Genomic DNA, 72,089 nt, shown 5'->3' with positions numbered 1-72,089 from the left:
CAAAACATTTTTCACTACGATGTTGATCTACCTATTGTTTCGTTTGATTTTGCACCGAACTGGCGTTATCCTTTAAAAGTTGGAGAACTTGTTGTTGATGCTCGATGTGATCCTTCACTGCTTGAACCTTTTTATTCTTGATATGTCCTTCTATCTCTAGAGTTTGAGGAGTGGTAATTTCTTCCAATCCTTTACAAGATATGGTCAGATTCATTTCTTGATGCTCGATGTGATCTTTCACATCTTGAACATTTTTCTTCTTTATATGTCCTTCTATCTTGATAGTTTGAGGAGTGGTAATTTCGAACAATGAATTACAAGATATGGTTGGATTCATTTCTTCTTTCTGGATGTGATCTTTCACTTCTTGCACCTTTTTCTTCTTGATATGTCCTTCTATCTTGAGAGTTTGAGGAGTGGTAATTCTTGCCAATGCTTTACAAGATATCGTCTGGTTCATTTCTTCTTTCTTTGGGGTGAGGTCCTGGCGTATATCTTCTTCTTTTGTTATTTCTTGATCCTTTTCTTCCTCCTCTTCATATTCTATGTAAAATAATTTCTTCTCAGCACACTTATGACCTTTAGTGCATTTGCTATCACAATTGTAACAAAGCCCTTTTTCTCTTTTTTCTTCCAATTGTTGTGGTGTAACCCTTGTAGGTTGTGGAAGGCTAGGAGAAACAACACTTCCATCTTTATAGTTGTGAGGGGTACACTTCCTGGTTTCCATAATTTTGCTTTCCACTATGTCACAAAGCCCTTTTACTCTTTCCAATTGTTGTGGTGTTTCTCTAAAGAAGGTGTTTCTCTTTGTATCCTCATAATGTGCTATCATTTCCTCCGTGAAAATTGACCACGTAACAAGTTGTTTACGAGAACAAAGCCCTTTGTACCATAAAAATTGATTTGGTTCTAAATATGAAGATGCAATACATACCTTTTGTAACAGTTGTACACCATGTAGATCAAAATATTTCTCCATCTGAAGTATCCAATTTACCGGATCCTTGCCATCAAACTTCCTCATTTTTCTTTTTCTTGATTTTAGGAGCTCGACCTTGAAACGACTGTAACTCTGTACTTTCATATCTTCAAGTTCTGAAATTGTGAGCTGTAGTAGCCCTCTGTGTCCTCTTTCCAATGCCACTATTTTGATCCAAATTGGATTCTCCAAGAAAGAGTTATGCACAATCTCCCAAGATGACCTGATTATAGACTAGTTCAGTAGAGCAAACTTGTATGACGTGCCACGAGTCACTGTTTCAACCTTTGGATCTGAAAAATGCATAAAAGAAACTTCAGTCCATCCTCTTTCTGTACCTTCTTACGAAATTTCAATCCGATCCCCAAAGAGAAAGTTATAACGATTTTCCCCAGGTCACCTGTTTTGAATGTAATTCAGGAGTCTGCAAAAGACCAACTTCCTCAGATCATATCTCCGCGCATATCGCGCGAAAAGCTCTAAAATTCGGACCCAAGGTTCAGCGCGATTTCTTCTCAAATGGGTTTTTTTTGCGACTTCTGAAACATAACAGAAAAAGAGTTATAGCGAAAATACCACGATGACCTGTTTGGAGCAGTGAAACCCTAGAATCCAAAGCTCTGATACCAAATGTTATGAAACCAGCTCATGAAAAGATAGAAAAGATAGATCAACGTCTTAGAATTCAGCCTCTTTGAGGGGGCAACCTCCTTTACATTACATAAATGAACAATTCTTGGATGATACAAATGAAAAGACCTCCTTTCTATATATAGGAGTCTAAGGGGTCATAACATAATCAGAGCCGACATAACAATAATAATGTAAGGGCACAATAATAACAATAGTGGGCTTCTATGGGGCAAAATAGTAACAATATGGGCACTACATGGGTACATCAATATAATAAGTTGGTTATACTAATAACAATAAGGGGTTTCACTAGTAGTATAGGGGCCTAACAGGTTCATCGTTGAATTTTCTTGGCCACTTTTACTCTATGTGTTTCAATTCTTTGGAGTCGGCCAAAATTTGCATGAATCCATATTTACTCCTATTATTTACATGGCAGTCCATGAATTGTGCAAGTAATTTGCAACAAAACATTCATTGAAGTCTAGGTATAATTGGCATGTGACGTAAAACCTTATTTGGAACTATAGGACCTTGTACATATGTATGATATCTCTTCTCTTTGCATACAGTGCATTGTACCTTGTGTTGATATTCATCTCTATATAAAATGTAATCATTTTTACATGAATGAATTTTCTTATATTCAATCCCGAACTCAACCAACAACTGACATGATTCTCTGCAAGTTGATGGCAACACATTCTCTTTAGGAAATATTTTAGTTTTTAGTGCCCTGTAAGATTTCCAAAGATTAGATCCATTGAATGTTTGAATTATGATGAACATGCTTTGTATATTAATATATATTATGACTATTCATATACAATATATGGTTTTAAAATCCCCTTAAAGAAATATAAATTAATTTGATGATTTTTTACTAATTACATACATCAATTGACAATGCATTGTAAGAAATAGATTTCAACTCACTTCAGTAGGGTGGTGAATCCTTTGTCTGGCCAACCAAATAATGACTTGATTTCTAATAATATTAAAGTGCATGTTAGTTTTGAGGATCTACTTTCTCCCGATTTGAACATAGGTGTCTTTGTTTCTTGCCTCATGGAGTCTTTCAGTAGGTTGTTATCATCAATATTACGTTGGTGGTAATTACCCCTGTTGTCATCATTATTGTCAACCATATGATCATTATTGTCATCAATGTTTCCATCCCAAAAGAAACCTGTAAGAATTCCATTCAATCCTTCTTCATGCACTACATTTTCACTATCATGATCATCACCATTAATGTTAGGTAGCATGTCATCAGTGTATGCTAATTTCATCAGTTGTTCAAATTTCTCAGGTGGTAGAGTTCTCTTTAGATATGCTCTTTTAACCCTGGTATGGTTTAAAGGATGGGTTGGATCATCCCGTCCAAATCTTAATAGCCCATTTAGATCATCTTGGGTATAAGTAGTAGACGTTCTTTCATCATCATCTTCTACCTATTGACAAACGCAACCATTATTTAATGTTTGGAAAAAAATTGGATAAATCATAAATGTATCAAATTCAAATAAATATAACCAAATATCACTTAACAAATCCGATCCCATGTACTATAGTACTGACCAACATCTTCTTCAATGATGTCTGGAGAATTCATTGTCATACCCTCTTCCACCCACTGTGATCTTCGTGATTTAACAATTTTAGGTCCACACCCACGTACATATGCTTTTTTTCTTTTGTTAGTTAAATGCTTATGCTATGCACTTGTTCCAATCTCCATCTGAAATATCAAAAACATGCATTAATTTATTTCAAGATTGGATAATACATTATAAATTCTAATAATACTGTAAAAAAGGATGGATGTATCACAAAATGCTTCCTAAGTTAAGTCAAAATTTGATTACCTAATGCCTTGTGACATCCATTGTGCCCTTATTTGATATGAATGTTGGGTGTGTGTTATATTCTTTCCACGACTAGCTCCACGTGATGTACGTTGCATCGGGCGCAACAAAAGGGCAATAGCCCCCCCTACACAGGGTCTAAGGCAGTGCCCCGGGATTTTTTTTTTATGCAAACCCAATAGTAGTTGGGTAGACCCAAGGATGGGGGGTAGACCCAAAGAAGGTGGGAAGACCTACCCATTGTTTTGTGCATGGGTTTTGCACATGGTTTTGGGCATGATAGTTTTCTTCCCATGGTTTTTTATAGTTCCAGTCAAGGGAACAATGATTATTTTCTAATCTAGGGTTAATGGATTGGGGTTTATGAATTCTTCAACATGTATTTATATATTTATTGTAACATTGAAAGGAACATAATGAAAAATAAATCTGGTAGTCATAGTTTTGGGATTTATGGGAAAATATCTGTGTATATTTGCTTTATGTTCTCACCATTGTTTATTTTTTTGTTTGAAGAATTCGTTTGCAGGTAATTTTTGTACAAGGTTATAACCTACAATGAAATGATATGTTTCCACGGCCTCGTCTTTCCCTTATAATACATAACATAGTCAATGATGTTATTACACCAGTTATACCATTTCAACCAATATGTTATCCAACACAAAACCTCACTTTACTCATATATTTGACATATTGATATCCTATTTTGGATTTAAAAAAAATAACAACATAGTTTATATAACTTTATCTCGTCTATGTCGTAGCATTTGTGAATTCATAAATACCATCCTTCTTTGATTAAGGTTTATTTGTCTTCTTACTTTTATTATATATGTGGATTCTGTATCTAATTCTATGGCCACCCACTTTCCTCTCGTTGATTTAGTAGGTCTACATCATCCATGTCCTTTGTCCATGGCCTCCTCTACATCCTATAATACACAAAAATGACATTAGTCACATAACATCTATACACTTTGTTGTTGCTCTGCCCAATCAGCTAAACATATAATAGATTTAAGCTCAGTTGGTTTTCACTACACCTTTCTAGCTATAATGCCCCTATTTTCAATATATACCCTTTTTATTAATTTCTACTCTCAAAATGGTGACATGGCACATCTCTTATAAATCAAAGATGAGGATTATTAAAACTAATGGACTACTTTTTCTTTTTTTTAATATTTTCATTTAACTTAATTCAAACCCTTCATAACATGGAAGCCTCCCACATCAACATTGCAAAGTGCAAAGATGACAATGAATACAAATTAGACGGAGGGGAAAATTGAAATATTATAGTTTATAGTTTATTTGCAATTGTTGACCCATTTTTTGCCCCAAACTAACTACACTTTTTAGCCAGTGATTGGCATTAAATCTAGCACTCATAGCGCACAAATTACCATCAACTATTCACCCAAATCGAAAACAAAATCCCACCAATCTATAATTCACCCATGCAATGGATGAACCTATTATGTATCCCTATTAATCAACCAAAACAATGTAATACAATCACCATATTTCCATTCTCATACTCACCAATTGAAAATTAAGGGATCTTTGAAGTTCCGCATGGAATTGTAGTAGACCATGATTGGAGCAATGCATTGAGGCTATGAAAGAAAATAACTAATAAATTATATCATTGTTGATGGTGGGCAAAGATATTGATAAACCTCTCCTCCCCTGTTGTGGATTTTAGTGAAAAAAAATTGATTTGTAGGTGTGATTCGACCTCTAGTAGTCACGAAATAAATTTGTGCATCTCATTCACCCTTACCATAGATTAAAATAAAACCCATGTCCATCCATTTTTCATTATTGTATATTAAAACAATTAGAGGAAAGGGAGCAAAATTTAGGGAGCAAAAAGAAGGCATTTTGCACAACCTAGAGGTAAACAATTTTTCGGAGGACATCAAAAAATGTTAAGCAACAACAAAGGGAAATGAGCAAAGGGATTTTATTCTTGCAAGAATGAGGTATTTCATACTCAATTTATAGATTTGTACATGTTTCCATTTTTTGTTTGAATTGTACTTTGTTATGAAACTAGATCATAAAAAGATAGAAAAGATAGATCAACGCCTTAGAATTCAGCCTCTTCGAGGGGGAAACCTCCTTTACATTACACAAATGAATAATTCTTGGATGATACAAATGGCAAGACCTCCTTTCTATATATAGGCATCTAAGGGGTCATAATATAATCAGAGCCGACATAACAATAATAATGTAAGGGCACAACAATAACAATAGTGGGTTTCTATGGGGCACAATAATAACAATATGGGGACTACATGGGCACAACAATATAATAAGGGGGTTGTACTAATAACAATAAGGGGTTACACTAGTAGTATAGGGACCTAACATGCCCCTCTCCTTCAAAAAGTTTTGTCCTCAACGCTCGAGTAGTTCTGTATGATTCTGTATGATCTGATATTCACCCTATGAGTGACATCAGTTAAAGATTTATTAAACACAGGTATTATAGACTCATGTGCTGGTGTGTTTTTTGTGTTATTTAAGCAATGGATCGATCAGATTGCCAATACACATACATTTAAATGGAAAGACAACAGAGAAATACAGTAAGCAAACACAAAGACACAAGAAATTTTAATAAGGAGTTCACCCTATTCTCCAGGGCTACATCTCCGGTCCAGCTTTCAGTGGTGGCCTTGTTTTATTGTGTCTTGAAGCAGATAATTACAATGCAGGGACTCAATGTGAGTTCTCCTGAAGCAAGTTTGCTTGGCAGGGTCGTTCTTGGATTCCCCAAGCCACTTGAGTACACAAACTTCCTCTTCCTACCAACTCTGTGACCTTCTGGTCTATAGGGGAGAGCCCAATACGGTGCTCAGCCCGCACAGATCCTCTCTGGGATGGCTCGGATCTCTCAAGCCTCTGGTGATCGATGTTGCCTCTGGTCAGCTTGGCCATCTATCCTCTTCTACTTTGCTTTATTTCCTTCTTTCTCTGTGTTCCATCCTCCTCTTGGGATTCTGGTCTCTTCCTCAGTCTCTCTGGGGTTCTCTGTCCCTCTTAATGACTGATTATCTGTATATCTTGTCTCTGTTCATGGATTTGAAGCCTTTCATTCCCTATGCCTGTTTAGTTCCTCTTCTACCTCTATCAATTCACCTTCTGCAGCTGCGCTTAGAGTTCCCTGGCTTGGCGTCATCATCAGCTCACAGGGAGTGGCCACATGTCCTCCTCTAAACGATGCCAGCCTACTTCGTTTGTTCGTTTCTTCAGTTACGTCATGGATGAATATTTCCTCCACCATGGTAGTCAAACGAATTCCAAATCCTTACAAATCGTGGCGTATTCCCTCGTCGATTCCGCTTCTTCCATCGGGCACAATCTCAACTGTTTGATCTAGGGTCTCCAGATCTGATGCCATACGCACGTTTCGCGCAGTTGACTTGCTCGACCAATAGCACGTGATCAATGGCCGTTTTCTCTCACCTTCACCTGCCAAGCATCGATTGATGAGTGGAATTTCTCCACTCTCGTCCAAAACCTCTTACTGTTTAAGAGCACCCCAATCAAAATCGCCAGTTTCCAGGGTGCGGGTCTCGCCTTTGTACTTTTAACGCGTCTTGTCTTTTCCACCCATGGTTCTCCGGCTCCCAACACAACCGAGTGCTCGAGCTTCCTCTATTTTTGCCCTGTTCGCCCAGCAATGCGCGATTAGCGCTAGGCACTAATCGCGCATCAAAAATCACCTCCATTTCCCAATCCAAGGCTCCGAGGGGCTACTTTGACCTCCTGCGCAGTCTCCATGGGCCTCGGTCAATGTGCTTTGATCGAGGTCCTCGTTGTTCCATGCTAGCTGCCATTGCCACTGGTTCAGGGTGTTTTTGATCACTATTTTGGATACTTTAGAGATTTGTTCCGACCTAATACAGTCATGGTTCTTTGACAGTCTTCTATGGATCCAATTCGGATCACGATCTTCCCACTGAAAAAGATTTTGGACCACCAAAAGTTGGTTTTCAAGCATCGACTAAGTGAGGGTATTGCTTTCTCACTTGTCCAGTCGCAATCCACTTTGTGTTGCTCGGCTTTGAATCTTTGAGCCCAATCCTGAGGTATTCAACATCTCCTCTGCGCATTGTCCTCACCTTCCTGTCCAACACTATGTCTTCCTGCAATTCATTAAGATATTCAAGTAGCAGGTCATCAATAGAAGGCAATTGATTCTGCTCTTCAGGGTCCTCAATCATTGAAGGTTCAAACAATCTCAAGCAATCTACATTTACGACTGAGTAGATGTGCATGTAAGCTGGTAGATCAAGGCGAAAATCATTTTCACCAATCTTCTCAAGTATCCTAAAGGGTCCATACCTGATAAGCTTTAGCTTTTTACCTTCACCTTGCATTCTATCCTTGCTGATATACAACCAGACTTGGTCTCGAACTTGAAAACTATGCTCCATCCTATGTTTGTCATGCCTAGCCTTGTACTTGGCCTGGATCTTTTCCAATTGTTCTTGTACTGCCTGGTGGATCTCCTAGATCTGTTCAATGAACCTAGTTGCCTTATCCACATCACTGTGTCCATCAACCATGGTATCTTTACCAAAGACAAAATCTAAAGGAGACCTTGGTGTGAAACCAAAACAGGTCTCAAAAGAGATCTCTCTGTAGAAGAGTGCTTGGCTCTATTGTAAGCATGCTACACATAACACAAGTGTTCATCCCAAAGCTTAGGATGTTTGCTGCAATAACCTCTCAGTAATTGGATCACTGTCCTATTTACTACTTCTGTCTAGCCATATGTCTATGGATGAAAAGCCATGCTTTTCTTTAGTTTGGTGTCCATCAGTTCCCACAGACTCGACCAAAACTTGCCCACAAATTGGGCGTCTCGATCAGATATAATGGAAGTGGGTAGTCCAAAATGAGCCCATACATGTTCAAAGAACAATTTTGCAGCCTCTTCAGCTGTAATCTGTTTATTACAAGGTATCAAAATACACATTTTGTTGAACCTATCCACAACAACATATAAATAATCATGACCCTTCCTAGATTTAGGCAGTCCTCCAACAAAATCCATGGAAACACTTTCCCAAGGGTGAGAAGGCACTAGCAATGGAGTGTACAAGCCTAGTTTTCTATTGATGGGCTTGCTTTTAGCACACATAGCACACCCTCTTACATATATAGAAACTGTCTCATTCATTTTCAGCCAATAGCAGAACATTTGCAGTTGTGCAACTGTTTTACTTACCCCAAAGTTACCTGATATTAGAGAAGTGTGTGCTTCCCTAATTATCTTTATCCTCTTAGTTTGTGGAATGTAGAGTTTCCCACAATGATATAAGAGTCGGTCCTTCACATGATAGTCCAATTCTTCAACTCTTTTGCCTTGACTCAAAGTTGCATATACATCCTTAAAGTCCATATCCTGAGCATATTGTTCTATGTAGCTCTCATGTAGCACAGAATTATGCTTAAGTATGGTAGATGCATTTATAATGGGTCTAGATAACATGTCTGCAACCTTGTTATGTATGCCCTTTTTATATCTGATGACTAAATGAAACCGTTGTAGAAAAACCATCCATCTATAATGTCTTGATTGTTGCAACTTAGTTTGGGAGTGCAAATATTGAATTGGTTGATGATCAGTATGTATTACTGTCTCTTTGCCCATTAAATAATGTTTCCACTTTTTCACACTCTGAACTAATGCATACAATTCTTTATCATATGTAGGATAGTTAACTACTGCAAGATTAAAAGTCTCATAATGATAACATATGGGTTTACCGTGATGTGTCAACACTGCTCCCATGGCATAGTCACTGGCATCAGTTTGGATCTCAAATGGTCTTTGTAAATCTGGCAGTGCTAGTATAGGTGTTGTACTAATTCTCTCTTTCAAGGTGTCGAAGGCTTTCTGATGTTTGCCTCCCCAATGAAGCACCTTATTCAATCCTGTTAAAGCATGTAAGGGAGCTGCAATCAAGGAGAAGTTAGAAATGAACTTCCTCCAATATTGTGCTCTCCTAAGAAGCTTCTCACTTCTGTAGCAGACTTGGGTTTAGGCCAATTCACAATGACTGCCACTTTAGAGGGATCTATTTTTAATTCACCTCCCCCTACTATATGACCCAAGTAGTTTAGAGATGTTTTGCCAAATTCACATTTTGAGAGTTTAACATATAGTTTTTCTCTTTTATAAACATCTAATGTCTGCTTAACATGCTTTAAATGTTCTTCCCATGTTTTACGAAAAGTCAGAATGTCATCCAAATACACAATAACAAAATCATCAAGAAAAGGTCTGAGTATATCATTCATTAATCTCATGAAAGTAGCAGGAGCATTAGTTAAGCCAAAAGGCATAACCAGCCATTCATACAATCCCTACTTTGTTTTGAAAGCATTCTTACATGCATCTTGCTTTGCAACTCTGACCTGATGGTATCACTGTGAAAATCCAGCTTGGTGAAATAAGCAACTTCCTTTAATTGATCTAGAAGATCATCTATGTGAGGAAGGGGATAACAATTTTTTATTGTTATCTTATTCAATGCTCGATAGTCAATGTACATTCTCCACGAGCCATCTTTCTTTCTCACCAAAACGATTGGTGACCCACATGGTGATGTGATAGGCCTGATGAACCCTTTCTCGAGCAACTCCTGCACCTGCTTCTTGATTTCAACATTCTCTAAAGCAGGCAACCTGTACATCCCAATGTTAGGAAATGGAACATCTTGCTGCAAAATAATATCATGTACTATTCCCTTTTTGGGTGGCATACCTTTAGGTTCTTGAAATAAGACATCATACTCTGAAACAACCTTTTCTATATCAGCTTGTTGTTCAGCATTACAACCCTCAAATACATTGGTTTTATCAGGTTTCTTTTCATTTACAACCATCAGTAAGAATTGTTTGCATGAATTTATCATTCTTTTCATCTGTCCTGAGTTTATGAGAGTATAATTATTCTTGAGCTTATGAGCTCTTACAAAGTATTCAATTCCATCTTTAACTAGTAGATACTTGTTCTCAGCTCTATAGAAAATAGCCTTTCTGTCATACAAGTAAGGGCTTCCTAAAACAATTCCACATATATCCAAAGGAATTATGTCTAACTCAACCTCATCTACAAATGTTGACCCAAAAGAAAACTTGTGTTTGCACTGTCTAGTCACTTGTAGTTGTGCTTTATCATTCAACCATCCTAATTGGTATGGTTTCTTGTGAGGTGTAGTTGCTAATCCCAATTTCTTTACAATTGCTTCAAAAATCAAATTTACTTGTGAACCACTATCAAACAAAGTATCAATCTTTTGATTTTTGGAAATAACTCGAATATGGAAAAGCTCGTGTCTTTTTCTCTCATTTTCTTCATCAATAACAGATTGACCAGAATTACTAGTAGATGCTTCAGAATTCTTGCCTTTTATACCTGTGGCTGCTATAGTTGTTTCATATCCTGAGTCTGACCCCAAATATTTCTGAATAGCTGCAGCAGTCTTCTTCTTCTTGCCCTTGGACTTCTTAGGTCTTAGCTGTGGATGCAGAATCCGGCAATGCTCATCATCATGCCCTTCCTTTTTACAATGAGTGCATGAAGCTTTGGCTTTCTGTGCAGTGTTAGTCTTCCTCTCTTTCCACTTCTGCTTTCTTTTCTCCTTGCTCTTGCTTACAGTGGGTTGGGATGGTCCCCCAACTTCTGGATTCCATTCTTTCCTCTAGCTTCTAGATGAGTGGCTTGTACAGATACCCCATCTATACTAGTGGGATTAAACATGAGGATGGTATGCCTCATGTAGCTTTATAGAACACCAATGTACTTCAAAAGAGTCTCTGGTGAGTCTAATGAGATACCCAACATCAATGCTTTCTTTCTAAATCTTGAGTATACCCTTGCACACTTTTCCCCTTCAACTGTCGAAGAGTTTGCCAACTCATCATGGCTTGTTGCATGCAGGCCAATGGATAGAACTGCTTTTTGATTGTAGAAACAAAGTCGCTCCAGACATAGATTGTCTTAACATGTATTTTCATATCAGCTTGGGTTCTGCCTTCCCACCAAACCAAGGCAATGCCTCCTAGGCGTAGGCTTGACAGCTGAATCTTAATCTTGTCTAAGTCTATGTTCTGTACCCTGCAATACACATCAATTTGTCTAATCCAATTTTCCAACTTTTCAGCATTTAGCTCTCCATCATATATAGGCAAATCAAATTTAACATCTATCTTAATCAAAGATGCTTTCTTATTATGCACAGGGCTATTAGGAGGTGTGAGAAATCTTTCCTCTTTCCCCTTTCCTTTGGAGTGGTCATGACAGTGAGACTCATCTTCTTATTTATCTTGTTTAGAGCCTAATGAATCTTCCACCTTATGCTTTCTAAAGTCTTTATACATTTCTTCTACCATAGACTTTATAGCTAGGAAAATTTCTATGAATTGAGGGTCTGGCCCTAAAAAACCTTCTTCTGACATTGTCTTCCAAGGATAGACTCTCCCAATTTCAGGATTAGTTTCCACCAGCTCTCCTTCTCCTAATTTGAGCTTTGATCTAGTGAGAATTCACAACTAAACCAACACAAGCTTGCTTAACCTTACAGCCTAGAGCTCTGATACCACTTGATCTAATATTCACCCTATGAGTGACATCAGTTAAAGATTTATTAAACAAAGGTATTACAAACTCATGTGCTGGTGTGTGTTCTATGTTATTTAAGCAACGGATAAATCAGATTGCCAATACACAGACATTTAAATGGAAATACAACAGAGAAATATAGTAAGCAAACACAAAGACACAAGAAATTTTAATGAGTTCACCCTATTCTCCAAGGCTACATCTCCGGTCCGGCTTTTAGTGGTGGCCTTGTTTTATTGTGTCTTGAAGCAGAGAATTACAATGCAGGGACTCAATGTGTTTTCTCCTGAAGTAGGTTTGCTTGGCAGGGTGGTTCGTGGAGTCCCCAAGCCACTTGAGTACACAAAATTCTTCTTCCTACCAGCTTTGTGACCTTCTGGTCTACAGGGAAGAGCCTAATGCGGTGTTCAGCCCGCACAGATCCTCTCTGGGATGGCTCGGATCTCTCAAGCCTCTGGTGATCGATGCTGCCTCTGGTTAGCTCGGCCCTTAGTCCTCTTCTGCTTTGCTTTACTTCCTTCTTTCTCTCTGTTCTGTCCTCCTCTTTGGATTCTGGTCTCTTCCTCAGTCTCTTTGGGGTTCTCTATCCTTCTTGATGACTGATTAACTGTATATCTTATCTCTGTTCATGGCTTTGAAGCCTTTCGTTCCCTATTCCTGTTCAGTTCCTCTTCCGCCTCTGTCGATTCACCATCTGCAGCTGCGCTTGGATTTCCCTAGCTCAGTGTCATCATCGGCTCGAAGGGAGTGGCCACATGTCCTCCTCTAAATGGTGCCAACCTGCTTCGTCAGTTCGTTTCTTCAGTTGCGTTGTGGATGAATCTTTCCTCCACCTTGGCAGTCAAACGAATTCCAAATCCTTACAAATCGTGGCGTATTCCCTTGTCAATTCTCCTTCTTCCATTGGGCACAATCTCAACCATCTGATCTGGGGTCTCTAGATCTGATGCCATATGCACGTTTCGCGCGGTTGACTTGCTCGTCCGATAGTGCACGATCAACGGTCATTTTCTCTCACCTCTGCTTGCCACGCGTCAATTGATGAATGGAATCACTCCACTCTCATCCAAAACCTCTTACCATTTAAGGGCACCCTAATCAAAACCGCTGGTTTACAGAGCGTGGGTCAGGCTTCCTCCGTTTTGGCCCTGTTTGCCCAGCGTCGCGCATCAAAAATCACCTCCATTTCCCAATCTGGGGCTCCCAGGGGCTACTTTGACCTCCTGCACAGTCTCCATGGGCCTCGGTCAGCATGCTTTGACCAAGGTCCTTGTCGTTCCACGTTGGCTGCCATTGCCACTGCTTCAGGGTGTTTTTGATCGCTATTTTGGATTCTTTAGAGATTTGTTCCGACTTGATACAGTCACGGTTCTTTGACAGTCTTCTGTGGATCCAATTTGAATCACTATATAAAATTCCCATCCTCCCCTATGGAATCTTCAGTGGGTAAGTTCTTCCACTTGATGAGATACTCTGAAGTTGATTGATTTCGTAGCTATCGATTTCTTGTTTCTATGATTGCTTCAGGTTCCAATATGATTTTTCCTTCCTCATCAAATTCTGGCAATATTATTTGAACTGGGATCTTCTACAACTTTTGAATGAGTGGCCACACTTCTTCATCATTCTTCCATTCATCCTTCATTTATCCAATCTGGTTGGATAATAGAAATAACACAAAACAATGCTTCCATGTCCTCATCCTTTCTTGAGAGTGCAACTGCAACAACATTTTTCTTCCCTTTTTTGTAGATGATTTCAAAGTCATAACCCAACATCTTTGTGACCCATTTTTGCTGCTCTTAAAAGGATAATATTTGTTCTAAAAAATATTTAAGGCTATCATGATCCGTTTTTACCTTGAAGTGTCTTCCCATTAGGTAGGGTCTCCATTTATTAAGTGCATGTAGTATTGCCAACATTTCCTTCTCATAAATAGCTTTGTGTAAATACTTTCCTTTGATTGGACGACTTTCAAAAGCAATGGTTCTTTCATCTTACATCAAAACAACACCAATTCCATTTCCTAAAGCATCACATTCCACAATAAAGGTTTCTATGAAGTTCGACATAGCTAAGACTGGTGCTTGGTACATTGCTTCCTTAAGATGTTCGAAGGCCTTTGCTGCTTCTAGATTCCATGAAAATGCATCTTTCTTCAATAATGTTGTTAGAGGTGTTGCTATTCTCCCATAATTATTATCAAACTTGCGATAATACCCTGTCAACCTGAGAAATCCTCGCAAATGCTTTATGGATGTGGGGATTTTCCATTCCTTAATGGCTTTAATTTTTCTAGGGTCTACCTTAACACCTTTATGAGATACAATATGACCCAAATATTCCACCTCTTGTACTCCGAAGAAATATTTGGAGATTTTTTCATATAATTATTTCTCCTCCAATAGTTTGAGCACCCTGTCAACATGTTGAACATGATCCTTCCAAGACTTGCTATAGATTAGTATATCATCAAAAGATACTAACACAAATTTTCTAAGGAAGTGTTTGAAAATGGAATTCATCAAACCTTGAAATGTATAAGGTGCATTAGTAAGTCCAAAAGGCATGAACAAAAATTCATAATGACCGTCATGAGTTCTAAATGTTGTTTTCGGAATGTCTTCAATCTTCATTCTAGTTTGATGATATCCTAAATGAAGATCCAACTTGCTGAAGTAAATTGATCCATGCAATTCATCCAATAATTCATCAATGGTAGGAATGAGAATTTTATCTTTAATAATGAGCTTGTTGAGCTCCCTATAATCTAGACACATGCGCCATGATCCATCCTTCTTGTGCACCAATACTATTGGAGCAAAGAAAGAACTTTGACTAGGTTGAATTATACCAACCTCTAGCATTTCTGCAACCATACATTCAATTTCACTCTTTTGGGCATAGGGATATCTGTACGACCTGATGTTTGGAGGAAAACTTCCTGGAATCAATAGCATGATCATGGTCACAAATAGGTGGGAGGCCTTTGGGAGTCTCAAATACCTTGGAATGATTGTCCAAGACTTTTTGGAGATCTAGAAAAATAGATGATTTCGATGTGGGAACCTCTAGCGAACATAATTGTGCAATTATGCCTCTTTGTTCCTTCTTTAGAAGCTTTTTCGTACTGTTAGAGCTTATTATCTTTCCCTGTTTCCCTGCAATACCCCTTAATTCAACTTCCTTTCCTTCCACACAAAATTTCATGAAATGTTGTTGAAAATTAAAAGCTATTGTACCCAAAGATTGTAGCCATTGGACTCCTAGTACAACATTAGCACCACCTATTGGAATGGAAAGCATTGGGTTATTCAATACATATTCTCCCATGGATAGCTTGATATTATGGCACTGTCCAGAGAAATTTATGGTTCCTCCACTTGCAACCATCACTTGACACTTTGGTGTTGGGTATAGGAAGCAATTCAATTCCTTGGCTATCTTACAATTAATAAAATTATGGGTACTACCCGAATCAATCAACACTATTACCTTTTTCTTCTTGATATATCCTTCTATCTTTATAGTTTGAGGCGTGGTAATTCCAGCCAATGCATTACAAGATATGGTTGGATTCATTTCTTCTTTATCGATGTGATCTTTCACTTCTTGAACCTTTTTCTTCTTGATATGTCCTTCTATCTTGAGAGTTTCAGGAGTGTTATTTCTTACCAACGGTTTACAAGATATGGTCGGATTCATTTCTTCTTTCTCTGGGGTTGGGTCCTGGTATATATCCTCTTCTTTTGATGTTTCTTGATCCTTTTCTTCCTCCTATTCATAATCTATGTAAAATAATTTCTTCTCAGCACACTTATGACCTTTAGTGCATTTACTATCACAATTGTAACAAAGCCCTTTTTCTCTTTTTTCTTCCAATTGTTGTGGTTTAAACCTTGTAGGTTGTGGAAGGCTAGGAGAAGAAACACTTCCATAATTGTAGTCGTGAGTGGTTAGTTTTGTGTTTCCATAATTTCGCTTTCAATTTTTCTTGCCCACCTGAATGCCTTCTCTAATGAATCAGGTTCCCAAAGACGAAGCTCATGTTGAATTTTATCCTTTAAAGTACCTATGAAGACATCAATCCTTTGCTTCTCTGGAATATCATTTACCCTTATATTCAATTTTTGAAAGTCCTCAATGTGCTCTTCCATTGAACACTTTTGTTTGATATTTATCAATTGGCTAAACAAGGTGTTTCTCTTTGTATCCTCATCATGTGCTATCATTTCCTCTGTGAAAATTGACCACGTAACAAGTGGTTTATGAGAACAAAGCCCTTTATACCATAAAAATTGATCCGGTTCTAAATATAAAGATGCAATACATACCTTTTGTAACAGTTGAACCTCATGTATATCAAAATATTACTCCATCTGTAGTATCCAATTTACCAGATCCTTGCCATCAAACTTCCTCATATCCCCTTTTCTTGATTTTAGGAGCTCGATCTTGAAACAACTGTAAGTCTGTAATTTTGGCTCTTCCAGTTCTGAAATCGCGACCTAAAGTAGCCCTCTGTGTCCTCTTTCCAATGCCACTAGTCTAATCGAAATTTGATTCTCCAAGAAAGAGTTATGTACAATCTCCCAAGATGACCTGATTATATACCTTTTCATAAGAGCGAAATTGTATGAAGTTCCACGTGTCATTGTTTTGACCTTTGGATCTAAAAAATATACACAGGAAACTAAAGTCCGTCCTCTTTTTGTAACTTCTTATGAAATTGCAATCTAATGCTTAGAGAGACAATTACGATGATTTTCCCAAGGTGACCTGTTTGGAATGTAATTCGGGGGTCTGCAAAAACCCTAACTTCCTTATACTGTATCTCCTAACATATAGTGAGACAGGATTTGAAATTCAGAGCCAAGGTTCAGACCGGTTCCTTCTCAAATGGGTTTTTGTTTTATCTTTGGAAACTTTATAGTGAAAGTGTTATAGCGAAACTGCCATGATGACTTGCTTTAGTTGAAATTATGGAGCTTGCAAAATCCCTTACTTCCTCATATCATATCTCTGAAAATATAGCAAGACAAGCTCTAAAATTTGGACCCAAGGTTTAGTGTGATTTCGTATCAAATGGGTTTTTCTTTTACTTCTGACCCATCACAGAAAAAAATTATAGAAAAAATTCCACAATGACCTATTTGGAGTAGCAAAACCCTAGAATCCAAAGCTCTGATACCAAATGTCATGAAACCAGCTCACAAAAAGATAGAAAAGATAGATGAACGCCTTAGAATTCAGCCTCTTCGAGGGGGCAACCTCCTTTACATTACACAAATGAACAATTCTTGGATGATACAAATGACAAGACCTCCTTTCTATATATAGGAGTCTAAGGGGTCATAATATAATCAGAGCCGACATAACAATAATAATGTAAGGGCACACCAATAACAATAGTTGGTTTCTATGGGGCACAATAATAACAATATGGGGACTACATTGGCACAACAATATAATAAGGGAGTTGTACTAATAACAATAAGGGTTACATTAGTAGTATAGGGACCTAACATACTTTTAGTTTTTAGTTTCAAAATTATAAAATAAGAAATTAGGGTTTAATTTTTTATTTATAAATTTAAAATAAAAAATTTATTATACATATATGGGGACATGACAGTGAGAAACTAAAAGAGGCAATGGCTTCTATATTGGGGGTAGAAGCAGTGAAAAAACTAGAAGGTATGGAATTGTCCATGCTTGCCAAATATGTGGAATAACGTACTAAAGGCACTGAAATAGACCAACCAAAGAAACCCTGTCAAAGGGAATCAATTGATTCCCCATCAACTCCTGGATCGAGAAAAATATCGAAGAAAAAATAAAGCATAATAAGCTCTAAGAATGTGGAACAAGGAACATAGATGTCCAATGTCGCACCCACTCCCAAGACATAAATTTCTTCCACCACTAGTACAAGTACTTATGCATCTTCCAGTGGTACATATGAAACTGAGGTAGAATATGATGTTGTCTCTAGGGAAATCAGAATCAAAGATGTCAGGAAAGTGTTCAATCATAGGTTAAAGGAATCATGCCTTCAATGCTTCAAAGATCATATACATCTTCCATTATGAAATATGCCCATGCACCTTCAAAAGGAATTCATCCATGACATGTAGACTGAATTTGGGACAGGTTTGTTAGTAAAGAAAGTAAAAAAACAAATGACTTAAAATTGCAAGGGATTATGTTGCAACCAAAAGAAAAATATAAAACAAATTCCTTCCAAGCTAAGGGCCAAAAGGAGGCCAATTGATGTAAGCTTGAAAGTATGGAAAGAGCTCATGAAAGCATATGAGGGAGTAGATGCACAAAGGAAGTCTGGCGAGGAGAGCACACAAGTATTTAAATTTGGTCACAAGTGTTAGAGTTGGTCTGGTCAGCCCTCCATCAGAGATCAAAGCTCTTTGTGCATTTCAATTTTAGGTGTCCCGTTTCATTCACTTAGTTGCATTTCACTAGGGACATGTCATGATCTGATGGAGAAAGTCATGATACTCATTTCCCCTCATGTCTGGCCTATGCTAGTTCATGTCTTGGTCCAAAAATTAATCAAAGTCATGATAGTCAAGGTCTGGTCCTGTTACAGGGCAGATTCATTTTTATGGTTTGGGTCTAGAAATTCATCAGTTTGGTCTCGGAAAACATGCCCAGAACAAAGTCATGCAGGCCAGAGGGAAATCTTATACACCTACAGTGCAGAAAGCTTCATCATCACTGCAAGAGACATCGACTTTTCTTCAAAACTCTGTTTTGAAGAACAATCAAACAAGGTCAACTATGACAAAATTTTCCAAAAAATCGATAGTTGATATTTTAAGATGCAGTTAGAGAATGCAAAGCCAGATGCCTCGTCATACAGTCCCCGAAAAGAAATACCGAAAATTTCATCAAGAGAGCCAAAGTTTTGAAGAAAAATGGAAGACAGAGTTTTTAAAGTCAATGAAGAAAAGTGCAAAACAAAAACATTATAAAGTGGGTTTTCATAGAAGGAAAAATCAAACCAGTTTCTTTAAAGCCTATAAATACATATGATAGCCCAAAGCAAAGCCATTGTGCCATTGAAGACTTGGAAAGACATTGCAGAAGGTGGAAGAGTGAGATTGGTGAGTGTTTGAGTGAGCAGGAGGCGATTGGGTAAGTGCGGCGCATACACCAGGTCGTGCGGCGCACTGGCAACCAGCCCGCAGTGTTAAATTCGCAAGCACGCGGCGCATATAAGGCGCACGGCGCACACAGTCCAGCGGCCCAAAACAGTGCCAAATCATTGCGAATCTTTGTGAAGGATAACAAAACAAGAGTTAGGCCCGTTGTCAACTCTTCTCCATCAGTTTTGTCGTTTATATGGTATGCATAAGACGTTTATATGGTACCCCAAAAGCACAAGGTCGACCCTGAAAAGAATCATCAAAAACAACGATAGTTGGGGTTGCAAATTTGCAATGATGCCACCAAGGTCTGCTCCCCTCCCCTTGTCTCCTCACTCCTCCTCGTTCCCACCTCCATTCCCATCATGATTCCTAAGGAAAACGCCCTAAAACCGCCCTAAACCCTCTCCCCTGTTTTTCAAACAAATTTGGGCGATTTTAATAGTGCGCGACGCACACACATACTGGCGCGACGCACTCATCTTGCACGGCGCACTGGGGCCGGTTCATAGTCTAAATTTTCCACTGGCGCAGCGCACTGGGTAGTGCGTGTGGCACACAGACTCATAAGCCTGAAAATGCACCAGTTTGCCTAAATTTTTATGAATGCCTATCATGCTTGAGAGGTAGACCAAACTACCTTTACTCTTGGCATTAATGTTGGGAAGAATACCATGATTTTGAGGCTATGAACCGAATGCAAAAAACTTTTTGAAAATAAACAAAGGAAGACACCAAGAAATCAAAAGCTAGGGTTCTGCTACAGTGACATGATTGCAAAATATGCTGCTATCCTACCTCTATCAGCTAATTCCCCTGGAGATTTTTCCCATAATGGTTACCCTAGCTACAATGCGAACATATCCCTTTGTATCCTTTACTCATATAGCTCAAAGGTCCCATAACCCTACCCCAGAAAAACCACACCCCAAACACCCCCAAATCCCTGACAAATTCCCCCTTTAAACCCCTATCCCTATTTCATCATTCCCCTCCTAATATTCCCTATTTTATTGTCCCCTTGGTGACAAATTTGCAGAGCATCTACCAGGACTATTGGATTCAGAGGACAACACAAAATTCAGGGTACAAACAGCAATAATGGCATCGGGAACTTCATCAGAATATGAGGGGGAAACTCACAGTGACACAGCTTCTAGAGAGCAGGCTCCCTGGAGACCTGGGAGTGGTAGACATGTCAAGGATGAACCAAACACCCTCACTGAGTTGCAGGCATGCCCTCTCGCTATGTCTTGTTTCTAGCACTTGGCATGTTTCAAATTTTGTCAGAGGGTGGCAAATGTCAGAATTCATCATGAGTTGGCCCGTCTTTTTGCACTTCACCTACATGGAGAACAGTCTATCTTGGCAAGGGTCACTTTCACATTAACACCCGAAACCATATCAGTGGCAACAGGCATACCAAATGTTGGAGAAAAGTGGCACAAGAAGATGAAGGTGGAGAGGGAACTTTATGAGCCTTACATTAAGGCCAGTTGTTTGAGTCAACTCACTAGAGTTTTCCCATTCAGATTTCTAAGAGATGATTATGCTCCACTCATGAGATTGATCATGAAATACTTCAGTTGTGAGGGGAGGTTTTCTCGCCTTTATGCATATCACATCAGGTTGCTCATGCACTTTACCAGGGTGCGTATGATGAACCTCCCATTTTTCATCTGCGGGAACATAGAGAGGATGAGAAAATTCATGCAACACAAGACCCCTCGGCAGCAGCTCAACAGTGTATATCACTTCGCTCTTATCCAGATTTTGGTGGACCATCAGTTGGGATTGCAGGGCATTGCTTGGGAGGACTTCATCTCCCGTGATTTCTTCAGCGCCCCACAGGGAGTATCAGAGGCAAAACATGAGATAGGTGGTCCTTCTCATCAACATGAGTGCCCTGAGACCACTGTGGTGCCATTTTCCATCACATATCAGAGAGGCTATCCGAAAGGCACCAGGCCTTTGTTTGCAGCAGCAAAGCGAGTGTTATCTCCACCCGAGGTGGAAGGGGCCTCGCTTCCTACATCGGCAGTACAGGTACAGGTACAGGACAAGGGCAAGAAGCCCAAGCATGAGGGGGGACCTTCAGGTGTGCCACCAGGTAAACAGGAGGCCAGATCCATTCTCATTCGTGATGATGATGATACAGATGCACGTCCACAAAACGCACAACTGAAAGAGATCTTCCAGGAGCAAGAGGCAGAGATTCACTCCTTGACCCTCAAGTTGGAGATGGCCAAATGGAACATCAGGTATTTAGAGCAGAGGAACAAATAGCTAGAAGACCAACATGTGATCATGGAGCTGCAGAACATCCGTGAGGATCGCCTAACGGCCCAGCAGAGGGGGATTGAATTCACTTCATTGGAGCAACAAGTTAGGGATGATCGTGAGTCTGTTCTTGAGAGAGCGAACATGCACCTGGACAACATGCTAAACAAATCCGATGACAACAACACACTGCTAAGACACATGGCTCGTCATTACAGGGCACAGAACTTGAGTTTGAGAGCCCGAATAAGGAGTTTGAAAGCAAAACTGAGGAAAGCCACAAAAAGGGCAAAAGAGCAAGATAGGCTTAGAAATTTGGCTGAGGCTTCCTTGGTTTAGCAAGGTACCCCATAGAGAACTTCCAGCCCAAATCTCAAAAAGTTGGGCAAATTTTGGTCACAAGGAAATTTTTGGGCAAAAAACTAGGGATTTTCTCCCTGTGCGTCGTGCACCCTGCGCGACGCTAAAATTCTAGACCTCAGATTGAGGAACGACTTATATATTTGGATTCAGCATCGAAAAATACATCTACTGGTGTCTGGGAAAGAAATTTTGATAAGTTTTGGGTCTCCTAAAGGTCAAAAAACACCCAAAAATGGCCCCTCTACCACTTTTTGAACACACAGAAAGAAGTCTTGGGATAATGAAGTTTTGGATGGGAAAATGAGCTTCAAATTCAGAAATTCTAATGGGGTTAGAGGGTAGACATGCCAAGCTTTCCAACAAGCCCACTTGGGCACATTTTGGACACCTGCAAGTGCCCCAAAACAGGCACCAAAGTAGCGCGACACACAGAGAAAAGCACGCGGCGCACAGAGGAAATTTTGCCCAGTTTGATCCCGTTTCGCGAAATTTCGAGTTGCGACTTCTCCAAGTGGGCCCGGTCATTCACTCTTCGGTTTTTTGGCACCAAATGTGGCTTTTAAACAGTTTTCTCTCCAGGTGGGCATCTATCCAAGTGGCAAAGAATGCAAAGGGTCACCACACACCAAATGTCATGCTTGAGAGCGTTGCACCTGTAGCTGATGGTTGGCTCTCCATTTCCATTTCGAAATGGTTTGAGTAACTTCCCAACCCCTGGGCGTTCCACCTCTCCTCCACACATTCTATATATTGTATACATTTTTATTTGCAAAGGGTTGGCTGGCTTGTAACTTTTGGGAGACTGTGGGAAAGAAACTTTGTTTCTGCATTGTATATTTTTACAGAGAATTAATGAAAGGCAGCGGCTCTGTTTCATGAGATTCCTGTGGTTGTGAGTGTAGTAAGTGTGTATCTTATGTTTCATATGTACCTTGTTTTGTTCCATATTTCGTTTCATATTCATTTCTGGTGAAGTTTTTCGAATGAGATTAGGTAGAATTCAATTTTATTGCTCTACCTGGAGGAAAATTTCATGTTAGTGTTCATTCTTCTGTTGAAAAGGATTCATCTCCTATGCCATTTTCACCTTCTTAATCAATCTCTCCATTCTGCTATATTTTAAAACTAAATTGCTATGCTTTTCGCCTACCTTGCCTCACGAAATAATCTGCTCCTTTATGTTAAGTTCTCTGTTCATTGAGGTCCAATGGTCCCATAACATCCTAGAAACACAGTCATTCATAAAAATCCCTCTTTATGCTCATTTTTGCTTACTAGCCTAAGATAAATTGTTCGTTAGAAAGTCATCTCAGTCCTTTTCGTTCATCTATTTACTGTGTGTGACTCGGAGAGAGCCCTCTCCTACTCTCGTAGGGCTAGCTACAAGACTGAGCATGGTTTGTGGTTACCCTGATTTTCGCCTTCTTTCAGCCTGAGGTGGATTTAGGTGCTAACATAATGGCGACTCTGCTGGGGATTAGTTGAAAATCAAATTCCCTTGTTTCATAAGAATTCTAGGCTCCCGGATGATGGGCTTAGGATTGGAAAGGCTGAGTAAGTTGGTTGTGTCCCGTAATTCTTTTCAATAGCACGCTGGCTTCAAGGCGATATACCAGAGCGAATCTGGATCCAGATCCTCCTCACATTTACGAAAATCCCAATTTGATCCCAAAACTCCTTCGCCAAGAAAGCGCCTTCACTCCCATATTCAAATCCCCTTCATGTCCCGACATTTTTGAGTATCTTGAGGAGCTTGAGTTTGATGAACGATTTGAGTTATCACTGTTTGAATCTAAATCCGAAAAGGTTGTTGATTACTCCATCCCCGATCCACAATTTCTTGTAGACCTTGAGACAGAAAGAGCTAATAGATTGATCGATAGCTATATTGCCACATAGCCCCAAACTCCAAGTGCAAGCCCCTTACAAACTGTGCATAATCCTCCAACGCCTCCAAAGCCAAATCCACCAAGAATAATGGCTGCCCGTTTTGCTCCTCTTGTTCTGCCTCAAGTCCTAGATGACATGCCAAATGATTATCAAAGTAAAATTCCGTTTTTTGATGGCACTCCCAACGGTGTTACAGCTCAACAACATGTTGACAAAATGACAAACTTCTATGAACTTCATGAGATCGATGTGGAGAACGTGGAAATGAGGCTCTTCGTACAAACATTAACAGATGATGCGAGAAAATGGTTCAGAGGTTTGACAGCTGCAAGCATCCCTACCATGGCTGAACTACAAAGACAATTTTTGAACAGGTGGGAAGTGAAAAAGAATCCCCTTCAAATTTTGGCCGAGTATGAGCAAATCAAAAGGAATGCAGGTGAGTCGGTCCAAGATTATTGTGTCAGATTTAATGCAGTCTACAACGACATCCCAGACCATCTAAAGCCACCTGTGGGACTAGCAATGATGAAGTTTCCAGATGGTTTCGATGCTGACATGGCGTACCAATTGAGAGAGAGAGAACCGGCTACAATGGAAGATATGCAGAAAATTGCAGTCAACGTTGAAGCTAACCTACTGTCCAAAAGAGCAAGGGCGAAAGCAGAGAAGAAAACCACGGTGAAAGAAGAATCTTCTTCAATGGAGCAGCTGCTCAAAAAGGTGGAGCAGATGCTTGAAAGAGTGAAAATTGACAAGCCTGAGCCACAAGTTAGGAATCCTAACTTTCGTGGCCAGCAGCAGCAGCCGCAATATAGGACAAGACAAAGAGATCAGCGAAACCAAGAGCAGGCAGCGCAGCAGCCCATACAGACGCCTTTGCAGCAGAATTTTGTGCATGGACAGGAATCAGATGAGGAAGGGAACATAATAGGTGAAGAGAACCATCTTTTTACTCTAGATGAGCTGCCCACATACATCACTGAAGAAGAAGAATGTGCAGTGAATTCCGCTGCACACCAAGACACTGATTTTATTCTAGCTAGCGACACTATTTTGGAGGAAGAATCAGATGAGTACCAAAGAGGCTATATGAATTCTCTATCCGCCCAACAGCAGCGATATTCACTGAGGAACAGAGAGGTACTGGTCAAAACAATTCAGAAAAAGAAGGATGGTGAAACATCAAAGAATGATTCAGTAGTTCCACAAAGGAAAGGGAAGGAGACAGCTGATTCGGAAAGTAGCAAATCAAAGTCAGCGGAACAATCACAGTAGCAAGCTACATCAAAAGAAAAGGAAAAGAAAGAGGCTCCAGTCAAAGAGGTAGAAAAGACTCCCACTTTTAGCTTAGAGAATGAGATTTCTAAGTTAAAAATATCCATCCCTTTGACTGAAATTATGAAAAACAGCAGCTATAGAGGACAGATTTCCAAAATGTTGAACTTGGACCCAACGTCCGATATGGTAAATGTGGAGGATGATCAGCCTGAAATGATTTTTGGGCCAGCAACGAATGGTGAGTCTCCCGAGAGCGAGGTGCCACCCTTCTACATCAGTTTACGATTACATGACTTTGTGCTACACAACGCCATGTTCGATTTGGGAGCATCTCACAATCTCATGCCCAAGTCTATCATGGATAAGCTTGGTCTAGACATCACCCGGCAATATCATGATCTCTATTCATTCGACTCCAGCAGAGTAAGGTGCATAGGGCTTATCAAAGACTTAGTGGTGAGTTTGGATCAGCTTCCTATGAAAAATGTGATGATGGACGTAGTAGTAGCAGACATTCCTCCAAGGTTTGGCATGCTTCTTTCCAGGTCTTGGGTGGCGAAATTGAAGGGGACACTACAGCTGGATTTCTCCTATGCAACAATCTTGGTGTTTGGACAGATGAGGAAGCTATATCAGGAACAAAAGATGAAGTATATGATCACAAGCAAGGAGAAACCGATCAATCATCCTGTAAACTATGTACATACAGATTTAGAGTCTTTTGTTTTGTTTTCAGATAGTTTAAATGAAATAGATAGTCAGATAGTAGAAGCAGATGACATTCCAGAGATAACAAAAAATTTTAGAGAGATTTTGAAAAAAGAAAGACAAGAAAAGCAACAAAAGAATGGGCAATCAGTTGAGGACAATGGACAACAAACAAAAAATGGGCAGCAAAAGGATTTTCAGCACTTGCAAGAAGAAGAAGAAGGCTTATGGACCATGGATTTTGATGGAGCAGTCGGGAATGATGGAGCTGGTATTGGCATTTGGGTACGCAGTCCTTTCTCCGCCCCAAACAAAGTACCTAGCAGCGTAAGAGTTTGCTCCTACAAGCTAGCCTTCGAATGTTCCAATAATGAGGCAGAATATGAAGCTCTGATTGCTAGCCTAAAAATTCTTAGAAAGCTGAATGAAAAGAGGATTTCAATATATGGCGACTCCGAGTTAGTAATAAAACAGGTCAGAGGTGAGTATCAAGCAAAACATCCTAGGATGCGGGCTTATCGAAATGCAGTTTTGGACATATTGAAGCTATTTTCTGAATACACCTTGACATGTGTGCCAAGAATCCAAAATAGTATTGCTGATGCTCTTGCCAAGGCAGCGAGCAGCCTGAAGATCCCCATGAACTCCAGCAACAAATTTGAAATTCATGTCAAGCACCGTCCAACCATTCCTGACAATCAGCGACATTGGCAAGTGTTCCAAGATGATGAAGAGATTAAGGATTTTCTGCTCAACAAAGGCAAGTTCAAAGAAACCTTAATCGATGTGGAAAACGATGAGAACAAAGGGAATGGTACAGAAGAGGTTCAAATCAATCAAATGGACGTATTACAGCTAAAGAACAACATCATTCCTAAAGGCTTGATACCCCTTGAAGAACTTTTCGATCAGGATGATGTTGCCCGCAAGCCAACTTTGCAGCCCACAGAGAAAGGAGTGGAAGAAGTCAACATTGGTACAGCTGCAAATCCAAAATTGGTGAAATTGTCCAAAGCATTATCTCCAAAAACCAAGGACAAATATATCAATTTGATGGCTTCATTTGCAGATGTATTTTCTTGGGATTATTCAGATTTGAAGACCTATGATACAAACATCATTCAACACACCATACCTATCAAGCCAAATCAAAAGCCATTTAGACAAAAGCTAAGAAGGATCAACCCGAAGTTGCTGCCATCCATTGAAAAAGAGGTAAATAGGTTGTTCAAATCAGGTATCATTGTGCCCATCAGATTTTCAGATTGGATTTCTAATTTGGTACCCGTAAGAAAGAAGACCAGTGAGATCCGCCTATGCATCGATTTCAGAAATTTAAACAAGGTCTCTTTGAAGGACAACTACCCGCTGCCCAAGATGGACCATGTACTTCAGCGAGTAGTGGGGGCATCTCGTATGTCGCTGCTAGATGGTTATTCCGGATACAATCAAGTTGTTGTCCATGAAGATGACAGAGACAAAACAGCGTTCACCACTCCATGGGGAACGTTTCACTATGCCAAAATGCCATTCGGTTTGAAGAATGCAGGTGCCACATTTCAGCGTGCAATGGACTTGGCATTTGCAAATGAGAAAGATGTGTTTTTGGTGGTGTACTTGGATGACTTGACGGTGTTTTCAAAATCAGATGAAGAGCACATGCATCATCTAAAAATTGTCTTTCAAAAGTGCAGAAAATATGGTCTATCGCTGAATCCAAAGAAGAGCTTGTTTGCCATGGAGGAAGGCAAATTACTTGGGCACATCATTTCAAAAGACGGCATCCGCATAGACCCAACACGTGTTCAAGCGATTCAGCAAATCGATCTGCCTAGGAGCAAAAAGGAGATACAGTCATTCAATGGTAAGATGAATTTTCTGCGTCGTTTTGTACCTAATCTTGCAGAACACTTGAAAGAAATGACCAACATGCTTAAGAAGGACAGCCAGGTGAAATGGACGGATGAAGCTGTAAAATCTTTCAACATGGTCAAATTGGCCCTTTCTTCAGCTCCAGTTTTAGTCAGCCTGGATTACACTCAAGATTTCATCTTGTTTTCATTTGCCTCTGAGCACACTATGGCAGCAGTGTTATTGTAGAAAAGGGATGATCATGAAAGACCCATTGCCTTTTTCAGCAGAGCTATAAGAGATGCAGCGTTAAAATACAACATCATTGAGAAGCAAGCTCTAGCATTGGTGAAGGCACTGAAGGATTTCCGGGTATACATTCTACACTCTCACATTCTGGCCTATGTTCCTAACGCTGCTGTAAAAGATGTTTTGGTGCAGACTGATCCGGAAGGGAGAAGAGGCAAATGGATCGCAGCCTTGCTAGAATACGATGTGGAGATAAAGCCTACAAAGCTGGTCAAAGGACAGGGGTTGGCAAAACTAATGGCTGAATCAAATTTGCATGCCTTGGACATAAATCTGATCACTGCCATGTCCGATGAGGATGAGGAAGGAACTTCAGTTCAGGTATCAGAAATGTTTGCTTTGTCCCCATGGTATTCTGATATAATATATGTGCTGAAAAATCTATCACCACCGCCCGGCGTGACTAGAAACAAAGCGAGAACACTTAAATTGAAAGCTACCAAGTTTTGTATTTTGAATTCTGCATTATATTGGAAAGATCCCTGTGGCATTTTGTTAAACTGTCTGGTGGAAGAGGAGGCAAAGAAAGCCATGGAAGATTTCCATGGAGGAGAGTGTGGTGGTCATATTTTTTGGAAATCAACGGCTAACAAAATTTTAAGAGCAGGGTACTACTGGCCTACTTTATTTGCTGATGTGCATAAGATGGTAAAGCGTTGTCATAAGTGTCAAATTTTCGAAGGAAAACAGAAATTAAAGCCTTTTCCACTCAAGCCTATCGAAGTGAGCGCTCCTTTTCGGCAGTGGGGGTTGGATTTCATTGGGGAAATTCATCCCGCATCTTCCGAACAACATAGATGGATCCTTACAGCCACGGACTACTTCACAAAATGGATTGAGGCAGCACCTACCAGACAAGCGACGGACACGGTAATCATCTCATTTCTCGAAAATAACATCTTGTCTCGCTTTGGTTGTCCAAACAAAATAATCACTGATAATGCAACAGCTTTCAAATCAAAAAGGATGGTGGAATTTTGTCATAGATATCATATAATTTTGGGTCATTCAACTGCCTATCATCCGCAAGGAAATGGATTGGCTGAATCTTCGAATAAATCTTTAGTCAAAATCATCAAAAAACTGCTGGAAATTAATAAGAAGAGCTGGAACAAGAGGTTGGTTCATGCACTTTGGGCAGATCGAATCAGTCAGAAAAAGTCTATTGGTATGTCACCATTTGAGCTTGTTTATGGAGTAGACACAGTATTCCCAGCCACCCTTGCTGCCCCGGTGGTCAGGCTTCTTCAGGAGGCAGGCAGTGAGGAAGATCCCATGCAGAGAAGGTTGAATCAAATGATCCACTTGCAACAAACAAGAGAAGAAGTTTTCCAAAACACATCCAAGTTGCAGGAGAAGATAAAGAAAATCTATGACAGAAAGGCTAAAGCAGACAAATTTCAGTTGGATGATGTGGTGCTGAAGTGGGATGCAAGGAATGAAGAGAAAGGCAAGCACAGAAAGTTCGAAAATCTATGGAAGGGTCCTCTCAAAATTGCAGCATATAGCGGTCAAAATGCCTTTCTTCTAAAGGAAATGAACGGGGAAGACTGTCCTGGAGGGCCGATCAATGGTCGGCTGCTCAAGCGGTATCATTGTTGATCTATCAATGCTGCTTCCACTGTCATTGTAAATACCATTTTCATTTCAGTTTGGTTTCAGTATGTACAGTCAGTTTTTGAGTTATTCCAATTGTCAAGTTTGAGTCAGTTTCTTGGTTACTTCAGTTTTGTAAATAAGTCAGAGTCTTGTGCTGTTTATCAAATGATGACTCCATAGCCCAATGGACCAAGAGGCATTGTCTAGCTCCTCCAGAGATCTACTGTTCTTGGCACCTCCAAGGAGCTGCCATCCCCCGTTGGAGCCAATGTTAGAGTCGGTCTGGTCAGCCCTCCGTCAGAGATCAAAGCTCTTTGTGCATTTCAATTTTAGGTGTCCTGTTTCATTCACTCAGTTGCATTTCACTAGGGACATGTCATGATCTGACGGAGAAAGTCATGATACTCATTTCCCCTCATGTCTGGCCTCTGCTGGTTCAGGTCTTGGTCCAAAAATTAATCAAAGTCATGATAGTCAAGGTCTGGTCCTGTTACAGGGCAGATTCATTTTTATGGTTTGGGTCTAGAAATTCATCAGTTTGGTCTCGGAAAACATGCCCAGAACAAAGTCATGCAGGCCAGAGGGAAATCTTATACACCTACAGTGCAGAAAGCTTCATCATCACCGCAAGAGACATCGACTTTTCTTCAAAACTCTGTTTTGAAGAACAGTCAAACAAGGTCAACTATGACAAAATTTTCCAAAAAATCGACAGTTGACATTTTCAGATGCAGTCAGAGATTGCAAAGCCAGATGCTCCGTCATACAGTCCCCGCAAAGAAATGCCGAAAATTTCATCAAGAGAGCCAAAGTTTTGAAGAAAAATGAAAGACAGAGTTTTTAAAGTCAATGAAGAAAAGTGCAAAACAAAAACATTATAAAGTGGGTTTTCATAGAAGGAAAAATCAAACCAGTTTCTTTAAAGCCTATAAATACATATGATAGCCCAAAGCAAAGCCATTGTGCCATTGAAGACTTGGAAAGACATTGCAGAAGGTGGAAGAGTGAGATTGGTGAGTGTTTGAGTGAGCGGGAGGCGATTTGGTAAGCGTGGCGCATACACCAGGTCGCATGGCGCACACACAGCGCGCGGCGCACTGGCAACCAGCCCGCAGTGTTAAATTCGCAAGCGAGTAGTGCATATAAGGCGCGCGGCGCATGGGGAAGAACGCGCGGCGCACACAGTCCAGCGGCCCAAAACAGTGCCAAAACATTGTGAATCTTTGTGAAGGCTAACAAAACAAGAGGTAGGCCCGTTGTCAACTCTTCTCCATCAGTTTTGTCGTTTATATGGTATGCATAAGACGTTTAAATGGTACCCCAAAAGCACAAGGTCGACCATGAAAAGAATCATCAAAAACAACGATAGTTGGGGTTGCAAATTTGCAATGATGCCACCAAAGTCTGCTCCCCTCCCCTTGTCTCCTCACTCCTCCTCATTCCCGCCTCCATTCCCATCATGATTCCTAAGGAAAATGCCCTAAAACCGCCCTAAACCCTCTCCCCTGTTTTTCAAACAAATTTGGGCGATTTTAACAGTGCGCGGTGCACACACATACTGGTGTGGCGCACTCATCTTGCGCGGTGCACTGGGGCCGGTTCACAGTCTAAATTTGCCACTGGCGCGGCGCACTGGGCAGTGCGCGCGGTGCACAGACTCATAAGCCTGAAAATGCACTAGTTTGCCTAAATTTTTATGAATGCCTATCATGCTTGAGAGGTAGACCAAACTACCTTTACTCTTGGCATTAATGTTGGGAAGAATACCATGATTTTGAGGCTATGAACCGAATGCAAAAAACCTTTTGAAAATAAACAAAGGAAGACACCAAGAAATCAAAAGCTAGGGTTCTGCTACAGTGACATGATTGCAAAATATGCTGCTATCCTACCTCTATCAGCTAATCCCCATGGAGCTTTTTCCCATAATGGTTACCCTAGCTACAATGTGAACATATCCCTTTGTCTCCTTTACTCATATAGCTCAAAGGTCCCATAACCCTACCCCATCAAAACCACACCCCAAACACCCCCAAATCCCTGACAAATTTCCCCTTTAAACCCCTATCCCTATTTCATCATTCCCCTCCTAATATTCCCTATTTTATTGTCCCCTTGGTGACAGATTTGCAGAGCATCTACTAGGACTATTGGATTCAGAGGACAACACAAAATTCAGGGTACAAACAACAGTAATGGCATCGGGAACTTCATCAGACTATGAGGGGGAAACTCACAGTGACACAGCTTCTGGAGAGCAGGCTCCCCGGAGACCTAGGAGTGGCAGACATGTCAGGGATGAACCAAACACCCTCACTGAGTTGCAGGCATGCCCTCTCGCTATGTCTTGTTTCTAGCACTTGGCATGTTTCAAATTTTGTCAGAGGGTGGCAAATGTCAGAATTCATCATGAGTTGGCCCGTCTTTTTGCACTTCACCTACATGGAGGACAGTCTATCTTGGCAGGGGTCACTTTCACATTGACACCCGAAACCATATCAGTGGCAACAGGCATACCAAATGTTGGAGAAAAGTGGCACAAGAAGATGAAGGTGGAGAGGGAACTTTATGAGCCTTACATCAAGGCCAGTTGTTTGAGTCAGCTCACTAGAGTTTTCCCATTCAGATTTCTGAGAGATGATTATGCTCCACTCATGAGATTGATCATGAAATACTTCAGTTGTGAGGGGAGGTTTTCTCACCTTTATGCATATCACATCAGGTTGCTCATGCACTTTACCAGGGTGCGTATGATGAACCTCCCATTTTTCATCTGCGGGAACATAGAGAGGATGAGAAAATTCATGTAGCACAAGACCCCTCGGCAGCAGCTCAACAGTGTATATCACTTTGCTCTTATCTAGATTTTGGTGGACCATCAGTTGGGATTGCAGGGCATTGCTTGGGAGGACTTCATCTCCCATGATTTCTTCAGCGCCCCACAAGGAGTATCAGAGGCAAAACATGAGATAGGTGGTCCTTCTCATCAGCATGAGCGCCCTGAGACCACTGTGGTGCCATTTTCCATCACATATCAGAGAGGCTATCCGAAAGGCACCAGGCCTTTGTTTGCAGTAGTAAAGCGAGTGTTATCTCCACCCGGGGTGGAAGGGGCCTCACTTCCTACATAGGGAGTACAAGTATAGGTACAGGACAAGTGCAAGAAGCCCAAGCATGAGGGGGGACCTTCAGGTTTTCCACCAGGTAAACAGGAGGCCAGATCCATTCTCATTTGTGATGATGATGATACAGATGCACATCCACAAAACGCACAGCTGAAAGAGATCTTCCAGGAGCAAGAGGCAGAGATTCACTCCTTGACCCTCAAGTTGGAGATGGCCAAATGGAACATCAGGTATTTAGAGTAGAGGAACAAACAGCTGGAAGACCAGCATGTGATCATGGAGCTGCAGAACATCCGTGAGGATCGCCTAACGGCCCAGCAGAGGGGGATTGAATTCACTTCATTGGAGCAACAAGTTAGGGATGATCGTGAGTCTATTCTTGAGAGAGTGAACATGCACCTGGACAACATGCTGAACAAAGCCGATGATGACAACACACTGCTGAGACACATGGCTCGTCATTACAGGGCACGAAACTTGAGTTTGAGAGCCCGAATAAGGAGTTTGAAAGCAAAACTGAGGAAAGCCACAAAAAGGGCAAAAGAGCAAGATAGGCTCAGAATTTTGGCTGAGGCTTCCTTGGTTCAGCAAGGTACCCCATAGAGAACTTCCAGCCCAAATCTCAAAAAATTTGGGCAAATTTTGGTCACAAGGAAATTTTTGGGCGAAAAAACAAGGATTTTCTCCCTGTGCGCCGCGCACCCTGCGCGGCGCTAAAATTCTAGACCTCAGATTGAGGAACGACTTATATATTTGGATTTAACATCGAAAAATACATCTACTGGTGTCCGGGCAAGAAATTTTGATAAGTTTTGGGTCTCCTAAAGGTCAAAAAACACCCAAAAATGGCCCCTCTGCCACTTTTTGAACACACAGAAAGTAGTCTTGGGAGAATGAAGTTTTGGATGGGAAAATGAGCTTCAAATTCAGAAATTCTAGTGGTGTTAGAGAGTAGACAGGCCAAGCTTTCCAACAAGCCCACTTGGGAACATTTTGGGCACCTACAAGTGCCCCAAAACAGGCCCCAAAGTAGCGCGATGCACAGAGAAAAGCGTGCGGCGCACAAAGTAAATTTTGCCCAGTTTGCTCCTGTTTCGCGAAATTTCGGGTCGCGACTTCTCCAAGTGGGGCCGGTCATTCACTCTTCAGTTTTTTGGCACCAAAGGTGGCTTTTAAAGAGTTTTCTCTCGAGGTGGGCATCTATCCAAGTGGCAAAGAATGAAAAGGGTCACCGCACACCAAATGTCGTGCTTGAGAGCGCTGCACCTGTAGCTGATGGTTGGCTCTCCATTTCCATTTCGAAATGATTTGAGTAACTTCCCAACCCCTGGGCATTCCACCTCTCCTCCACACATTCTATATATTATATACATTTTTATTTGCAAAGGGTTGGCTGGCTTGTAACTTCTGTGAGACTGTGGGAAAGAAGCTTTGTTTCTGCCTTGTATATTTTTACAGAGAATTAATGAAAGGCGGCGGCTCTGTTTCATGATATTCCTATGGTTGTGAGTGTAGTAAGTGTGTATCTTATGTTTCATATGTACCTTTTTATGTTCCATATTTCATTTCATATTGTTTTTCGAATGAGATTAGGTAGAATTCAATTTTATTGCTCTACCTAGAGGAAAATTTCATGTTAGTGTTCATTCTTCTGTTGAAAAGGATTCATCTCCTATGCCCTTTTCACCTTCTTAATCAATCTCTCCATTCCGCCATATTTTAAAACTAAATTGCTATGCTTTCTGCCTACCTTACCTCACGAAATAATCTGCTCCTTTATGTTAAGTTCTCTGTTCATTGAGGTCCAGTGGTCCCATAACATCCCATAAACACAGTCATTCATAAAAATCCCTCTTTATGTTCATTTTCGCTTACTAGCCTAAGATAAATTGTTCGTTAGAAAGTCATCTCAGTCCTTTTCGTTCATCTATTTACTGTGTGTGACTGGGAGAGAGCCCTCTCCTGCTCTCGTAGGGCTAGCTACGAGACTGAGCGTGGTTTGTGGTTACCCTGATTTTCGCCTTCTTTCAGCCTAAGGCGAATTTAGGTGCTAACAACAAGATTATTTCAAATTCATTAAATGATTTTTATATTTTACTGCTGCATAATTAAATTGAATTAGTGTATGTTTCAAGACAAGGCCTCAAAGGCCAGGCTTGCCAAATATCATGCCACACATCACAGTGGCAAAATAGGTTTAGAAGCATTAGCATGCAAATTTGTAAGTGTATTTAATATCTGAAATTAAATACTTTTTTAATTTTTGTAAAAGAGTAAATGATTTGATATTAATTATTTTAACTTGTACATCCGCCACGTTTTGACAGGAGCAACAATATGGCCATTATTCATCACAAATGGAATTCGATATGATACAAGACAAAAAGTGGTCTGATTTTTTTATCTGGATGGAGAATAAGGTATCATTAGTTGACTTTCATTAACTTAGTTAGATATTGTTATGCTAATATGTAAATTTGCATTTCTTGCGTTGAGTTGTTTATTTATGTGTAGCTTGAATTATTTTGTGCTCCCATCGGTCATAACACCCTTATAAATCACCGACCTTTCACTATGACCAAGTCCTTATAAATCATTATCCAATCATGGATTTATCAAGTCCTTTGCAAAAAACCCTAGTCCAAAGGAGAAATGCAACACCATGTAGTACGGTGTAGCTCCTAGAGACAACATTTGGGCCAAAAAAGGTCACTGCCTAAGAAATCCATATAATTCCTTGAAATATTTGCACACTCTTCTCAAACTTAAACTAAGATTTATACATTTGGATGATATCTTTGCTCAGAGAAGAACCTATATATGTAATGTAATCTAATTCTTGGGAAAATTAACAAATAAGTTCAACTGGCCTACTTATCTGTGATTACATCCTTAAAATTGATGTGGTAGCATACGAAAAATAACATTAAGGAATTTGAGATTTAAAACACAAGGATAAATAGAATCATATGCATTAGATCTTTAGTAGAGAATGTGAAATGAAAGAAAATGAGATGTTGAAACCATGGAGCGCTTCATTAAGGTTTCTTAGATAAAAATTATAGTTACAAACATATGTCAGAAGGTACATTTGTATATTTAGTCAGCTTCCTTATTATCTAGTTGTTCTAATTATCTCTTAACTAAAATATATACATCATAACAAAATTAAAGACCACATTCTTAAACATTCACATGGAAAGAGAAATTTGGCCCCTGGGGCCCAACACTTAGGTATTTAGGCTTAGCTGCAGATTGTTGAAGGAGAGTTTCACATCTATCCCACAAAGTTTTATTTGGAGTTGGGAATTGAGACATTTTGTGAAAAGCCACTTGTAGCTCTGATAGCTTGGTGTATTCTAGAGTGGATTAAAACAAAGTTTTTATTAACCAAAATAATTGGAAATCCCTCTACAAGAAGTTAACTATTGTATTTTATTTCAATACCACAATCTTCTCCTACAAAGAGGTGTCCAGTCTACACTTTGTTTCTATTAACTCCTTCTCATAAGCTTCCCAAGAAAATAAAATTCCATCTATACCCCAACAGGTTGGTAATCTAACTCTCTGCCTCTAATCAAACTTGGAGTCAAAAGTGGTTACAGAACTATTCAATACCTCTAGTTTATTCTCAGCCTAAACATGCAACTGATTCTTTTCAATAGCCTTACTTAACTCTAGAATTACCACATCCCAGTCAAGATTGTGCATTTCCTTCAAGTATGTTGGATATTTTTCATTTAAGAATTCAATAATTTTTATGTCTCTTTGTGCTTCCTTTTGAGTTTCTTTCTTGCATGCAGTAGAAACTTCAATAACACTAACAGTTATTGTGCTTTCTTCTACAACAACCTAGAAAAAAATCCATGTATCCCATACTTGTTGGATGATATCATCCCAAATGAGCTATCTAGCATCAATTAGGGACATATTCCCTTTCAACCTACTTTTTAACTCCTTTACCTCCTCTTGAGTTGTCTTGTACCTTTCAAAAAAAAATTATGCCTCTAATTTGGCTTATTTTAATTGATTTTCCTTAGTAGCCATATCTTCTTGAGGCAAGGTGATTTGTTCTTGAATTTTTTTCCTTTCTACCTCAGAATTAATAATCTCGTTCATCACATTTGTCATTTTTTCTAAAGGATCATCTGATTCGGTAGGAACTACAATTATGCAAACATGATCTCTAATAGTGCATTCTAGGTCTTGAACCTTCTACTTCAAGGTTTCTACCTCTTTGTTCCTATTAATTGTCTAAAGGGTTATTTGTTCCTTTACTTTCTCCATGGAAGCTACTTCAGCAGTGTGCAAAGGATATGTTGTAGTAATCTTTAGCTTATGTTTTAACAACTACACTTCAACCTCTGTTCCTTATATTAGGGATTTAATTGCCTCTCTATCCTCTAGGTTACCACCTAGTTTGATGATAAACTCTTTTAAACCCTAATTCTATACATGCAGGGCCCTAGAATGTGCCTTTTCTTGCTTGATTCTATTAGAGGCATTTTCTAGAAGATTCTTCACTTTGCTGATTAACAATGAGGCCTTGATAAGATCATGATATATCATCACACCAGTCTGCCTACATAAATTAATCTTGTCATGCAAAGGTTCATTTCCAGTGTTGAGGGATAAGTCCACATTTTTAAACTCATCTCTTATGGGGAGTAACTGAGCAGTAGGATGCAATAAGGAAAACTTGAGTTGGTTCTTCTCTAGGTCCATTGCTGAAAGCAATTTTTTCTAAGAATAAGATGATATATATTTGGTTAGTTGATTCATCATCACTACCTTTTCTCTTTGATTGTTTTCTTCAATTTTTTGATAATATTTTAATGTTGCATCTAGAATAAAAGAATGCCCTTCAACTGTAGGAACTTTTAGGCTTGTGGAGATGGATGGTACAATCTGCTCTAGGTTTTCCAGGATCATGTGAAAACATGGTTGATCAGAGGTAATTCCTATTAATTTCACCTATGTTTCCTCCTCAGCCTCAGGATATATCATAGCCTTATTTTATGTTTGTACCTCCACATCTATATCCATTGCTTCAAGAGTATTCCTTTAAAAAAAAATTGGCTACGAGGGGTGTGATGTAGGAAAGTGTTCCCTCTGCGGACAGAGGCAACCCCTCTAGCCCTAGAGTGGATCTAGTCACAGCAAGGACAAAACAACAATTAATTCCCTTAAATAGACATCGTTGGAGGCCTACCTCAAACCGGTGGTCGATGAAGTTCCATTGCACTACTCTAGCTTTCGTTTCCTTCTCCTTAATGAGCAATCAACCTGAAACACCACAAAGAAACAACAGAGCACGTAACCGAGAAACAACAATGATCTATTTACTCATAAAGTCAAGAAGTCATGAGCTATCAAGTAAATTACATACAAGACATAGGAAATCATCATTGATTGTATTAATAATAAACAAGAGCAAAGCTTACAACCAAGTCTTCACGTCGCAAGCCTTCTCAGAGGGTCCAACCGGTGTGTTTCTTCAAGCATTCACTCTCAAAGATGGGTCTCCCAAGTAGAAATATATCTCTCTCTCTTATTCACAAGCTTTAACACAAGGTTAAAGGCACTCCACACCTTCTTGCAAACTATATAGCAATCCCACACTTGTCACACTCACACCAAAACTATCTACCAAACTCAAAAGTAGCAGCAGCACTGTACAACCAAAAGAACTAGCAGATGATAGCAATGGTGAGTGATTTTATAGGAGAAGGAGTCTCCATGAAATGAGGGAGAGGGAGCTTATCCTCAGGGCAAGCAGCACAAAAGACGGAACTACCATGCCAGAGGGGGAAGGGTGACCCAAACTGACCCAACAACCAGGTCTAGAGACATCTAGAAGGCCGACTGTTGGAACGAATTTGCCCAATCTGGATCGTCGCTAGTCGTTAACTAAGCTTTAGTTCCGACATCGCTAGGAAGCAATGTATGCAGACCGACCGTCGCGGGAAACAGGTGTACTCCCACGACGGGGTCGTGACAGGACTGTTTATGACAGGGGTTCGTCATGTGTATTAAATGTATTCTCGTGACAAGGCATAAAACTTAAGAAAAGAGGGTCGATTGGCAACATAAGAGAGAATTTGTTTAATATGAGCATGTTTTACTGGACACATGACATAGTAGTAGGACTGGGGTGAAGGTAGTGACAAAATACTGTGTAACAGATGCCCCCTAAAGTATGAAGCCTGAGAGAGTGGGAGGGGTGAAATGCTTTATGAAACTGTCTAAACTGGAACACCACCTGGAAGAACCTGCAGGCACAAGTACAACTGATATCTCTAATAGTGAGATATATGTATTCTAGGCATGGGCGCAGCCATCCAGTTAGTAACACCATGATAATGATAAAGGTATGGTTGCAGCCATCCATGAAGACTCAAGTATGGTTGCAGCCATCCATCAAAGAGTCATGTATGTAATCACAGACCAATCTACGTAGCCCCAACATGTGTAATCTTAGTTCGGGGTCTTAAAACCCAACCGATCATAGTACAAATTCTAGCATGCGAATAGATGTGCTGAATTCGACCATGATAGAAAGTCGCTTGATTACCAATCAATGATGAAAACCATTAACAAGCATGAGAGAAACCACCAATAATTCCAATGGCTCTCAACGTACTATCTAGTATAATCCACTAAGTGTGAAAAATGAGCTGAAGTCGAACACTCGTGGAATCACCCAATCGACGACCAATGATGAAATTCGACCATCAGGCACGAAGAACTTGAAATTGAGGCATGCAAGCTCCAAGGTACCAAAGGGGATCTCTGGATCAGTCTCCTGGATAATGAGCTAGCGTCGACAGGAGACGATCCGTCACAAGAGGGCCATAATGTTTCCCTCATCAACCACACGAGATAAGGAACAAGTGGTAGATGGTGAAGCAGAGTATCAGAGGAGGAGATAAGGGTGTGAACTGCAGAAGGATTATACTCTTGAACATGTCGGTGACACGACTCCGAGAGGCGGCAGCATTCAGGTACCAAGGCATCGGAGGCTCGACAGAGACAACATGGATCAGATGGAATGAGGCTAAATGGCAACCCAAAACCCCGGAAGGCCAAATGACGATGTATGGATATCTCAACCCGACAAGAAGAAAAAGTGTCGATGTTCAAGATTGAATAAATGCCGCAGGTAACCAATGATGACTTCCAAATTTTCCCCCACCATTGCTGCCGAGTACCCCAATTATTTTTGAAAACAAGCTTGAAGGGGATAGCATATGCTTGTAATATAAGTTCGACCTTAGGTCGAACCCAACCTAGCAATAGTTTAATAAGCCCTAGGGAGGAGAAGCTCAAGTCTCATCATGGTGACAAGTCCAATGTCGTTAGAGTTTAACGAGTCCGACATAGGAAAAACTCAGAGTCTTTTTCATGTTTAGGGAGTTTGAAAAAGACACGGAAAAGAAAACTCCAAGGGGGTCCTTTTTCGTAGATTTGTGTCCTCCGAGCCAGAAAAGGTATAAAATAATACTCGAGAGAACCGCTTGACCATTACGATCAAGGAGTACTTTTCGTCATTAGTGACCTCAATCTGAAAGAGTAGAAAAGCGATCGAAGACACGCCATTTCGTAACCAATAATGAACTTGAAATGACAAAATTCTGGCAATCTTTTTGTGTTTATACGGTCGGAAAAGAGCTCAAAGTGGACCGCCTCTTATTTCATTTAATGAGTCAAAAGGAATAACTTGGCAATCTTTTCGTCTTTTAAGTCGGAAAAGAGCTTAAAGAGGACTTTGCGGAAAATATGGACCAAGTGTATACAGACTGTAATACGAGCCAGCCATCATCATTTCTGTACAAAACATGCACCATAAGATCCATTTGACATAAATAGATTATATATGTGGAAATATGGTCAAAAACCCAAAAAACCCTAATTAAAAATGCGATATAAATGAAAAAACCCACACCCTAAAGTGTAATTCCTAATTTTTTCAAAAAACACTATAAAAATGGGTGTGGTAATTTCTATTTTTTACCATTTACATTGTGCATTTTTACCTTTGGCATTTTGGAGCACCAACCTAAGCGGACTTCCCAAGTTGATTTCAGCATCAACTATCCACGGTTCTGCCTAAAGCTTTCTCCAAGTAAGTACATTCTTCCTTACGCTGCATTTGAGTGGTTTTTTTATGCAATTTGGTGTTAGATAGGTGGTTTTAGGTGGATTTTCAAATCCAAGTCCACCTCTCGGTCGTCGCAGAAAAGTTGCTTGGGTTAGCGACGACCAAGTGTGGTGACATGCACCACCTCTATGATCTTCACGAGAGATAGATGTACTCTCGGGATGATTGTGGGAAAAATGAACTATTGACCTCGAGCCATCACCGCTGTTTGGAAAACAATTGTGACAATGCCGTAAAGTTGAAATTTTTTATAATTTATGGATTTAAACTTGTGAAAATAATTCTAATTCATTTTTCTTTCGATGCAGGGCAACATGGCATTTGTATGGCAAGAAAGAAGTCATGATATCAATGGCGAACAACCGTTCACTGATCCTGGGTGCCGAAGAGATTTACTTGCTTGTGGATTACTAAAATTTTTCCTCACTCTGCATCTTCGAGCCCAACCTGACTTGTTAGAGTTGCTAATTCATGCTTGGAACCCAGCGGACAGAAAGTTCATTACCCAAGGCAAAGACATTGAGTTCAATGCTACGGATATATATTTCTTGACTGATTTGTCCCATCACAGCAAGAGGCCAATTTTAGAGGGCCAACAAACTAGTGGCAAATCACTAGACATGTTGATAGCACGGGTGTGCCCAGGGGCACGTAAATCAAGCTTTAGCGGGAAATTGGCGATTCTAGCGGTAGAAGGCCTGGTTCTCTGCTCGGTTCTATTTATGGTGACGAGCTTAGCAGGCTCCCAAGCCCAACATGAGGCAACAAAGACCCACCTTCGGTTGGCTCTTGATTGCCTTGACCCGACCATGTACAACTGGGTTGAAGCAGTGACCAGTAAGATGAAGAGGCACCTCACCAAATGCCGTCACGGGGAGGCGAAGCAGTTTGGTTACGAGTCTATTTTGATCCTGCTCATGTTGAAGTGAGTTTCGTCACTTCAGTTATAGGACATGGACTTAGACAGACCTAGACCGCGAGAGACCCGAATCACTCGCTGGGCACATGTCATGCCACAAGGGGGTGGCGGTCGACTAGTGTCATGGGGGACACTATTCCGAGAGTAGCTAGATCGCCAAACGATCTTGTCAAGGATTGGCCATACGCAGGTATGGATTTTCACGGGGACCCCGACATGGTGCTGCCTACTGGGAAACAGTGGGATGATGGAGGTAAAGCACTTGTCACATTATTTTTGTATTTTGTCTTTTATGATGTTTTTTGGATTTTTTCATGGATATGTCTTAATGATGTATCTTATGTTACTTGCAGATGTGGTACCAGAGAGGGCTGTGGGACTAGCTCCGGAGGCATGGAGGGAACCACAAGGCATCAGAGAGCTGGCCTTGGTTCCCCCAACTGGCAGTTCAGTGGAGACAGTGGCCCATAATCTTAAGGGCCTGACAGAGGGGATCCCAGATTATAGGGGGATCGAAGAGGTCCCAATAGAGTATCAGATACATACAGTAAGGGTGATACCTAAGTTGCATAGACTCTTGAGACGAGTCACGCGAGCAGTGGTGTGCTACAGAGAGCATAACCCACCACAGTAGATGCCTAGGTTTTACTTTCTGCTGATTTTTTGAGAGACATGTGTTTCGGATGTACACAGACTCTATTTTTTGACATACACACTTATTTTTGAGCGCCTCGGTGCGCCACACGATATATATATATATATATATATATATATATATATATATATATATATATATATATATATATATATTTCTATGGTTCATTATTGTGTCTCAAATGCTTCTTTACAGTGTTTTGATTACATGTTGCGTAAATGTTTGTCTAATACATGATTTGCTAATGCATCAGTTAATGTGTTTAATCTTCTTGGAATGTGTTGATATGTAATAAAATCAAAATTCCTTTCCAATAATTTAACACGTAAATACAACCTTAAAATGCGATGATCTCTGACAGAATAGTGCCCGTTAAGCTAGTGGACAACAAGTTGAGAATCCAGATTCACAACCAGTGCATGAATATCAAGGTTGATAGCCTCGGTCAATAATTCAATGACAGCGCTATATTCAATGACATTGTTTGTGGTGCAACCCAGACAAACACCTTGAAGGTCTACTAACTCATTGTGAGGATCGTAGATCACCCACGCCGTAGAAGAAAGATTCCGGGTACTACGATAGGCACCATCAGCAAAACCAATGTAAGGTGTACCAGACATTTGCACAAGAAGTAAAAAGACACAATAAGTGGCAATTATGCCTTCACATGAGATTCATGCATAATATTTTTTCAGATAAAGCCCATTTCGGGGCTTATCTAGAGGATTCCCTTCATAATCGATCAGCTCATAGGCCCCTTTTTGCAAAACTCATTTCACAATGTGAGTTCCATGCCACATAGGCTCGAATTTTCCTGCCCCCAGCTTATCATTTGCTTGATCATAGAGCAGGACTAAGTCCCCTTCAACGAAAGAACGAGGATTGACAGCTTGATCGAAGTTTGTTTTCACTCTCTTCTTCTGTTCTTCAATGGCTAGAGAGGCTAGTCGATGAGTCTCGTCTAACAGCTCTAGGTAAAGAAGACGTTCTTCTACCGGAGTAGTGTTTGGGAGAAATTCAACAGCTAATTTAAGAGAAGGGATCTCACACTCAATCGGAAGGGTAGCCTCCAGGCCATAAACCAATTGGAACAGGGTGAACTAGGTGGCATCCTTCACTGAAGTTTGGTAGGCCCATAAGGCGGAGAACAACATCAAATGCCAGTTGGACTTGTGCATGCCGATGGTGCGTTGAAACATCGTGACCAAAACTTTGTTGACAGCTTCCACTTGGCCATTGGCCTGAGGATAGTACGGTGTTGAGCTATCATGCCGCAAGCCTAGCTGAGTTGTTAACTCAGTCATCATATGATTACGGAAATGTTTACCGTGATCAGTGACGATAGCTGAGGGACTCTAAATCGTGAAATGACATGATTGAATAAAAATTACGCCGCTGTTTGACTGTCATCAGATAGTGTAGGCATCTCCTCGGCCCATTTAGTGAAATAATCGATGGCAACGATGATATACCCATGCCCCCCGGTTGTGCGAGGGTTATAGGTCATATAATCAATGCCCCATTTAGCAAAAGGGCCGATGATAATGACGGGGTGCAAAGGAGTAGGAGGCACGCACATCTTCTGTTGATAGATTTGGTACTGATGACAAGATCGGACGACAAGGATGCAATCCTTAAAAATAGATGGCCAAAAATAACCAGCATAGAGGATCTTCTAAGCAGTAGCATACCCGGACATATGACCACCACAGGCGCTAGAGTGGCAGTCATTTAGAACACGTTCGGCTTCCTCGAACGTCAAACATCGATGGAGAATAGAGTCGGCGCCTAGATGGTACAGAGTATCCCCAATAATGTGATAAGGTTGAGAATGATGGCGAATCCATTGCCGAGAATCCTTGGACAAATCTGGACGAAAAGAGGATGTCTGAAGATAGACAATAATATCCCCATACCAAGGATCGAGGGTACTAATCAAGAACAAAGATTCATCCAGAATATGGTCCTCTAACTGAGAGGGCACGGTAACAGATGGTAGGGAGCAAAGCAACTCAGTGAAGACGAGAGACTTCTTAGAGTTGGCTGTAGTGAACTCCAAGTCAAACTCTTGAAGGATGACAATCCACTTTGAGTATTTGCCCCCTAGTAACTAACGTGACAAGATGTACGTCATTGGGTTGCAATCAGAAATCACCGTCATGGTGTACAATAATATATAGTGGCGAAAACGTTGGACGGCGTAAACGGCGGCCAGTGCCAACTTCTCGACATAGGCATATCGAGTTTCCATATCAAGTAAATTGTTACTGAGATAGTAAAAAACATGCTCAGTACCATCATCATCGTCTTGGACTAGAACCATGCCGATGGTGGTATCGGCAACAGCTGAATAAAGAGTGTAGTCACAGTGATAATCAGGCGGACGTAACAACGGAGCAGAAACAAGGAGGGCCTTGAGTTGCTCGAATGACTTTTGTGCAACGGTATCCGAAGGAAAAAGGATATCCCGCTTTAATAACCGTGTATAGCCTTTGGCCGCTTTAGCATAATTCAGAATGAAATGACGTAGGAAATTCGCTTTGTCCTGCAGACTCTGCAATTGCTGCAAAGAAGCAAGGGGAGGGAGATTCAGGATGGCTTCAACTTTAAAGGGATCCAGACGGATACCCTCCCAGGAGACGATGAACCCAAGAAGTCTGCCAGATTCCATGTAGAAGACACACTTATGCGGATTAAGACAGATACGATAGTGTCAACAGCGAAGAAAAATTTCGTGAAGGTGGTTTGGATGGTCTTGGCGTTTCGCTGAATGAGTTGGAAGGTCATCTAGGTAGGGCTACACAATGTGTCAAATATCATGAAACGCGTAAGACATTGCGCGCTGGAAGGTAGCACTGGCATTTTTTAAACTGAACGGGAGCTTTTTATAAGTGAAAGTGCCCCATGGACAGATGAAAGCGGTCTTGTGTTGATCCGCAGGCGAGATATTAATCTGGTTATAACCAGAAAAGCCATTCATGAATGAATATATCTCACTCCTGACACACTCATCAATGAGCTAGTCAATGAAAGGTGTAGGGTAGTTGTCTTTGGGACAGGCACGATTAATGTCACGATAATCAACACATACCCTAATGGTGCCCTGTTTTTTAGTCATAGGAACAATATTAGAAACCCAATCTATGAGCGGGATAGGGTAAATGAAGCCAACCTTAAGAAGCTTTTCAACTTCCACTTTAATAGCTGAAACCTTTTGGGGGTGCACGGGGCATAGACGTTGTCGGACAGGTTTGGCACCCGGATATGTAGGTATTTCGTGCACCACGATGCTAGGATCGATGCCAAGCATCTCTTTGTAAGACTAAGCAAACACATCATGAAATTCGCGAAAAAGATCAGTATAAAGCTGAATCTCCTCCGGAGTACAAGTTGCTCCAACATGATTGTGCTCGACAATCCCTGGTTTAATAGATATGTCGATTGGCTGAGTTTGCGTAATGTTCCCCATATTCCCTTCAGAAGACACTTGATGAATTTGGATGGGTGTCTGAAGGGGTTGGGAGGGGAGATGACGAGAAAACTGCTCGATACAAGTAAGCATTTCCTGGTGGGTAGGGGGAAACGAGGAACGATGGTGATGATCAGACCAAAGGGGTTCCTCAAAATACATAGTCTCAATAATCACTTCATCAGAAGGAAAAATTTCCTTTAAAGGGTCTGAAGAAGTGCCATCTCCAAGCCAAGGGGATTGAACGTACGATTTGAGAGCTCTGCTCGAAGGAGCAGTTCAAGGGATGAAGCCGATATGGAAAAAATTGCGACATAGTTGAGCTTGGCAGGATTCAATGACATCTCATCGCCCCAGGATTCTATCTGATCAACAGGAGGAAGAACCCAAGGATCAAAGTGAACAGAAATCATATTAACGGGAGCGATGTTGGGAGGTGGGAGTGAAAAAACACCCATAAGGGAAGGATCTTTAAAGAGTCCAGAACCCACACTCTCACATGGAACAGAGGTATGCTCCACGAAAGGCACGTTGCCATCTGAGGAGGAAGAGGCGAAGAAGGACAACTAGTCTACCGTGACAATTTTCCCTTGATGAGGAAAACGAAAACACAAAATAGAGATGAAGGCACGGCTCGCATGGAATATGTCCAGCTTCATCCTAAAAGGAGGTTATAATTTAAATTGGCATCGACAACTTCGACCTCCACTTCGACCATCTTCCCTTCCAGAGTAATAGGCAAGCGCTGGAGTATACCATAAGGACAAGACTCTCTCCCATCAAAGGCTTCCAAGGTCATGGGAGACTGGCTCAAAGTCAGAGAATCGATAGACTTCCAACAAGAAACAGACATAATGCAAGTAGAAGTGCCTTCATCAATGACTGCGCGATGAATAGTTTTAGAATTGATGATGACCTGAATAAGGAAGGCAATTTGGTGAGGCAGTATCGGTACATGACTATCTAGGTCAAATGTGATCAAATCCGAGTCGGCAAGGTCAATTCCACCGATGGCTGATAGCAAGGACTTCCTTTGGGAGTCACAGCTCTGGAGGACCTCTAATGTGGACATAGCTGACAGAGCCCGGGCTAAGTCCTCAATGATGTTATAGTGTTGAGCAGCACGAGCATTAGGGTTGTAAGAAGACTTTTGGAGTACCCCTTTAGGAGGAGGTCAGATGACTGCCTCGGTACTAGGTCGCTCGATATGGAGGGGACCAGAGCCGGATGGAGGAGCACTAGAGGGGACCTCAGTTTCCTTCCCAGCAGGCGAAGGATACTCTTTTGACCGAGTACTAATGTGGACAAGAATCATCCCAACCATAAATACCTGAGAACCAAAGGGAGAGGACGATTGAGATGGATCAACCACCATTTGAGTTTGCTGCGAGGGAAAGGGCTCTTTGAGTATGGCAGGAGTCCCAAAGGCACCTTTTAACAAACGACTAACTTCAGACCACCTGGGGCAGTCTTTAGTATAGTGATCCTCATCATAAATAGGGCAAGGATACTTAGGCTTGTGTTTGGTGCCTTCCTTGGGTGGAGGTTTAAGGGAATCTTGCTTCGGTTGATCGGCCTTATTCTTTCCTTTTCCCTTCTTCTTTCCTTTCGAAGTTTTGTCCGTCGTGGTGGACTGAACGGTGTTAACCTCAGAAGTGTTACCAGAATTGGATATAACCTGAGAAGCATTTTCATTTGAAGCATTCGGCTTTTGCTTCCCAGGGTTCGCTGAATATTTCTTAGAGGACGTATTAACAGAACCGATGACACCATCAATAGATGGTGTTGACGGGGCTTTGGAAGTTCCAGGTCTCAGAGCATCAAGAAAATAATCATATAATGTGCCAGACTAGGAGTAAACCAAGTCAAGGTATTGAGCACGCGCAATAGCTTGCTCTTCAGTTACACATGCCCTCATAGCAATGTCCCAGGCTATCGGACTGACAAATGAGGTCGTGAACCAGTCAGTCATAAGCTTATCGGGAATCCAGAACTTAATCAAATGGCGACGTCTCCTCCATTCATGGATATGATCAGAGATATGCATGGCCGTGTTTTTCTTCAAGGATGTCAGGAGATGTGTGCCTGTTTCATATCGAATCGGCAACTGAAAATGAGTTAAAAATGCCATAGCCTATGAGTTAAGGTCCCGAAAAGATCCGCGAGCTAGCTCAATATACCATTTTGCGACAGAGCCAGTGAGAGTCCGTTGAAAAAGGCGGAGCAGGATTGAATCATCAAGCCATGAATTTGACGAACACCAGAGATAATAAGTCATGACATGAGCTTGGGGATCTTCTCCAGCTTTACCATCAAACTTGGGACAATCTCCTGGAATTTTAGTTGGAACCAGTGGCCAATACGAATTATGAAGAATGGGATCATTTTTCGGTTTGGACACATCCGGTAATTCCAACGTTGCTAAAAAGGGTAATTGAGGGTTAAAGGACATTTGAGGCTGCGGGTAAGAAGTAGCACCATAATTCCATCCAGTTCCTTGTTACCCCCATTGATTTTGTCTAGACGGAGTTGGCCCATAGGGATTTTGTCCATAGGGATTATAACTATAACTGGACAGCTGACCCTAGATTTGACCCCCAGCATTCCACTGATTACCAACTTGGCCTACAGGAGCAACATATGGTTGCTGGAAATTCTGATAAGGATTAACCTATGGCTGTTGATAATTTTTATATGGGGAAAATTGGGTTTTCCCTTGGGATTGTTGAAAACCATAAGGCAGCTGGGCTCCAAACTGAACCTGGGGACCAGACTTCGTTTGATAAGAAGATTAGGTTTGGGATCTAACCTGAATTTGGAGACCGGATTGGGTCAGGAGCCCAGCCTGGGGCTGAAAACCGGGTGGAGCTTGAGAAGCAACGAGCGTTTGAGTGCCCGGTTGAGCAGGCCTAGACGGATGTCCTTGGGAAAATGGAGGTTGAGCCATCTGGCTAGAAGGTTGGCCCAGTTGAGGTTGAGGTTGGCCCATCTGCCCAGAAGTTTGGACTTGCTGGGAATTGGGTTGACCTTGCGCAACCGAAGGTTGTCCAGACTAACCAGATGGTTGAGTAGGCTGAACAATTGGTTGGCCTTGTTGAATTTGAGGCTGACCAACTTGTCCAGGAAGGTGTCCTTGCTAGGTACCAGGTTGAACTTGTTGAATGTAAGGTTGTCCTAGGTTACCAGAAGGTTGCTCGAAGTATGTGAAAGAAGACCCACTGAAGGCCGAAGGTTGTCCCTGAATGGGTTGTCCTTGTGGGCCGACAGTTTGCCCTGAATAAGGTTGCCCATAGTACGACTATCCGTAAGACGGTTGACCTTGATAGGGTGGACCTTGAAAATTTGAAGATTGCACTTGGCCACCATGATAAGCCGTGGTACCCCAAGTGACAGATAACGGAACCGAGACCTCAACCACAGGTTGAGATGCTATGGGTCTAGGGTGGTAAATATGGGCCCCTTGAGAATCATAATAATTAAACGGATTTTGTGGATCTGGATTCTGAAGAGCTTGGAGATATTGATCGTATGCCCCCCCTGCCGGAATGGAACCAGAAGAAGGTGGGGCACTAAGGCTAGGGTCAACAACCCCAGATATGGATGCCGAGGGGCCACTATTTGAAGGACCTGTCGAAGGTCCGGCAACAGTGGTCACAACTGAAGATGCAGTGAACAACGGGGGCTGAGGAAGCCACACAAATGGTTGGAATAGTTGGGACAGATGTGACAATTACATTGTGAATCTGGGGAGTGAAAGATCCCAAAGTCAGGGTGACAGTACGAGACCACATGGAACTTGTAAGGGGAGACCTAGAACCCATGATATCAGCTAGATCATTATAGCATAGAGGCAACGTGATACCAAGAGAGGTGACACGAGAGGGTGAGTTTTCGTAGGTGTAGAAATTTCACCACTTGCCATAAATGACTCTTCACTTGTGACGGGGTTCGTCTCATCCATGTCAGAAGAAGACATTGGAACCGAAACACTAGGAGGAGTAAGGGGAAAGTCTTCTTCGGAAGGCTCCCAAATGGGATTCCAATGAATATCGTAAGACTTGTCTTCCGAAGCGTGAGAGTTAAGCGGTTGGATACTCAGAATAACAGGAAGAGTATCACTAGCAACCGGTACCTCAGGAGCGACAAAAGATGGAGATCCTTGGTCACTTGGAATGGGAGACGGGATCGGTGATTCCACCAGGATGATTTAACTCAAAAAACCGAGGGAAAACTAATCGAGTAAGGAAAAACAACCCTATGCAAACTAAAATGCAACAAGATCTAACAGGGTAAGTGCAAGCGTGGTCGAATAAATTTTAAGACACGGGAACAGAACTTGACCTTTTCATCTTTAAAGAGTTGAGAAAAGGACGAAAAGATGACTCTATTCGCCTTCGAATATTTAATGAGCCTGAAAGGACAAGTGCTCAGATGGACCTTTTCTTTTAATGAGTTCGAAAAGGAAAGAAAGTGACTGCTCTGGAGAAAACTAAGCAAAAGGTTTACCAAACAACCCGTAAAACTGCATATACACCTTGGCGATCATATCAAAACAAAGGACTTTCCGTACGGTAGTCAATCTTCTCGAATGTTGTGTTCAGTGCGTAACAGTTTGCAAGGCGGCAGACACAACTTCCTAGGGATATAGGATGATAACCTAGTGGGGTCTCCCAACATATACTTGACGGTACTGGGAGCACAATTCCGTACTAGACTGCTATTGAGTCACAGAAGGAGGAATCACCCAACCTTAGGTGAAAACAATAGTGACTAGGTTTAATGACGCTGGAGCATGTCTCTAGCCTAGACCTCTAAATAGTGTGCGTTATGTTCTAATGCATTGTTAAGTTCATTCAGTTCATTTTAGAGTTGATATTGAATTATGTTTTAGTTTTCAGGCCTTACCGTATGTATACAAAAACCTAGGATGCAGCTAGAATGAGTAAAGCATATTTTACATCAATGAACACCTACCTACAGGAGGGTAGAGAGATCATTCCCAAACCAAGATAAGCTAAGAGACACGATGCATAAACACATCAACCCTACAGTGCATGGATACTACTGATGATAGATTCTATCATTTGCTTTCCAATATGCAAACTTGAAATGCAAATACACTTTCACTTTCGTATATTAAATGAATGCAGTCTTTTAATTTTGATTATTTTGAATTTAAAAGAAAACAAACAAGCAAGTGTGAAAACTGGTCGATCCAAACAATTGTGATCTATGTTCGGTAGTGAAAAGAAATCAAATCAATACCAAATATTGGTTCAATAATTGTCACTAAAAATCAACCAGAAAGAAACAAGCAATGGAGAAGCCTCAAACAAATCAACAAGAAGGTTGCAGATGAACCTTGGGAAAACAAGCAACCAAGCCAAGTAATTCAAGAATTTGAAAGAAAAAACTAGGTCACAAAGCCAAAAATGCAAGATCCATTCAATAAAACCAAAGAGAGAGTACCTTAACCATAGGCAATCAAAAACAAGCTAATGGGCAAGAGAAAGAAAACAGGGGATCAACAGGACTAGTGAATTCAGGAGGTAGAATTGAAAAAACAACTCTACAGGAATCATCGCAGGCATAAAACCAGCAACTAGGGACGATCGGGCACTATCTATAGCAATAGAGCAAGGTTGTTTCAAGAGTACATGTCTCTTCCGCGACGGGCCGATTTTAGTAATCATCGCGACTGTATGACAGGATTCAGCGACACACAAAACTTTACAACAGAGACAAAGCGACGTCGGCACGACCATTAAACTATTTTCAATGACGATCATAAAAACAAGGACAAATGAACAAGAAACTCCCAAACAAAAACCAGTCAATCCTACAGACAATAGAGGGATTTCCCAGATTGACCCACATAATCCAAAAAACTGATAGTTAATCCCAAAAATTCAAGAGACACTAAATCAAAACCAAAACAAGAGAAGAAACATGAAAAGGACTCCCCAGTGGAGTCACCAACTTATGATGTAGGAAAGTGTTCCCTCTGTGGACAAAGGCAACCCCTCTAGCCCTAGAGTGGGTCTAGTCACAGCAACGACAAAACAACAATTAATTCCCTTAAATAGTCATCGTTGGAGGCCTACCTCAAACCGGTGGTCGATGAAGTTCCGTTGCGCTGCTCCAGCTTCTGTTTCCTTCTCCTTAATGAACAATCAACCTGAAACAACACAAAGAAACAACAAAGCACATAACCGAGAAACAAAAATGATCTATTTACTCATAAAGTCAAGAAGTCATGAGCTATCAAGTAAATTACATACAAGACATAGGAAATCATCATTGATTGTATTAATAATAAACAAGAGCAAAGCTTACAACCATGTCTTGACATCGCAAGCCTTCTCAGAAGGTCCAACCAATGTGTTTCTTCAAGCATTCACTCTCAAATATGGGTCTCCAAAATAGCAATATATCTCTCTCTCTTATTCACAAGCTTTAACACAAGGCTAAGGGCACTCCACACCTTCTTGCAAACTATATAGCAATCCCACACTTGTCACACTCACACCAAAACTATCTACCAAACTCAAAAGTAGCAGCAACACTGTACAACCAAAAGAACTAGCAGATGATAGCAATGGTGAGTGATTTTATAGGAGAAGGAGTCTCCATGAAATGAGGGAGAGGGAGCTTATCCTCAGGGCAAGCAGCACAAAAGACGGAACTACCATGCCAAAGGGGGAAAGGTGACCCAAACTGACCCAACAACTAGGTCTAGAGACATCCATAAGGCCAACTGTTGGAACGAATTCGCCCAATCTGGATCATCGCTAATCGTTAACTAAGCTTTAGCGCCGACATCGCTAGGAAGCAATGTATGTAGACCGACCGTTGCTAAAGATAGCTAATAGTCTCACGCCGGGGCTTGAAATCCAAGCGTCGCGGGAAACAAGTGTACTCCCATGACGGGGTCGCAAAAGGACTGTTTATGACAATGGTCCATTGTGTGTATTAAATGTATTCTCGCGACGAGGTAGAAAAATTAGGAAAAGAGGGTCGATTGGCAACATAAGGGAGCATTTGTTTAATATGAGCATGTTTTACTAGACACATGACAAAGTAGTAGGACTGGGGTGAAGGCAGTGACAAAACACTGTGTAACAGGGGGCTCAATCTCTAATTCTGTATTGATCGGCCAAGCCTCTTGATTTCCCTTCCACTCTATTTCAAGCCTTCTTTCATGGATATATAGGGTTGATTTGACACTCTTTCTCCTATCAAAAACAATATGATGAGGATCGTATTCCCATCTCTTTCCAAACTCAAAATAGAACTCCTTAATCTTATATTCAACATAAGTTAGATCTTGTCTAGAATTTACAATGAATGGACCCACAATATTTACTAACTTGAACATGTATCCTTTATGCCTAGGGAGGAAATGAAATTGGTCCACATATAAGATATTTCTGATAAATTCCAAAGAGAAAACCTTAATGGGCATAAATATTGGCAATCTATAGGGTTTCTCATTAAATCCATATAACATGATCTCAGTAAAATACTCAAAAAATACCAATCTCCCACTTTTGCATCCTTACTCAGTTTCAATAATTACTTTTGTTGTTGGACTATCCTTAGGGGTGGTGTACCATTCAGGATAGTGTAGATGGTGGCCATAAAAGCGGACAGAAAATCTGAAAATCCTTGATTTTCATCCTTTCTTTTGACAATAAAATTCCATTCAATCATGGATCTCCTCTGGTTTATAGAGTCAAACGTGATTCGACCTAGGTACTCAAATTTATTCATGTGAAAATACAAGAATAAGTAGACCAGAATGGAGGGATATTTGAAGAGATGGGCAATGTGGAACTGCCCAAACTAGAGATTAATGGATTTATCTAGGAATTTAGGTATGTCTAAATAATCAGTGTGATCTAACATGTGGCTCAAAAACCCTAAGGTTGACTTAGTCACGTTGATAGTTTTCTCTTTGCCAAGTAGCACCAAACTTAAAGCTAAGACCTTCTTGGAATATTAAGGAAAGATATACATGGGATAGATCTAGGTCAGTTGAGGAGTTGGTGTCCTAGGAAGTGAAGTTATTGCAAACAAGGCCAATCTATTCCCTTTTGATAATTGAGTGAAGTCTAGAGCCAACGATTCTTCCTTGAATGGATTTGGTTTTTGTAGATTATGGAAACAAAAATCCCATGAATGAGGTTAGAGGTGACTTCAAGGATAACTTCTCCTTTGGAAGTTGCAACATAGTTTCTCTGAGGGGTGTATGCAGAATCAAGCCAAGTCATGAACACAGGAAAGTGATAAGTGGTTGGGGTTAACATATAACACAAACCATAATTATCTATGCCAAAATAATCTATTTTTCTCAGAAAATTTCCCCAATAGTCATGACAAAACTGGTCGAAGTCCAACAAACACCTTGGGTATGATGCCAATCAACCTATGTTGATCCGTTATTGAAATTGCATGGCACTTAACCATTGGTGCTCATTGATGTGAACCCATTTTTAGAAACTTGTGCCTAGGCCTGTTGGTTTGGAAATAACAAGAAAAAGTGCAAGTGTGCCAACACAAATAATTCTCCCTCCTTTTTTTCATTTTATATTCCTCCCCCCTTCCCTTTTAGTATAATTTTTTGAAAAATCTTTGTAGAAATTCCTTGTAGATTCAAACTGCTAATAGTAATATGATAAAACAATAGAATTGAACCTACTCTACTCATCAGTGGAAATAATTAAATGATCATGAAATCACGAAGCTTATAAGAGAAAGAATTCAATCAACACATAACACAATGATTTCATGTGGAAAGCCACAACTAGAAACCACTGTTATTTTTATATTGCATTAGTCATAAAATATGAGAAGATTACAATGATTTTCTCAAGCACGAGCAACCTCTGCACTATCTCTATATGTCTCGCTACTTCCTAGACAAGCCTAGGCCAATACTTAGCCAATTTACTGCTTACCCAATTCCTTATTTCCTTGCGGTGTTCCTCAAGGAATTAGCCACTATTTCATTGGAAAATTCCTCAATTATGAATTGTTCAATCCTCATAGGCCTTCCTCTTACTGAATGCACCATTTGTACAATTCGAATGATTTTACAACTAATAGAACATTGTCCCTGAACTCCAATATCAACTGGGTATTTCTCTAGTATTACATGCATGATTTAATTATGAGTGAATATTCAGTTTACTGGTTGAATACTACAGCAAGCACCACACTGCACTTCAGGAAGCACCACACTACACTTCGAGAAGCACCACACTATACTTCAGGAAACACCACATTGTACTTCAAGAAGCACCACACTGTACTTCAGGAAGCACCACACTGTAGTTTGGGCAACATCACATTGTACTTCAGGCAGCACCACACTCAACTGCAAGCAGTACCCCACTGGACTATAGGCAACACCACACTACTAGAACTCCCACTAGTTCCTCCATCATTTGGAACTAGTTTAACTCCATTTAACTCAATTAGACTGAACTAATCAATTAAAATTAAAAGTAAACTCAACCAAAGATCCTAATTGTAAGACACTCTACATGAATCTGGTTAGACCCTCAACTTGAATTAACTGAGCCAACTAAGTCAAATTAACTTAGTTAACTAATACAAGTTATCATGAGATGTGGAATTACAATTTTATTCCCAATTTAATTCAAGGACACAATTTAACACTCCCTCTCAACAAGAAAGGGATTATCTGTTACCCCAATCCTGCCTCTATGAAACTCGAATTTGCATCTTGGAAATGCCTTTGTCAAAATATCGGCATCTTATTCCTCTGTAGGAATGTACTCCAGCGACATGATTTTCCTCTGCACACAATCTCGTAGATGGTGAAACCAGATGTCGATATGCTTGGACCGATCATGAAAAACCAGATTCTCAAAAAGTTTGATACAACTCTGATTGTCACAATAAATCACTGCAGGACCCATCTGCTGACCAAAAAACCCAACAAGGATCGTCCTCTTCCAGATAGCCTCACAAGCTACTTAACTAACAACCATTTACTCTGATTCTACTGAACTAAGTGCAATTGATCTTTGCTTCTTGCTATACCAAGAAAATGTTGTTGACCCAATACTAAAGATTCCCCCTGATGTGCTATTCCTGTCGGGTGGACTCCCTACCCAATATGCATCTGTGAAGCCTTGAAGCTTCACTCCATTTGTCTATCTGCACCAAAGACCAAACTTAGTGGTGACTTTGAGGTATCTCAACACATGTTTAGCTACCTTCCAATAGAGTTTGGTTGGCTTAACCATTGCTTGACTAAGCTGGTTAATTGCAAAACATATGTCTGGTCATGTGTTCACCAAATACATAAGTGAATCCACAAGATGCCTATAAATAGTACCCTTCACTACTACACCCAAAGTAGCATCTTCCTTCCTCCAATTACCTTCTAGAGGAGTCTCCATCAAGGAAAATTTTAAGAACCCCCCCTAAATTTATATATATAATAAATGGGCGAATCTCCATGGTATATAGGAAAAATGGAAGGCGATTTTATCAATAATATAATATGCATATATAATTTTTTGGCGAATCTCTCACCAGGCATGGCGAATATTTTACTCAATTATAAAATCTTGTGTTTATTGAATACACAAATGAAATCATTTCATTTCTTTAAAATATGTTTTGAAATCAAAATTACCGAAATTACATATCGATAACCTAGTGGGTGTAGGATAAAATTCACCTGTGTCATTCACAGAAAGCATGTGAAAAACCCAAATACTATATATAAAACCAAGAAAAATTCAAATTCATCGCTTCTAGGGACCTCGTAACCACCCTGCCACTACACAAGTATGTTCACGTTTATAGTTAGAAAAATTACCCAAATTACAATCTGTTTACTCCAACATATGTTGGAAAGTTATAGAAGGATGACTAGTGCAATCAATCCATTCCTTTTAGCCCTAGATTTGTTTCAGTTTAAAACAGAAGTATACAAATATACTTGTCCAATGTCTATGCTTTAACCATTCACCTTAAGATGTTTTTACAATATCATTTCCTAAGTCTATTTAATATCTTCATTATCATAAAAACCAACCTATATCCATCTTGACTCCACATCTACCACTCTTAGGGGGATGAAATCTATTTATCCCTCTGAGCACTTGGTAGACCCAGAATTAAGATGGATCTAAGATGATAGAATTTCCCCTTTAAATAGTCTATTCTCACATGAATACCATGGCATTACCATGGGTCAATACCATGGGTTATCATAAACCTGGAGCTTAAAAATTACTATTAGTAATTTATAAAAATTAATAAAATTAATAGTCGATTTTTATTTTATTTTTTATTTTAACCAAGCTAAAATGTTTAACATACATTAAATTACAACATCCAAGCCCGAGAGGGATCAAATATTTTTTCACTTTATGCTAGTTTGCATATCACGATATTTGATACCTCTCGGGGGTTAGTAGATCTAGAGTAAAGATGGCTCTATGCTGGTTTAATTCCCCCATTTAAATAGGCTACATTCCAGGTGAATACCATGGGTCAATACCATGTGCCATTTTGGTGAATACCATGGGTCAATACCATGTGCCATTTTTATTTTTATTAATACTAATATTAGGGTTAATAATGTTTTTTTGCATGGTATTAATAACAATCTAGTCCATGGTATTTGTCCCATAGTATTTTGCCCATAGGTTTCACCTAAATATAACGCATTTTTTGAGTTTTAGTAAATATAAGGTGACTTATGGAGTAAATATAAAAAAAAAAAATTATTTGTTTACCATACCTCTCGTTTATTTATATTTTTATTAATTTACCATACCTCTTTTACAAATATGGTATTTGGCCCATAGGATTCACTTAAATAAAACTTTTTTCTTGAGCCTTCATAAATAGAACGAGGGTTATGGACTAAATATAAAAAGAGGTTTTATTTATTTACCATACGTCTAGTTTATTTATATTTGTATTTATTTACCATACCTTTTGAGTAAGTATAAAAAGACGTTTTATTTATTTACCATACCTCCACTTTACTTATATTTTCATTTGTTTACATCCTTGCATGTATATAAGGTGACTTATGGAGTAAATATAAAAAATGTTTTATTTATTTACCATACATCTCATTTATTTATATTTTTATTAATTTACCATACCTCTTTTATAAATATGGTATTTGGGCCTTTGGCCCATAGGATTCACTTAAATAAAACCTATTCTTGAAAATGGGCCAATGGAAGGTTGTAACTCCTAATTTCAAGGGCTAAATTTACCTTTTTTACCCTCTCCCTTAAAATAAGGTGGGCTATTTGAGGTGATTTGTAAAAATGTACTATGATACAAAATATTCGCCCACTAAAAATTTAAAACCCCTTAATTTCGCCAAAGGGCGAACATTCGCCCCTAAAATTTTCTATGTTCTCCATGGGTTTGCTCCTCTCCATGTGGAACTTCTTCAGTATATCATTGGCATACTTTCCCTCAGAGACAAACAATTCACCATCTCCTTGTCATACTTCCATACCAAGGAAATAATGCATGAGCCCTAGGTCCTTCATCACGAATTCTCTTGAAAAATCCTCTTTGCAAGATTTTATTAGCTTCTCATCACTTGTTAGAATCAAATCATCGACATAATACTATAATCAATAATTTACCTTCAACCATAATATGGTAAAGGCTCGCCTCTGCTTCACTTTTGATGAAGCCCAACCTGGTGAAATAGTTGTCAATCCTGGTGTACCAATCATGAGGTGCTTGTTTTAGTCCATACATCGCTCGCTTGAGTCCAGACACATGTGACTCTTTGTTGAAGGTATCAAATCCTTATGATTGCTCAATATACACGTCTTCCTCATTCACACCGTTGAGGAATGTTTCCTTCACATCCATATGATCTATCTTCCATCCCATCTACGCTGAAAGTGCTAGAATAGATTTGATTGAAGATTACCTTGCTACTTGAGCAAAGGTCTCCCCATAATCAATTCCCTCCACCTGAGAGAACCCTCTAGACACAAATATGGCCTTGTGTTTCTTCACACTCCCATCTACTACTTGTTTTACCATGTAAATCCATCTGGAACTCACCATTGACTTGTCTACTGGTCTTGGGACCACTTCCCAAACACTGTTTCTGATAATGGAGCCATACTCCTCAACCATGGCATCAACCCATATTGGTTTTTGCACTTCTTCCTTGAATGAGGATGTCTCAACCTCTACACTCTCACTCATCAGAGCCATGTAGCTAGTGTACCAATCTAGTGACCTCCTCTGCCTGCGTTGTGATGTGGGTGTTCCCACATTCTCTCTAGCATCACACATCAATCTATTAGCCTCTCTGGTGTGCTTCCTTTAATCTCTGGAAGTCTCTGCATGAGTGGGTGATTCCACTCTCTGCTCCTATTCGTGTGGCTGCTCCACGTCATCCTAAGGTTCTTTCTTTGGAGATAAAATCTCCTCATCTACATGTAGTTGAATTTACCTCTCAAGGGAACATCTCATGGCCTTCTCTTCATCGAACTTCATATCTCTACAAACCACTCTCATACTATGAGGTTGCAAGTACATCCAATATTTGTGAGGTGTATCAGTGTACCCCAAAAATATGCCCAACTCAGTTGTTGGCTCTATACTTTTTTGTGCATCCTTGGTAACATGATAGTAGAATGATGAACAAAAAATCCTAAAGTGCTCCATGTTAAAGATATTGATGTTTCCACATTAATGATCTCGATGAGATGATTCCAACACAACTTGAACTAGCTCAAATAGACTTCATATGAGGACTAAGAATAACCTCTAGAGCTAAGCACGCCAATCACTTTTCCAAAAATTAATGGGGCGTGCAATCCTTTCGAAGAACCAAAGGCAACCATATATGCATTCAAGTTTGGATACCTTAATGGACAAAAGGCGTTGGTGGCTAAGTTAGTAAGGCATGCAAATAGTAGGCTACAAACTTTCAACATATCATAGGTTGGCAATGCCATGATATAAGTTTAAGAGGGAAACAAGGGCTATACACAACATGTGGTGGACCTATAGATGTTGGATCTACTCAACCTCACAAGCAGCAAAGTAGATTATGATCAATATTTTTAAGCAAGGTTTAAAAACTAAGATAAGTATGTACCTAACCTTGAGGTTTAGAACCCATGATACAAGGATCATGTGAAGATGTAGGATGGAGAAGGCATGTATTGTAGACTAAATTTGTGTAAACTACTAAAAAATAAGGTCTTTGGAAATCATAGGTAAAAGAGGACATTAAAGGATTAGTGTGAGTACAAAAACAAGTACAATATGTTAAGGAAAGAGAGTTCATGGTTCATGAAGAAGTAGCAAGGCACAATGAGATCTAACCATTGTATTTTGAGGAGGTTTTACCCCCTTTACTATAATCCTTTAATGTTTCCCAATGAAACTACATTATTATCACTAAAGTGACCACTATGATAAGGAAAATGGTAGAGAATAAGAAAGGGTTGATAGAGTTTATAGTATAGGTGAGAAAAGAGGTATTCAAAATAGAAAGAAAGGGAAGATATCATGGTAGTAGTTGCATATGTTGATACATGTGAGAAGAGATACATGCTAATAATTGACCTAGTGATCCTTGAAATGTGATTTCAAATTGAAATTATATACCAAATGTAAAAAATTGTGGGATAAGTTTCAAAAACATATAGATATTATGGTCATGCTTGAGAAATGGCTTCAATAGCAGATTGAGTAGTAGAAAGATTAGTATGAACATGTCTACATTGAGGTCATTGATTTAGATAGTGATTGAAATATGTATGAGGACAAAAGCCTCACATTTAAGTAGGACATTTCCTAAAATATGAAAACAACATCATTTGAAATCTTACATGAGAATCGGTAGGGAAGACCTAGTCGTAGTTTGCCACTATGAAGATTATAAAACAATTTGTAGAGATAGAATTGGAAGGCTAAAGGAAGTCACACCCATATAGGAAGATTTCATGGAAACATATTCCATAGTGTTCTTAGAAATCCTTGAGTTGAAGACTCTTTTTGAAGATTAGGTATAGTAACCAACATTGGATGAGTTATCTAATTGTCTAATGATTAACTCTACAAACGGGCATGTATATCTCTATCTATATGCCCATTTTCAATGTGTTGAACAAGTTTAGAGATGTCCCAACCATTTATGAAATCCTTGAGTGGAAGACTCTTTTTGAAGATTAGATATAGTAACCAACTTTGGATGAGTTGGAAGTAGTGGTCTAGGTGTTTTTGTGGCCCCATTTTTCTAAATTATTGAAGGCACAAGCCACTACTAAGCAAAGGAGAGATCCACCAAATACATAAAGCCATAAAATCCTAAGTACATAGATAGAGACAAGGTTGAGGATCCTTTGCAAAATAAAGGCTTAGAGACCCTCTATTCCTTTTCCAAAGGGCTAAGTATTTGCTATGGATTAAACAACTGATAAGTTCTAGAACCTTTTGGAAACTCCTATAACCAACTTAGCCTCCTATATATACATATTAAGGTCGGTATGTAAGGTTCAATGGTTGAATGAGTTAATGGTTGTTTTACTTATAGTTGTCTAATGATTAACTCTACAAATTGTAGGAGGTGGATATTTTTCAAACTATGAGACTACTTGACTCTAGTCAATGTAGGTTTTAACCCCGTACAAAAATTACCTGCATACGCATTCTAAAACACAGAAAATAAATAATAGTGAGAGCATAACACATAAAAAAAATATACAAAGAAATTTTCCCCTGGATCCCAAAACCGGGACTACCAGATTGATTTTTTATTATGTTCCTTTCAATGTTACAATACATATATATACATGTTGAAGAATCCAATACCATGGACCAAAACCCATCGCGCCCAAAACCATGCACAAAGCCATATGTAGGTCTGCCCACCTAATATAGGGTCCCATAACATTTTCCCCAGGCGCTACCCTGAACCTCGTAGAGGGGGGCTAACCGCCCCCCTCAAACCCCCTGTGAACCCCCCGTTGCGCAATCGACGCAATGAAGGGGGCCCTCCGTCCCCCCTCTAACCCCCCAGTTAACTAGGGCAACTAGTCGTGGAAAGAATATAACACAACCCAACATTTTCCCACTTATTGTTTTCTTTCCACTGGGGGCCACAGGAGAGATTAGTCATTTATCTAGCCCTGCAACACCCATTGTTTCTCTACACCAAGAAAACTTCTCAGAGCTCACAGATTTTGTCAATGCATCTGTAGTATTCGTCAAAGTGTCCACCTTTACCAGTAACACCTTTTTGTCTTCTATCATATCCCTCACAAAGTGATACTGAACATCAATGTGGTTTGTCTTTGAATGGTAAGCATGGTTCTTTGCGAAGAAAATAGCACTTTGGCTATCACTGTCTATTTTTATAGCTCCCTGTACTAACCCCATACTTGAACACAATCTCTGCAACCAGACTGCTTCCTTGCTTGCATGAGTGGCTGCCATGTATTCTGCCTCTGTAGTTGATAGTACCACTACATATTGTTTCTTACTCTTCCAACTGACTTCACCTCCAAATAGGTTAAACACATACCCACTTGTAGATCTTCTCTAATCCAGATCTCCAGCCCAGTCTGCATCAACAAAGCCACAAATATCCAAAACTCTATCTAATCCTGGTCTTCCTTGGTAGCACAAACCATAATCACTAGTGCCACACAAATACCTGAAGACCCGCTTCACTGCTATCCGATGCTCCTTCCCTGGTTTTGACATAAACCTGCTCAATACTCCCACTGCATGTGCAATGTATGGTCTAGTACAGACCATCACATACATCACACTACTGACTGCACTTGCATATGGAACACGGGACATGTCCTCTTCCTCTTCTTGTGTCTTGGGACACTGTTCAGCAGATAACTTCACACCTACAGGAATAGGAACCTTCATCGGTTTACTATCCTGCATATTAAACCTCTGCAGTATTATCTCGACATACTTCCTCTAGTTTAACTAGAGATTCCTCTTTGCCCGGTCTCTTTTAATTTCCATGCCCAAAATATAGTTTGCAGCACCAAGATCTTTCATGTCAAATTTGGAGGACAATTGGGTCTTCAAATCCTGGATAATTTCTTTATTGTTTCCAACCAGCAACATATCATCCACACACAAGACCAAATAAATAACACGATCACCAATTAATTTAAAATACACACAGTGATCTGCTTTGCTTCTGGTGAAGCCAAGTCCCTGTATAAATGTATCAAATTTCTGATGCCACATCCTTGGTGACTGTTTTAACCCATACAAAGACTTCTTTAAGTTGCATACCAGTTATTTCTTGCCGTTCACCGCAAAGCCTTCAGGTTGCTTCATGTATATCTCTTCTTCCATATCCCCGTGAAGAAATTTTGTCTTCACATCCATCTGTTCTACCTCAAAATCAAAAGAAGCAGTAACAGATAAAAGTATTCTAATAGAATCTACCTTGGCAACTGGAGAAAAAATATCACCAAAATCAATTCCCAACACCTGGGAATAACCTTTTGCTACCAACCGAGTTTTTTATTTCTCCACCTTTCCTTCTGCATTTGTATTCTTCTTGAACACCCATTTACTGCTAATGCGTTTCCTTCCAGCTGGCAACTCCACCATATCCCAAGCCTCATTTTTGTGCAAAGATGCCATTTCATCAACCATGGCCTCTTTCCAAAGTTTGCCATCCTATGAATCTACTGCTTCCTTCACAGTTCTGGGATCATCATCAGTAATCGATAAAGAAAATTTTGAACAGAAAGAAAATGGACTATACCTTTCTGGTTTCCTTCTTTCTCGAACTGATCTTCTCACAACCAGAGTTTGTGGCTCTTCATCTTCTGATTCCTCTTCTTCTCTAGAGTCTAATTCTTCCTCCTTTAGCTCAAACTTTATCTTCTCAGGTTCCTTTGATGGGAATTCATGTTTAATAACATCTTTCACCTCTCTGAACACCACATCTCAGTTGTACATAACCTTCCTTGTTACTGGGTTCCAAATCTTATAACCCTTTAAACCATCCTTGTACCCAATAAAGATGCACTTTTCAGATTTACTATCCAATTTTGTTCTTTTCTTCTTTGGAACATGTACATATGCATCACATCTAAATACCATCAGATGTGAAAGAGAGGGTTTCTTACCAATCCATACGTCTTGTGGAGTCTTGTCCTCCAACGCTGATGAAGGGTGATCTGTTGACCAGGTAACATGTAGTCTCCACTACCTCTGCCCAAAATTCTTGTCCTAACCCAACACCACGGAGCATGCTTCTTGCGCTTTCCATCAATGTCTTATTCATTCTTTCTGCAACTCCATGTTTCTCAGGTGCGTATGGAGTAGTCTTCTACTGTGCTATACCACACTTCTTACAGAATTCTTCAAATTCCTTCTTGAAAAACTCTCCACCATTATCTGTGCTCAGCACCTTTATCTTCTTCTCTGTCTGGTTTTCCACCAGAGCCTTAAATTCTTTAAACCTGTCAAAGACTTCAAATTTCTTCTTAAGGACATATATCCATGTATTCCTTGAGAATTCATCTATAAATGATACATAGTACACAGACTTATCTAGTAATGGAACCTTAGGTCCAAACACATCATTGTGCACAAGCTCTAATATATGTTTCACCCTCTTACCACCAAAGGGGAAACTGACCCAATTCTGCTTCCCATATACACAATTTTCATAGAAATCAAAATCTAGAGAGCTATTAGTCATACCTTCTACCATACCTTTACCATGAAGTATTCGAAGGCCCTTCTCTCCAATATGTCCAAGGCTTTGATGCCATAGCATGGTCTTTTCTCCAAAGACCACTATATTTTCTGCTCCACTTTTAGGAACCACAGAACTGTTGCACCCATCAACAATAGTGCTACCTTGCAGATTGTACAGAGTTCCAATCCGAACTCCTCGCATCAATGCCAGTGCTCCCTCAACCATCTTGCAGGTATTCTTCTCGAACACTGTTTTTACACCTGCATCGTCCATCTTTCTTACAGAAATCATATTTCTGGCCAATGCAGGAATATGCAAAACACCCGGAAGTGTTCTAACCCTTCCACCTTGCAACTTCAACTTGACTTTTCCACGACCAACGATTCTATCCTTCTTTTCATTCCCCAAGAAGACATCACCACCATCATATTTCTCATACTCACAAAACCACTCTCTATGGGGAGTGAATTGAAAGGTTACACCTGAGTCAATCAACCATGCCTCATGATCTACATGTGTACTTGAAGAAGCCAAGTACACATCCCCACCTTCATCTGAGGTGGGTTTTGCCTCTGCAAAAGGAGCATCATCAGATCCCTTTCCTTTGTCAGGAGCTTTAGAGTTACAATCCCTTTTGTAGTGCCCTTCCTTTTCACATTTCCAGCACACCTTTACAGGTTTTCCTAGAGATTTAGATCTCCCACTCGATGACTTATTTTTGTTTCTATTCTGGGACCATCCTCGTACAGACACATCATCACCATTCTGGCTCTCCATATTTTTCCATCTCATCTCCTCCGTTAGCAAGGATGAGACTATTTCATCAAACTGCAAGGAAGTTGCATTGCTACCTATTACAATATCCAGACTATCTGATGAATCTGGTAGAGAACGCAACAAACTGATGCACTTATCTTCATCTGAAATTTTAATATCAACATATAATAACTGACTTACCACAGTATTAAATGCATTTAGATGCTCTGTCACCGAGTCTCCATCTTTCATCCTCAGGTTATACAACTTTTTCGATAGGAACAATTTATTTACCAAAGACTTAGATTGGTACAAAGTCCCTAACTTGTCCCACAAAGCCTTTGCCGTAGCTTCCCATGATACACTCAACAATACTGAATCTGAGAAACACAATCGTATTGTGCTCTTTGCCTTCCGATCCAACGTTTTCCATTCTTCATCGGACACTCCCATTGGTTTAGTACCCGGATCTACCGTGATCCACTGATCTTTATCCACCAATAGAGCTTCCATCTTGAGTTTCCACAACTCAAAACTCTACCCATTAAATTTATCGAAATCTATCTTTCCACTGCTCGCCATCTTCTTTCACCACCAGAATTGATCCTGCAGATCTCCCACTAAACAGGGTCTACCACAGGCCCGATCAAAACTCCTCAACAACAAAGGTGTCCCCTTGAAGCCAAAATCGCTCTAATACCAAATGTAGGTTTTAACCCCGTACAAAAATTACCTGCATACGAATTCTAAAACACAGAAAATAAATAATAGTGAGAGCATAACACATAAAACAAATATACATAGATATTTTCCCTTGGATCCCAAAACCGGGACTACCAGATTGATTTAATGTTACAATACGTATATATACATGTCGAAGCATCCAATACCATGGACCGAAAACCATCACGCCCAAAACCATGTGCGATAACCATGCAAAAAACCATAGGTAGGTCCACCCACCTAATATAGGGTCCCAAAAAAAATTCCCCGGGTGCTGCCCTAGACCCTGTAGAGGGGGGCTAACCGCCCCCCTCAAACCCCCTGTGACCCCCCCACTACGCAATCGGTGCAACAAAGGGGGGGCTCCACCCCCCCTCTAACCCCTATTTAACTTAAGGCATAAGACCAAGATGTAATCTACAAGTTCATATCCATTTCCACCCCAAATATATCAAGTTCCAAGAAGTATTAAATCTCTTGAGGTGTAAGTCTTTTTATCATTTAAGATGGATCTAGGTTGGTTGTATTCTACCTAAATTCCTTAGACCTTAGAACTCACAACTTATAAATATATGGACATATAAAAATACAATTTTGAATATTGTTAAGATAATATTTACATTTGTATAGTAACAATATTCTATGTAAATATCATCTACATGGTATTTCCATTTCTGTGTAAGGCATGTTGACATACTAGATTACTATATGCCTTGTTGGACATCATTTGTTAAACCAAAATTTATAAAATAACTAACATCCTTTGGGTGAGGTGCATTAGTATACTTTGATGGGTTTACTAGGGATACCATCCACAACTACGGGGAAAGAAACCCTTGTTTTCCTAGCAAGGTTTTCCTTGTAAAAAGTTTCCCAATGAAGCTTTCCTTAAAAATGTGTGTGTGTGTGTGTGTGTGTGAGAGAGAGAGAGAGAGAGAGAGTTTGCAATGCTAGGTGCACTAGACTACATAATATGGGATATATGTGCCATAAAGGAGTCTAAGGGGACCATTATATCCCCAAGTGGAAACTCCATGAGTAACAAGACCACCAAAGCACCAAGTGGAAGCAATGACAATTTCCATTATTCATGAACGTAAAGCTACCCACACAAGGTTATTTAAGCAGATGACTAAGTATGTGAAAGGGTATTGTATGAGATTTCACCCAAAATGCAATGTTGTATTAGTTAATGGATTGAGTTAATAAGTGGAAAAAACCAAAAAAAATTCCTTGGAATGTTTATCCCCAGGAAAACCTCCAAGCATTTCTCCTCATTTTTAGGATGGTACCTAGGGTAAATTGGATTGATATATTTTTTATACCAAACTCAATAGATACATTGAATGAGGTTCACTTAAACAAATGCAATTGGAAGGGGAATTAGGTCTTAAGACATTTTGTGTGCTATTCATGGATATAAACTACTCTCTCTCTCTCTCTCTCGGAGAGAGAGAGAGAGAGAGAGAGAGAGAGAGTAGAAAAATTACAAATTAGGAGAGGTTTACATATTGGCAACAACATGGGCTCACTTGGGAAGAAATGGGATTGAGAGGAGGATTTGCTAAGGATTAGAAGGCTTATAAAGATGTTGATTAGTTGATTTTGTCTCTCTATCCCTTTTGAACATATTTTCCTAAGCTAGGTTGCATAACACTTGCTAATGAAGGATTTGATTGTTAGTAGCACCAGCAATGGAGTATTATCTTGAAACCAAATTGTCCTTTCAAAAACAAATTTTCATGTGGTTTATTTTAAAAAATAAATCTCCTACTTGGGAGATGCTTCAAAGAAATAACTTTCATGGTCCAAGTTGGTGCAACTTATAGAAACAAGCAGATGAAACCATAGAACATTTAATAATGTCTTGTTCCTTTAATAAGTAGGTTTGAAAAGAAGTAGGCATGAGAGGGATGAAAAATGTATGGGAATGAATAAATATAGAAGAATAATGTAGTTCTTGGTACTCTATAAAGGATACAAATAATATCAAAGTGTACTTCCTCTTAACAGTTATTTAGGGAGTATGGCTTGCTAGGAATCTAAGCTTATTTGAAAGATCCCTCGTCTCAAATATGAAATTTAGACTCTATATATATCAAATTGTTACCCACAAGTGGAGTAAAGACATTCCAAAAATGAACCCATAGAAGTGGTAATAAGTAAGAATATCCTCTGGGCTTACTTTGATGGAGCATCACAAGGAAATCCTCCCAAAGGAGGTTTAGGAGGAATCTTATATCTCTCATTCACTCATTTTATATCCTTAGAAACATGTATTAGGTAGGCTATGAATTAATGGCACTAAAATTATTTCTTCAGCTTTCCCAAGAACAAGAGGCTTAGCAAATACAAATTTTTGGTGACTCTCTCTTGGTCATCGAATGGATTAGAGAGGAAGCTTAGATAAAAAATATCACCTTACACTCCCTTTATTACAAGATATATATATATATATATATATATATATATATATATATATATGTAACTGATAAGTTTATTTCATATCTCTTTATCTCACATCTACAACTAAAGGAACATGATTTTAAATGACCTTTCTAAAGTTGAATTCAAATTAGATTGGGGTACTTGGATCACTACCATCCTATAGGATGGCCACTCTACAATTTTTACACATGCACCTTGGATATAAAGAAATGTTGTTAACTATCATGCCCATAGATTAACCATATCTTTACTTTTTGAGAAATGAATTAAAATGTTGATATATGTAAATTTTTGGGTCAAGAAATTGCATGTTATTGAATTAAAAGACGGAAAATAAGTAGAGATAGTTTTCTCTAAAGGAATCTTGAGCACCTTTTTGAATGTTAGGTGGTATATGACTATGTAGTTTTATTTACTATAAAAAAAATTATACATTTTTGTCTTTGGGATATGTGTGTGTGTGTGTGTATGTGTTCACTCCTGAGAGATAGGTTCATGTTCCCTCCTAAAAGGTAAAAGGTTCAAATCTAGAAGGGGGTAGAGTATGTACGCCTCAATGTAATTTTTGTTTTTGGTGTTAGGATAATTGGTAGAACTGTCACCTGTCATTGAAGAGGCTTTATGTCAAGTCAGAGGGATTTCCCCTATACTTCTAAGTATATAAAGGGACACCTCCATATATTTTAGTAGTCAAATCACTACATGGAGGTGAGTCCCTTATCCCACAAAAAATGGGTCTTGTACACCAACTTGGTGTTTGGATTTCTTATTCTTTTATCTAATCCATTCATATTTATGGAATTCTTGTGATCTAAGTCATCTTGAAATAGCCCAAAACCCTTGCGGGAAATGTTTCATGGTTGAAGTTCCCATTAATATCATGTAACTGTGATATCCCCTAGGTAAATATTTTTGTCAAAGTAAATAATCATAATTATGTTAATTGGCTGAGAGATGGACACAAATTATATTGCTTGAGGTAGGATATTGCTTGAGGAATTGGTTGTTTTAAATGGCAGGTATGGGTTGGCTGAAGTGGTCATAAAAGGTATGACTATGCAATAAGTTAACCAATAATAATTGGATAGGCCCAGGTTTCCTTAGCCTCTAACAACAATAAAATAAGGAAAAAAATTAAATAAAGAAGTATGGGTTGTGCTATCCAAGAAAGGGGGCTTCATGGAACCTTGTTAAGAGGAAGGCAGTTGGTTGTTGAGAAGCACAAGGAAAATTCAACCGAGGAAAAAAATGAACTTGAAGAGGAGAGGGGGACAAACACTCTCCCAAAAACACACGTGCACATAAAAATATGCACGCATAAGCAACAAGATATTGGAACAATGAAAGAGAAGAAATAATGATTCATATACCTAAGTTTGATCTTTGGATTAGAGAACTAGCTGAATAATCCTTCGGCACGAGGCTTTCTGGGTAAAATACATCATAGAGAGAGAGTGGTGGCTTGCTTGTCAATATGAAGAAACCACGGGAAGTTGATGGCTTTAAGAACCTACTAGATTGGAAGGAATCACCCTGGTGCTTGTGAGGACTGAAAGAACCACCAAGAGTTGTCTTGGGCTAAAGATCTAGTGCTTGAATCATCGATGAACGACCTAGAGAGTGATTTCTTTACCAATGACATATTAACCATTGATGGACCTTCCTAAATGTGGATCTCTTCTCTTGTAGAGTGAGATTAAGTTCTTTGTGTTGTGGTATCCTGGCATGAAATGACTATACCTGAAATGTTCAATATCATGTGGGTAGTTGGTGGATGAAGGCAGTGTGGCCTGGTGGCATTCCATTTTAACTATTCTACTGGTCAAAATCCCGCAAAATCACTCCACCTCAAGCTTTGGAATCTATCTTAGGCATGACAATTGCAAGTAAGACTTGGTTGTAGCTATCTACTATTGGGTGGAAAGTTAGATTCCCATTCTCAGTTTCCAAAACTCTTGTAAGGTAAGTATAAACTTATGTAGTGCTTGTGACTATTATATAGTTTATGTTATTTGTATCAGCACAATGGCTTGTTAATTCCATTTATATAAATTTTTTGTGGGTTATAGACCTATAACGATGTTAATTTTAATGCTCAAATGTGTGATTCCTACCTATGATTCGAGTGGGGAATGAGATCTCTTGTCTATCTGTGGAATTTGTTTTCCTATAAGAACTTGGGCATTGTATGCTTTTTTTTTTTGCTTCCATGAGTTGTTGTATTTTTATTGATAACCCCAAAGACCGGTGGAGCTTTGAGATAAGATGGGCTTGATTTTTGTTTATTAATGTTGTCCAAGAGGTTGATAGGCCTCTGAGTCACAACAAGCTTGCAAGTTTTCTAATGGGCCCTAGTGATTATAAATGGGAAAATCCTTATTTTGGTTATTGTACTACTTACAGAATTGGATATTAGGCCTTGTTCACTATCCAAGCTTAGGAAGGATAGTGCTCTTGCTCCCTTCGCCCAAATGCAAGATTTAATCCCATTCATGCACACTTTAATCATGACTGTGGAGCAGGAAAGGTGATCATATAAGGGTGCATGGAAGGAATTTCTTTATAGCTATTAATAGTTACTCAGGCTTAAGCATTACATTACCACCTTGTTCCTTAGCGAGGTTTCCTTCACTGGCGCCTCTAGACTGTAGGATATAGTCTTGGCGTTTTAACCTCGGCAATGTTATGCTTTTATTTGCGATGCATGAGATCAAGACTCATGACCATGGTACTTTGGTACATGTCATCCCATTCTCACCACTCTTACAAGAACTGGGACATATCAACAACTATATGGTCACTCTCGATGGTCCCTATTGGGCGTTCATAATTTTCCTCCACGTAAACCCGTAGCCTTGTCATCTCGGGCTATTCCTTGGAACGTGATTTTGTTCCTTTCAGGAGATAGACTCTAGGGAATGGGAAAGTTCATGTCTCTATCATGTAACAATCTACTGGCACAGGTTTACACATGTCACTCTAGTGCTTTGTTAAATTTTCCACATCCCTCTACAAGTTTATGTTGTCCCAGTCCTCATCACCCCGATGGGTTAGGAGGAAGAGCATAAAAATAACGCCCAATATTGAATTCCTGGAGTGAGGTGGCAAGGGTGACCCACACCTACACATGGTAAGTGAATATTATTATACATGTACATATGTGTGTGATAAAGTTCCTCCATTTGGTTGTATAAGTTGGCATCATGGGTCTACTTCTAACCTAGGGTAAGATAAAATCAACAGTTGACATGCGATTTATGTCATCCATGTGGGCGCCACATGGAAATCCTAATGTCATGGAATTATTTAATTGGTCATGACTTCAATTTCCATATTTTTTGATTCGGGTGTTGGATTGGGACAAATCTTATGTTGTTGGAATTGTCTTGCTGAGACGAACGTAATGGTACCTTTTTTTTTTGGTTTCAAAAAAGGTAGAAGAAAATGAAAATTTTAGACCTCATTTCCATAACGCTAACTTAGATCTCGAGTCAGCATAGTG

This window comes from Pinus tabuliformis, chromosome 8, assembly GCF_031772625.1.
Source record: "Pinus tabuliformis cultivar Carrire ecotype Pingquan chromosome 8, CPIR1, whole genome shotgun sequence".
Taxonomy (NCBI): Eukaryota; Viridiplantae; Streptophyta; class Pinopsida; order Pinales; family Pinaceae; genus Pinus; species Pinus tabuliformis.
Note: the sequence above shows the minus strand (reverse complement) of the source record.